General features: G+C 42.4%; 1 protein-coding gene across 1 annotated transcript; it reads right to left on the bottom strand.

Moving 5' to 3' along the window:
* Positions 1-28,215: 28,215 nt before the first annotated feature.
* Positions 28,216-57,858, bottom strand: ATP6V1B2 (ATPase H+ transporting V1 subunit B2). Its single transcript, XM_004479964.3, has 14 exons — positions 57,627-57,858; positions 45,897-45,952; positions 41,375-41,473; positions 40,404-40,497; positions 40,200-40,277; positions 39,522-39,661; positions 39,104-39,205; positions 38,658-38,755; positions 37,887-38,010; positions 35,933-36,083; positions 33,394-33,476; positions 32,589-32,693; positions 31,529-31,658; positions 28,216-29,650 (listed from the first exon to the last, which is right to left on the bottom strand). Exons 1-14 carry the CDS (start codon positions 57,760-57,762, stop codon positions 29,511-29,513), a joined length of 1,536 nt encoding a protein of 511 aa, XP_004480021.1. The 5' UTR covers positions 57,763-57,858; the 3' UTR covers positions 28,216-29,510.
* Positions 57,859-58,127: the final 269 nt, after the last annotated feature.

Here is a 58,127-nt window from a genome sequence, read left to right as displayed (position 1 = left end):
ATTTATTTATTCCCCACCCGCCCCTCCTTGTTTGCACTCGCTGGCAGCTTTCTGTGTCCATTTGCTATGTGCTCTCTGTGTCTGCTTGTCTTCTCTCTAGGAGGCACCAGGAACCAAAATTGGGACCTCCCCTGTGGGAGAGAGGTGCTCAATCACTTGAGCCACCTCAGCTCCCTGCTTTGTTGTGTCTCTCATTGTCTTTCCTCTTTGTGTCTCTTTGTTGTGTCATCATGTTGCATCATCTTGCTGCACCTGCCCATCGCACCAGCTTTCTGTCTTGCTCATCTTCTCCAGGAGGCACCAGGAACCGAACCCATGACCTCCCATGTGGTAGGCGGGAGCTCAGTCATCTGAGCCACATCCCCTTCCCCAAATCCCATTTTAGATACCAGAAATACAGAAGGGAACAAAACAGCCAAGGTCCTTTCCCCTGTGGAGCTTACACTCTAGAAATTGAAGGGGAAAAAAAGCATATCCCCTACTTTAATAAGTGCTGGGAAGGAAATAAACCTGGTGGTAGAAGCACCTGTGCATTTGTGGAGGGGTGAGGTGAGGAGATTGGGAGAGGTAAAGGGAGGTTGCAGAACCACAAACATCCCCCTTATTTCAAGATTTTGGGAGCCCTGCTGACCACTGCCCTTTCCTACCAGGGAGCAGCCCCTCCTACCCAGTTTTGTTCTCTTGGATCTCCCACCTTCTCCAGCAGTCGTAGGAGACCTCTTAGCAGGTGACTTGCAGGTTTCTATCCCTCAGCTTCTCTTGTTTATTTCCCCTCAACATCTGTATTGAGCAACATAGAAAACACTCGTACCTTAGCTCCCGCTCCATCAATAACCAGCTCCTCCTGTCACTTCCCGGTGAAGTCCTTTGAAAAACCCTTATAGCATTGAACAAATTGCTTTGGAAATTAAAAGCAACCTTTTGTGAAATGGCACAATCCTTCCATGGATGCTGAAATTAAAATAGCTTCTTTCTAGGTAATTGGATTGAAAAATGTGGAGCTCCAATTAGCTTATCCAGACGGTTACTGCCGTGATCTTTGCAGGGAGAGGGGAGAACTGCTTATTCAACTCTGTTCATTTCCCACGTCACCCTCATTACAACAAGGATTCGTCACATCTGTTTACTTCTCGGGTGCTCCATGGGGGGAGAGGACCCCGGCTGTTTCGTTCACCTGTGTTTTCCTGGTATCTCTACCAGGTTTGGCATGAAGCAGGGGTCTGCTTTGCCGGGGCCCTGGGCAGGTCGCAGCCTACTGTACCTTCTAGACCACTTCCCTAGGGCATCTCTCGTCCACCCACCCCTCCTTACCATTTGGAGCCATCATTGACCCCTTACGTCTCCATCAACTCCGCTATCCAATCAGACCCTAGACCCTGTAGAAGCCACTCTTCAGAGTCGTCCCCACCTTTCCCTTTCCTTCTGTGCTCCGCTGGCCCACCTGAGGTCATCAGAAAGACCACAGAACGACCGAGCACTCATCTTACCTGTCTTCTGGTCCAACCGCCTCACTTGTCTGAGAGGGGGTTGTAACGAGGTCACACAACCAGTCAAGGGTAGACCTACAGCTTGATGGCTCTCATAGCCCAGCTGGTTTCCCTTGACCCCATCCAGCACACAACAGAGTTACACCTCCCGCTCAGTCATGCTCCTCCTCCCTTGCTTAAAACCCTTAATGGCTCCCTACTGATGTCAGAAAAAAATGTCAGACCCCTTGGGCTGGCTTCTAGGTCTCTGCTTTGCCTCAGCAAACCTGAATCTAACCACGGATCAAAGCACATTCCCTAAAACATCACAACAACCATTGATAGAAGCTTGATAAACACCAAGGCAGGCGGTCACCTCGTCAGTCGCAGCCATTAGGACAGGACCCCCTGCTGCTGCCTCGTCTTACCTTTCTCTAGTTCTGCCTTCTACGCTAAGACCCAGCCACAGGGGCTTCAAGGGGAGGTGAGAAAGCAGAGCAACTCGATCTGCAGAATCAGGGGCTCCCTGAGCTCACTGCCAGACTCCACCACTGCTGAGCTCTGTGATACTGATCAAACTACTTAACCTCTCTGTTCCAGAGGGTTGTTCTGATGATTCAATGTGATAAGTAATGCCCAAGAAACTTCCCTAAGTACTGTGATTCCTCTTACTACTACTTCCAATATTATTGTTCCTGTAATAATCACTGTTTGTTCAGTAATGTCACTCCTTAAGGTCATGGCAAGGGTCCAGTGGTGCCGTGGGTCCCAGCAGCCCCTTGGGCAGATGGCTCTGGAGTTTGGTGCCTTGCAGTGGGCTCCACTTTGGAGTGTGTGCTCCTGAGAGTGCCAGAGTTGGACTCAGTTATGTTTTCCTTACACATGACTCAACTGTTCCTTCTATTTAAACCTATACTTGGTGCTGGAGTTTGTAGGTGTATGTCCAAGAGCCTGGAATCTCTGGGATGTCCATGTGCCAGCTGGGCCTTGAATCTCAAGAGAGCTGCAACACCTACTCCCCAGTTCATTGGACTCACTCAGGACAACTAACAAGGAGGTGAGGATGGTCAACTACCACACCAAGGAACCAAGAGAGTCTATAACTGCAAGCCAGAGAGCCCATCCATCAGCTGTATAGAATTGAGGCCCCCTCTCAGTTAGAGGTGGAGTGGGCATCACCATCCCAGAATCCTCAGGATTGGGGAATGAACAATGGACTAGAGTGGACTTACTGGTATTCTGCTCTAGACTTACTGGGAATCTAGCAATGGAAGAAATTACAACACTGATGTGGAGGCAGTGGCCACTGGAGACTCTGGGGGCAGGGAGAGGGAGTAACAGGTGTACTATGGGGCTCTTTCAGGACTTGGGAATCGTCCTGAAAGACGCCGCAACAACAGATACAGACCATTTTATACCGTCCCCTAACATGCAGAACCGTGTGGGAGAGAGTGTAAACCACAATGTAAACTGTGGTCCATGCTCAGCGGCCGTGCGCCAGGGTGTATTTATCAATGGCAATGAACGTGCCACACCAGTGAAGGATGTCCTGTATGTGGGAGGGGGTGGGAGGGGTGGGGAGCGGGGCATATGGGAATCCCTGTCTTTCTGTGTAACATTTTTGCAATCTATCTTTTAAAAAATAAATAAATATATATATATTATTAAAAATTTTTTAAAAAAAGCTCTGCCCCTTGGGAATAGCTGGGGTTTTTTGTCACCCCAGCACCCCACGGCCTTTTCTCCCCACCTCTCCAGTCCAGAAGGCTGGCTTATGAAGGGAAGGCCCCCGGGAGAGAGGGCACAGCTGGGGTGGAGAAAGGAACAAGGAGGGATTTGCTAGAAGGTATGATTGGTACAGGGCAGGTTAGGGGCTAGACCCAACACTAACCAAAACCCCTCTGCCAAAAGGAAGCTGGTGAGAATCTTTTTTCTTTTTTAAGATTTATTTTTACTTATTTATTTCTCCCCACCTTTTGTTGTTTTTTGCATTTGCTGTATCTGTTTGTTGAGTGCTGGTCTTACTTTTTTAGGAGGTACCAGGAACCGAACCTGGGACCTCCCTTGCAGGAGAGAGGTACCTAATCACTTGAGCAACCTCTACTCCCTGCTTTGTTGTGTCTCTCATTATGTTTTCCTCTGTGTGTCTCTTGTTGTGTCATCTTGCAGACATCAGCTTGCCAAGCCAGTCAGTGGTGTCAGCTCACTATCTTGTTGGTCTTCTTTAGGAGGCACCCAGAACCAAACTGGACCCCCATGTGGTAAGCGGGAGCTCAATGGCTTGAGCCACATCCGCTTCCTAGAATCTTTCTATACCACTTTCCTAAGTGCAGCCCTCCCCTCTCCCTCCTCGCCTTCTCAGCTCCTCCTCCAGCTTTGCCACACAGTGCCAGCCTGAACCTGTGCTGCTCACACACTCACACACAGCTCCCATCCTCCCTCTGCTCCCCACCCCCCGCTTGCACTGGCTCGGTGACGTCTCACTGAGGGGTAAGGAGGCTGACGAAAGAGGTTGTCCTCAGTGACAGGGGAGGCAAATTAAATTCCTCACACCAGAAATAACAGGACGATCTGCCTGCCATGCTCCGTCACATCACTCAGGCGGCACCCTCTCCGGCTGGGGGGGTTCAGAATCAGGCACTGCACATGTGGCCTGAGGTCTCTAGGTCTAGGGTTCCCTTTGCTTGATGACTTCTTCCAGGCAGGACATCATGGGGCACAGCAGAGCAGATTTGGTGGGGTGGGGGACATGTGGGGGGATGGGAGCCCGATCCAGAAGCTCACAGAGCTGGCAGCTGGGTGACTTCTCCAACGTGTCACTTGCATCTAACCCTCACGGCAGCCCTGCATCTACATAGGAAGAAGCTAAGGCACAGGGATTTAACACACACACACGCCAGCCCATGAGTTGCTGCTCCAGGTCTGTTTGTGCCCAAAACCCCTGTTCTTGCTCCCACCCTAAGCTGCTGTCTCTTTCCACTCTTGCTCCAGAGCCCAGGTCCTGGCTCTTCCTGACTACCCATGAAAGGCTGTGTTCTGGCACAGTGTTCTCTTCCCCAGCTTCCACAGACTGTCTGCAAGGGACTTCACCCTCCTCTCCCCCTCCAGTCACAGGGTCCTGAAATTCCACCATTACAAACGCATACCTTTGTCTTGAGCTTTCCAAAGGATGACTCTACCAGGGAGAGGTGACACCTGGAAAGCGATTGGATTTCTGAAACCTTTCCCAAACTGGAGAAAAATGGGCTAGCACGAGATGGCTAGGCACCAGGGGCGGGCTGGGTGGGGCTGGGTGCGGGCAGGAGCGGGGGCAGGCAGGGAGGAGAAGACCGAGGCCACGGTTGTGCCCGCGGCCACCGTGCTTTTCTCCCCCACTGTTCAGCAGGGTTGCCCAGAGCTCTCCAGAGTCACCCTGAAACATGCCAGTCTGGGCTGCTTGGCCCATGGCCACTCTTGCCCCCAGCTTTAATGACCACCACTCTGGAGGTAGAAGGCCGCCCCCTCAGAGGGTCAGCGCTTGGAGCGAATCTCAAGGATGATCGCTCCAAGCTCTTCATTTTGCAGCCCACGAGCCCAAGGGAGACCAGGCCCACGCCCCAGCAAGAAGGAGCCAGGAGAGGCAGCTTGCAGCCCATGTCCCCCCCTCTACCCACCCGCCTCCTCCGCCAGCTCCCCCAGCCTGTCCCCTGTGAAAGCAAATGCTTTCCAGGGAACTTCTGGCTTCAGTTCCCGTCTGGCTGGTCCTCAAAGACTATACTTAGAAAGCAGGAGGGGCCACAGTGATGCCAACTGGCCGAGGGAGAGCTGGCATCGCAGACGCGACTTACTGGAAAAGGTAAGGCCCTCTCCAGCCCCACCCAAGGGCCTGCTTTCCCCCAGTTTGGTTACCACTTCCCACCTCCCCTCCTCTTGCTTCCTGAGCCCAAGAAAAGGAAAACATCCACAGGCTCTAGTCCCACTGCCGCCCCTGAAATGTCTTTGTTCTGTAGGATTTTTTCCTACTCATGGATACCCAAAGGGCAACTACACATCAGAAAAGAGAAACGGCTATTAAGCTCAGTTACTTTTTGTCCACCTGCACACAGAACTGGGTACACGGGTGAAAAGACAGTGCTCCTTTCCTCCAGCTTTGGGACAGGTCTTTAAAGTTAGTATTGAGACGAGGACCCCCGGAGGCGTGCGTGTGTGTGCACCTGTGTGGGTGTGTAAGTGTGTGTGTGGGGGGATGAGGGATGTTGCCACGGGGGGCAGGGAGGGCTGCTGCGTTTCTCCCACCGCTTTCATTCTGCCCCTCTCCCTCCCCAGGGAACAGGCTAACTGGCTAACTTCCAGAACGTTCTTGTCTGGCCCAGGGGAGGTTCTCCAGGGAGCAGATTCTAAGAATGCTGACTTGGGTGTGCGCTCGATGAACCCCCAGGGACAGGAAATGAGCAGGATGGGGCAGAGGGGAGCGCCTCCCCACCCTCTTCCCATCTGCACCTCCCACCCTCTTCCCATCGCCCAGGGGCCAGCCATTGCCTGGGGCAGCCCCTGGGAAGGGCCCGTGCCTTGGACCAGGGCGCTCTTCTCAGCGGAGGGCAAGCTTCAGAGAAGAGCTGCGGCTGCTGCTCTAGACTCACCAGAACTGGGGGAATGGGTGCCTAGGGCCTGGGGGCACCCCACTGAGGCCCCAGCACACTCGTTCGCTTTCTCTCCTCTCCCCCTCTCCCATCTCTGAACCCTGTGTCTTAGGGATGCTTGGGGTGGGGAGGGGGCTCCAGTCTAGCTCTCACCTTGCCACCCTCCAAGCCCTCTAAGGAGGGCAGGCACCAAGGCCAAACCACGGAGTCCTTGTGCAGCCCCAGCCCAGGCAGGGGCACAGCCACAACTCTCCCCCTCCACAAAGTTACAGATGGGGAGGTATTCCATGATGCTCACTGCCAAGAGCCAAGTGCATCTGTGCACTCAGGCAAACTAGAGAAGAGACAGAACACCTGTCGAATACCTGCAGTGTGCCCAGGTGACAGGCACTTTTGAGGACTTCACATCTCCAGTGGTGGAACCACAGGCATCTGGGGGATGTCCAGTGCAGCCAGAATTTGCAACCAAGGGCAGGTGGGGCTTGGACCTGAGGTGGTTGTTGGTGGGGGAGGTTCTGTGTCACCCCCGAGCCAGCAGCCTCACTGAAGGCCAGTTCAACTGTGAGCAGCCTGTGAGCAGTGCCCTCACTTGGTCCTTCCTCGTCCCAGCCCTAGAGCCGGCAGGCACCTGCTGGGCCACAGGTCGTGCTCCGTCCTGGGGCAGACAGGGACGCGAAGTACGGAGCAATCGTGAGCCAGTTCCTTCACAGCTGGGGGTCCCCCCCTCCCTCTACCCACGAGGTCACAGCGAGCCAACCAGTGAGCGGGCAGGAAGGCACTGCGCAGAGGCTCTAGCCCTGGCCATCCCCAGCAGTGAATGACAGGCAGTGGCCACTTGCAGCTGTATTGTGCTCCACGCAAGAGACTGGAGGCAGGGCCATCAAAGGAAAAGGCTGGGAGACAAACGCAGCAACAATGGGGCGCGGAAGGCTCTCCATTAAACGGCCTAATGAGGCAAGTGGAGATCATTAAGGCCACTTCAGCGGTCTGGAAGGAGGCTGGGGCGGGCGGGTCAGGAGGGATCTGGTGGCTTCGCCGCGTTGCCTGACACTCAGAGGCCTGCAGGAGGGATCAGATCAGCGACTGAGCCTTCCAACTCCTCCCAAGTAGTTTCAGCTCTGTACACGTAGGAGCTCAGGACAGCCCTGTGCTGTGAGACTTGTGGTCCCACACAAATAGAAGACGTGGCCGAGGGCCACCCAGGTGGCAGGTGACCACTGGGGGCTTTCTCTTGGTTCCACTTCCCACTCACCAGGTGCAGCCTGTATCTCCCGAGGAAGTGGAGCAGGGAGAGGGAAAACCTGCCACCACCTTGTCCAGCTGAACGCATCCAAGATGCTCACAGCATCTGCAAACCCAGCTGAGGATGGTGGGCGGCTGGATCCAGAGGATGCGGCTGTGGTGTCTCTGAAGGGGAGGGCCGGGGAACTGCAGGGGGCTGCGCCGTCGTGGCTGGGGGATGCAGGTTGAGGGTGGGGGTGTAACCAGGGTGGCTGGCCCCTCCCGCGGCTGTCAGCCCTCAGCCTTTTACAGTTTGCACAGCACCCTGGCCTCAGGGCCTTACTCGCCCCTTGCAGCCACCCAGCTGAGGGAGCCGAGATGATGGCTCTCACCCCACTTCCCAGAGGTGAAGTCGTGGAGCCACTGCCCAGGCCAGCCGCCTCTCCAGGCCGCTGCCCCATTCCCACTCTCGTGGCTTCCTCCACGCGGTAAGCTCCTCCCGGACGCTGATTTCTTTGGAAGCCCCAACACTGACCCGCAAAAGGGGGTCACAACTGCAGTCGAGCCTTCAACGACCACAGTGGGGGAGTGGGGCATGGGGAGGGGACAGCCACCCCGCGTTCAGGGCCTCAGGGTTTCGCAGCCCGGCAGAGAAGCTTCCAACCCAAGCCGTTCCCCAGGAGGCAGGCGGGGAGGGAGGCGACCCAGTGCCCCGGGGGAAAGGGGCGGTGGGTTTGGGTGGGGGGTTGCTCCCGGCCTCTCATCCAGTTCTTTGCATTTTATGTCGCTGTTTCAGGGCCTGAAATCCCGGCGGGCTTGCCAGGCAGAGAGAAGGCCCGGGGGCCAGGACCTGGGCGAGCTGAGGGTCAGCGCAAAGAGCGGGGGTCTCCTCGCGCTGCCTCGGGGGTGAATCAGATGCGGAGGGGGGGGCTCCTGGTGAAACCTGGCCGAGAAGTGGGGACGCAGCTGGGGCTTCCTGACCCCTGGGGAGGCCCCGTGCTTCCCTCAATCCCCAGTTTAGTAAAACAGGGCTAACACCATCTGCCCATCGGGGCGGCTGGGAGGACGGCAAGTACACAGCCGGGGCTTAATCAATGCCAGAGTGGGATCAAAGCGCCCCAGGAGCGGGGGGCCGCGCGGAGGCGTGTCTAGCACGTGGACCGTCGCCCCCGGGGCTTGTAGGAACCGCTCGGCTGTGAAGAAGGGGGTGGGGCCCGGGTGCTAACTCACTCCCAGCAACTTGATTTTCCCCCGGAATAGACCCGGGTCCCAAGAGCCGGGCGCGGGGCCCGCCCCCCTTTGAAGTGCAAATGCGGGTCCCGCGCGGCGCGAACAATCGCTGCTTGGCATCTGCCGCCCCGCGGGTGCTGGCCCTGCCGGAAGTGCTCCCTGACAGCTGCTCTGGGGTACCCCACTGGCTGAAATCAGGTGGCTGCGAGGCCTCAGGCCCGCAGGCAGGCTCCTTAATCACCACTTAAGCGAGGAGGGGGATTAGGCAAACAGAGCGCGCGCGGCAGCTGCCGCCCTGTCCCATTGGAGGTGCGCGCTGGCCCCGGCCGGCCGCGGGGACGGGGGCACGTGGGGCCCTTTGTTTAACCAGCAGCCTACTTCTGGGCAGCCCCCGCCCGGGCGAGGGGGGCATCGGGCCGGGGTGGTGAAAGCGGAGCAGGACGTTTGGCGGTTCCACGAAAATCAGGAGTGGACTTGGCAGTAAGGGGGTACGGGTCCCCCCCGGGGCTGCTCCTGTGTCACCCATTTGGGTGGCCGCAGACTCCAGGGCGTCACCACCCCAAGGCCAAAGCGTGGCTTAGCAGGACAGCCCCCTAGTCAAGGGAGGCTGCTGGGAAAACTTGGGGAGCAGAAAGCAGACACAAAGCTGTGCTAGAACTCGGAGCTCTGCAGGTGTCATATGATGTAGCCCCCAGGTAGATAAGGACCAGATCAGGAGTCTCGGTTTCTGTAAGTGGAGAGTAACAATGCCTCTTAAATGGGTTGTTCCGGGGCTGGCAGGAGAAAGTATATGGAAAAGCACCTGTCCATCATATTTGCTATGTGGTCTTTCTGCATTTGGACGTGAGGCTCCAGAAAGGCTTACGATGCAATGCCCTCCCCTGGAGAGAGGGCTGAGGTCAGCGGGAGAGGGAAACTCCAGGCAGTGCTGGGCTGAGAGGGCAGCTCACGTTCCCCCTGCCTTCCCATGTCCCTCCCTGACTGCCTTTACCTGCTCCTCCCCAGGCCTTGCTCTTCAACAGCTCACCCTTTACAACCAGCCCCAAGCATGGATCAGTCCTGGCTGAGGGAAAACAGCCTCAGAACGGGGCCAGCAAGTCCCCGCTGGAGCAGGGGGAGCCCCTGTGGGCTCCGAAGCCGGCAAGAGAGCTTTGAGGTAAAACTTATCTGGGAAAAGGCAGGACAGCAGGTGTGCTTGGGCCTCAGGGCCCGCCAGGTGGCAGGAGGCTGGAGCTGGCTCCAGGACAGGTACAAGGGCCCCCCTCGGGCTTTGCTGTGTGGCCACGGGAGCTACCACAGCCTTCCCTGCAGACTCCGTGCTGACGTCAAGCCCAGCGATTTCTCACAACCTGGAGGGCCGGCTCACCAGGGGGTTAGGGGCTCCGGTGGGAAACTCACCGCCTCAGGTGAAGCCCTGCCCCACGGCGACTGATCTGTTCCCGTGCGTGTCTGCATGAGTGGTTGACATGTAGGAAATACATAAATGCAGATGCTGCACATGAAGGAAGTGTCTTTAGATATAGAACTGTTGGGACGACAGCCAGGAGTGAAAAGAGGGCAGGCAGGAGAAAGGAAGAAGCCACTATGGGAGTCAGACAGGACTGGGGGGAGCAGCTGCCTCCACCCCCCCTTCACAGTGCCACACACACAAGTGGGCTTAAAAAGCACGGACTAGAGTGGGCTTACTGGTATTCTACTATAGAACTACTGTGACTCTAGCAATGGAAGAAATTGGATCATTGATTTGGAGACAGCGGCCACGGGAGTAGCTGAGGGCAGGGAGAGGGAAGAAGAGGTGTGATGTGGGGGCTTTCTGGGGACTTTGAGTTGTCCTGAATGATATTGCAGGGTCAGACACTTGAGTTTACATATCCTGCCATAACCCACTGAATGGACTGGGGGAGAGTGTAAACTACAACATAAACTATAACCCATGCTGTGCAGCTGTGTTCTAAAATGCATTCACAGATGCAATGAACGTACCACTCTAATGAAAGAAGCTGTTGATGTGGGAAAAGTGCGGGGTATGGGGAGTGGGGCATATGGGAACCTCCTGTATTTTTTAATGTGATATTTTGTGTGATCTATGTATCTTTTAAAAATAAATTTAAAATGTCTTATAAAAAATCCCTCTTTTCCTGTACAATCCACTGACCCCTTGTGGTAAAGAGTGGAAACACACAAGGATTTGTTGTTTTTTTTTTTGGAAGTACGAGGAGCCAGAGATTGCACCCAGGACCTCGTGTGTGGGAAGCCGGTGCTCAACCACTGAGCTACATCAGCTCCTCTGAGTTGGTTTTTTCATTTGGTTTACTTGTTTGTTTTTTGGTTGCTTAGGAGGCACTGAAACTGAACCTCGGACCTCCCTTGTGGGAAGCAGGCGCTCAACAGCTTGAGCCACATCCGTCCCCCATGGATTTGTTTTTAAGTTTGATTTTATTTCTAAGACAAAATGAAAAGTACTGCCTGCCACCCCCTTCAGACACAGAGGCACCCCTGCTAATAGCATCTGGCTGATCTAAATTTCTCCAAAACGCTCACTGAATGACACTGCCCTCACTTAGGAGGGGCTTAAGTCCTGTTTACTGGCTGTTTTGCAGCTAAGAGGCTGCTTCTCCTTAATCAGGGCCAGATCAACCCCAGAAGAGACTACAGAAAAAAAGTCCATCCTTTTTGTGCCCTTAGAAGAGCTCTGGAGTCAAGCACCAGCTCCTGTCTGACAGGAGCTCTCACCACCCTCATGCCCTCAAGCTAGCAAAAGAAACTGTCTTGATTGGCCAACCCCGAGGGCTGCCTGGGTTCAACCTGTCAGTTGGCTCAGAATGTGAGTGTGGATTTGGGAGAGAGGGCCGGAGGGGAAGAGAGAAGAGAGAAGAGAGAACAGCCTGAGGGAGGTACACCTGGCTCTTTCTAGAAATCTATGGGCCATTTAGGATGCATGAAGTCAGTTAGCTACCTAGGAATTAAGACCTGAGCCCTTTCCCTTCTCTTTTCTGGAAACTTCTTGCTGTGAAGACCTCCAACTGACTGGATGAGGCCCACCCACATTTTGGAAGGTAATCTCTTTTATTTAACTGATTTAATCTACGAACTACCAACCTGTCCAGTGTTTGAAAAACTGGACACCATAACCTAGCAATGTTGACACATAAAATTAACCATCACACATTTTTCATCCACTTTTGATTTTTATAAGGAGTTTGTGTTTTTTTAAAGAGGGATAATATCGCAAACAGAGAAATGAAGACTGACCTTAAATAACATCATACAATCAGTAAAGAGGCCAAACTAGGACCTAAACCAGATAATCTGCTGGGCATTTTCTAGTGCTTTTACTGAATTTTCAACAACTTAGGGAAGGTATTGCCCCAATTTCTAAGATGATCAGGATCAGAGATGGTAAATTACTTGTCCAGATTCTCTTACGTAAGTGGTGCAACATACATCTCACCTTGGCTTTGTTCTCCAAAAGCCCACAGTGCTTATCAATTGGAGGACACTTTGCTAGATTCCAGGATGGATCCCAGAGTTCCAATCCCCGATCTACCACCAAATCTGGGTCATTCCCTCGACTCCCTAATTCACCGGCGATGATGCTTGTCTGCCTTATCTTGGAATGGTTGTAAGGAACAGCAATATAATACGGTGGTTCGCGGTGAGGAGAGGGGAGGGTGATGGTGGGAACAATATACTGGGAATCTACCCAGGGACCTTGAGGAAAATGAGCAGCGGGAATGAATTGCCTCCCCCAGGGAGCTCTAGTTATTTGTGGTGACAATCAGTTCCTATATGTAGGTACTTTGGGGTTCAGTGTAAGGGGAAGACTGGGAGAACACAGCAGACCAGGCAGGGCATGGAGAAAAGTGCTAGGGTGCATTTTCTGAGAAAAGCCTGGAAAATACAACGGTCCCCCATTCTAAGGCTTCTGCCCAGATCTGTGGGGAAAGAGCAATGACTTACGGTGTAATTCTACCCTGTTTTGAGAAAGGGAGCTCACTACGTATAGAAAAATTCATCAGGAATAGAGCTGGTCAGTTTAGCAGTGGTGCGGCCATGGGAACGATGGTCCGTTTGTCATGGGAAAGCTCTGCTGCGGGCCAGGGTTCTAGATTGACATCCTCTGCAGTTTGGTTTGGGGATATACAAGGCATGGGAAAAGAACCACCTCCTTCCTAGGCAAAAGGGTAAGGAGGAATTCCCACTCGATCCCCAAAGGGACTCTGCGGGCACAAGCATGGCACACTGGCCCAAGGCCAAACCTGAGATCCTGGGATGGGGAAATCACATGGGCTCTCCCACACCCCAGCCACTGCTATGATCTGAAAATTGCCCACTTGGGGATGTTAAAATAAAGAAACCTATCTGCAAGGGACAGGCCCCAAATTAAAAAACAAAAACAAAAAAACACCAAGAAAAATATATAGAAGGCTTGGGAATTCTGTCCTAACTTGGTTTACTTTGACACAAAATACGTTTTTATACTCTAAATTACCAAGGATGGTTTTCCCTCTGTGGAGAATTCATTCCCTGCCGCTCATTTTCCCCCTGGGGAGGAAGGAGGGATGGCTAGTTAGGGGGACTTCTGAGGTGCTGGAAACATCCTGTCGGGTGGTCTGGGTCTGGCTATAAAAGTGTGTTCACTTTGGGAAAATTCATTAGGCTGTAATGATTTGTACAGTTTTCCCTATATGGTAATAGAATACTTTTCTTAAAGGTTAGATTTTTGTTTTGTTATTTTCTTAACAAGCAAGAACCCCCAGTGCTCGTGAGGGCGTAAGGAAGTGAGTGCTCACACACTGCTGGCAGGACCGTAAGTTGTTATAAATATTTCTAAAGAACAAGCTTCCAAGGTAAGTCGAGAGCTTTGGTAGTGTTCATATTCTTTGTCCTACACTTCTGGAAATCTTTTGACTAAATATCCCAGAACACAGACCAATGTTTATGTACCAACAGATTCATTACAGCATAATGAAAAGTTGGAAATATCCTCAGTGTTAAACAATCAAGAAAATATGGTATATTTATGGCAGAGTATTATATAGTCATTAAAATGTCTGAATGCTTAATAATTGCAGCTTCCCATGCAATTAAGTAAAAAAGCAGAAGGCAAAATTTACTACTCTTTGGTTTCAACTGTATTTAAAGCACATGGAGTTTCACAGTAAATAAACATCTGTTTTTAAAAAAAGGCACCATTAAATATATCTTTAAAAATCAGGAAACAAAAGTTCTAGAAGGTATTCTCTTCCCAAATAAACCAGATACTTTAGCAGTAAAAAACAAAACAAACAAACAAAAATCCCAAACACTTCCATATACTGCTGGTAGGTGTAAAATGGTGCAGCCACATTGGAAAACAGTTTAGTAGTTCCTCAAAAGTTTCAAAATAGAGGTACCATATGACCCAGTAATTCTACTAGAAATAAAAACAAGAATATTCATAGCAGCATTATTCATAATATCCAAAATGTAAAAACAACTCAAATGTCCATCAACAGATGATGAATGGATAAACAAAAATGTGGTCTATCTATGCAATAGAATATTATTTGGCCATAAAAGGAAATGAAGTGCTAATACGTGCTTCAACATGGATGAACCTTGAAGACGCTATGTTGAGTGAAAGAAGCCACTCACAAAGGAGCACATATTGTGTGATGCCATTTGTATGAAATGTCCGGAAAATTCATAGAGACAGAAAGTAGAGTTGTAGTTGCTTTTGACTTGGGGGTTTGGGGGGAAATGGGGAGTGACAACTAATGAGCCCGGGATTTCTTTTTGGGCTGATGAGAATGTTTTAAAATTGGTTGTGGTGACAACTGTACATATCTATGAATATACTAAAAACCACTGAATGGTGCACTTTAAATAGGAGAATTGTATGGTATGGGAATTTTATCTCAAAAAAATCTGGTTTTTAAATTTTAAAAAAGTAGCCATGCTTTGCTTGCATCACCTTAAATGGCTTAGGACCTGTATTAGTCAGGATGCTCTAGGGAAACAGAACCCACAAGAGATATCTGTAAATAACTTGAGATTTTATAAAATTCTGTCATGCAACCATGGGGATGTACAAGCCCAAATTCTGCAGGGCAAGTTGCAAAACCAGGGGCTCTGATGAATGTCCTTGATGAGTTCCCCAGAGATGCTGGCCGTCTGAAGAGGAGCTGAGGCTTCTCTCCCTGAATGCTGAAATCACTTCCCCTTTTAAGGCCTTCAACTAGTTGGATTAGAGGTCACTTACTTCTGAGGGCAAACTCCTTGGTTTACTGTAGATGTAATCAATGATCTATGCAATCAGCTCACTGATGATTAAAGTCCATGAAATGTCCTTGTATTGCACTTAGCCAAGTGCTTGCTTGACCAAACAACTGGGCACAATTACCTGGCTGAGTTGACACATCATCCTAACCATCACGGTCCACCCCTTGTCAACTTGGCAGCCATACACATCACCTTCAACCATACTTAGTCTCTAAATAGGCCTGTGTACAACTGGAAATGCACTAATTCCATCCATAATATAGTGCAAATCCTTGGTAGTAATCATTCTTAAACTTGATGTCCTTAAATATTATGACATGAAACTAATATACTTTATGTCATATGATAAGGGAAAAAGGGAAGAAAACAAAGATATTCTTTTTCTGTCCATATACCATCATATTCATAGTAAAACAAGGAAGACATATTCATGACCATTACAGTCCTCATTTCTGTAATTGGTCTCGTGGTTGAAGTGCATATTTAACACTGCCTTCTTCCACTACCCATTCCATGTTCCCATTACCTTCAGCAAGCACTTCAGCTGGCCATGGTTCTTTGCCTGGTGGGGTGACCCAAACTTTCATTCCTGAAGACTCTGGGCCATTGTTAGTTCTGCTTGGATTGGGTTGTTGCAGTTTTCCATTGACTTTAATCACAGGGCATGAAAGTCCTAAGAGACACCCTAGAGGATCTCCTGTATTCCAGACAAACTCTTCTTTACCTCCATTATGTAAGTGCAGTCCTATTTCTCCTTGATAGTCAGGATCAATCACCCCAGCCAGTACCGTAATTCCCTTCTTTGTCTGTTGATTCAGAGGCACGAGGACCTCAAAGTGGCCAGGTGGCATACTTAACTTCCAGTTCAATGAATATTGTGTTCTCTGATGGCGGCACTTCTCCTTTTGGAGCTAAGACCTGTAGACCAGCAGAGCTTAAGATTGAAGGGACAGGAAGATAAAATTTCCTATTGGATCATTAGGGGAAATAGTGAGTGGGTGCCACTCCCATTTCCACCCCTTGATTCCTAGACCCATGAATCCTGGTTTTGGGAGAAAGAGCACCACAGAGTGGACGCTGATTTAGAGCATATACAACCTCCTGGAGAATATTACCCCAGTCCTGCAAGGTATTGCCATTTAGTTGGTGCCATAACCGAGTCTTCAAAAGACCATTCCACCTTTCTATCAATCCAGCTGCTTCAGGATGATGGTGAATTCCATGAGCATGTGCCTATTCCTGCACATCATTTGCTGTGAAGTGGGTTCCTTGATCAGAAGCAATGCGGTGTGGAATGCCATAGTAGTTCTGGAAGAAGCATTGTGTGGAGGGACAGACAGACCTATATCTGGAGTATGTGACTATTCTTGTTCAAACAAATCACTGCTCCTTCCATGATGGAACCAATGTAATCAAACTGCCAAAAGCTAGCAGGCTGATCACCTCGGGGAATGGTGCCATATTGGGTGCTGAGTATGAGTCTCTGCTACTGGCACATTGGGCACTCATCAGTGGCTTGGTGAGAGGAAGTCCATGTTGCTGAACCCATGCAGAACCTCCATCCCTACCTCCATGGCCACTTTGTTCATGAGCCCACTGGGCAATGACAGGATTGGCTGGGGAAAGGGGCTGAGCATTAGCCACAGAGCAGGTCATCTTATTCACTTGATTATTAAAATCTTCCTCTGGTGAAGTCACCCTCTGGTGAGCATTCACATGGGACACAAATATTTTCATGTTTTTTTTTGCCCACTCGGAAAGATCTTTCCACATACCTCTTCCTCAGACCTCTTTGTCACCAATTTTTCAATCATGTTCCTTCTAAGTCCCTGACCGTCCAGCCAAACCATTGGCAACAGCCCATTAATCAGTGTACCATGCACCTCTGGTCCTTTCTTCTTCTAAGCAAAATGAACAACCAGGCGCACTGCTAGAAGTTCTGCCCACCGGGAGGATTTGACCTCATCACTGTTCTTCAGGGACATTCCAGAAAGGGGCTATAGTGCTGCAGCTGTCCACTCTCAGGTGGTACCTGCATATCATGCAGAACCAGCTGTAAACCAGGCTCAAGGTTTCTTTTACTCAATCAACTGATTGCACTGAACTCCCCAAGAGGAAAGCTATGGGCTGAGAAAGAGAAGGTAACGTGGCAGGGGTGGTGACCATGGGCATCTGGGCTACTTCCTCATGTAACTTATTTGTGCCTTCAGGACCTGTTTGAACCCTTTCTTATATATTCCACTTCCACTTTATTATGGAGTGCTGCTGTGCACACCCAACTTGATGGTTTGGTGGGTCAGACAATACCCAGCTCATGATAGGCAACTCAGGTCCCATGGTAACTTGATGACTCATGGTTAAGCATTTAGTCTCTACTAAGGCCCAATAGCAGGCCAAAAGCTGTTTCTTCAAAGAAGAGTAGTTATCTGCAGAGGATGGAAGGCTTTGCTCCAAAATCCTAAGGGTCTGCATTGTGATTCCCCCATAGAGGCTTGCCAAAGGCTCCAGATGGCATTTTTATTTGCCACTGAAACTTCCAGCTCTATTGGATCTGCTGGATCATATGGCCCAAGTGGCAGAGCAGCTTGCACAGCAGCCTGGACCTGTCACAGAGCCTCCTCTTGTTCCAGTTCCCACTCAAAATTAGGAGTTTTTAAATGGGCTAGAGTAAATGATCACACCCAAATGAGGAATGTGTTGTCTCCAAAATCCAAAGAGACCAACTAAGTGTTGTGCCTCTTTTCTGGTCAGTGGAGGGGCCAGATGCAGCAGCTTTTCCTTCACTTTAGAAGGGATATCTTGACATGCCCTACACCACTGGACACCTAGACATTTCACTGAGGTGAAAGACCCCTGTATTTTCATTGGATTTATCTCCCATTCTCATGCAAATGCTTTAACAAATAGTCTAGAGTCTTTGTTAGTTCTTGCTCACTAAGTCCTGTCAACATCAATATAATGTACCAGTGTGATGTCTTGTGGGAAGGAGAAACAGTCAAGTTCCCTGTGGACAATATTGTGACACAGGGCTAGAGAGTTGATATACCCCTGAGGCAGGACAGTGAAGGTATATTACTAGCCTTGCCAGCTGAAAGCAAACTGTTTCTGGTGGTCCTTACTAATGACAATTGAGAAAAAAGCATTTGCCAGATCAATAGCTGCATACCAGGTACCAGAGAGTGTGTTGATTTGTTCAAGCAATGATACCACATCTGGGACAGCAGCTGCAATTGGAGTCACCCCCTGGTTAAGTTCATGATAATCTGCTGTCATCTTCCAAGATCCATCTTTTTTCTGCACAGGCCAAATAGAAGAGTTGAATGAGGATGTGGTGGTGATGGAAGTAGGATGATGGAATACCTGAAAGTAACTTCTCTCCCTGTTGCTAGGATACAAAGGAAAGAATTGTATGTAAATTAGAAGGTAATGAGATACAACCCTCTCTTGGTGCCAAATTCCACTTTTGGTGGTCAAGAACATTCTTTTGAAGCAACGAAGTATGAAAATTGGCTTCAACTGGTTGGCCAGACCTGCACAGAAGCCCCTTGCTGTCCTCGCTTCAACTTGCTTAATTAACGTAGTAAAATTCCCACCCAGGGGTAGAGTTATCTGCCCCTTTCTTGATCATGCAATGTATGTGCAAATGGGATTTCCTGAACATACTAACCATACAATTATATAACCAGCTCTGTGTGTTCATCCATATGCATAAAAGCTAATGCACGATCAAAGCAAATGCTATGTAGCAAGAGCGAAACTGCAGTATAGGCAGTCATCTCTGAATCACTTTGGACTGACCTTGGCTCGTTACCTCTGCAGACATAATAAATGTGACTTTGCCTAACTCTCGTGTTGAAATTTTCTTCACGCCTTCTCTGGTTGTCCATAAAGGCCCTGCCTTGAGAACTATCAGTGGGAATCACCACCCCTGTATCTGTTGGCTGAATAGTTTGGGTTCCAGGCTTCTTGGTTCTAGGCTTATGTCACATAAAAGAACTTAAGGACATGCCATAAGGTAGGCGAGGGAGTAAAGTGTTTATTAAGAAACAAGAAAAGAAAAACAGTAGACAACCAGAGACATGGATGTGGGCATGCTGCAGGGTGACGTGTGCACAGGGCCCCAGGTTAGGCCTTTTAAAACCTTTACTGCTCCCCCTTCATAATGTTGGGGAGGGGTTCCAGCTGTTTGCTCTTCTGATTCATTGCCCCACCTGCTAGCTCTCAGGGGGCTAATGAGGAGGCTTTCTGTTTGGAGGTATCCAGGGCTTCCCCTTGACCCTGGAAAGAGCTCCAAATGGGACTTCATGGCCAGGGTCTCATGGACCCTTTCCAGGTTTGTTCTTTAGTAGCAGCTTTCCCCTCAGGAGGTTTCCTGGCAGGGTCTCGTGGCTGTGTTCTCTGCCGCCCCTGCTCTCTGCTGGGTCCCAGCTGTCTTCCCTCTTTCACTATACTAACTTGCCTCACATCCTTCAGATCCTTGTTGGTGGCACTGATCTCTGCAGTCACTCTGGGAATCTGGTATTGCTTTTGATTTACTATTTTGCTAGGTAGGGGAAGTTCTAGTGGCTTCCACTTGGCCTTTCCTACCGTAATAGCCCTCACTCTAGTCAGGGATCCAATGTAGGGATTCTGCCAGTTACTGAATGTGTATATTCCAATTATGCATTTTGGAACTGGAGAAATAATGACCAAATTGTTCTGGGAACCCACTAGACCCACTGTGAGATGGACTTGAGATAAAACTCCATCAATTATCTGATCTCCATAAGCCTCTGACTGGTGGACCACAGTGACGTTTTGGGTCTCCTGGAATTAATGGCACTTCTGAACCATTGTCTAATAATCCCAAAATGTCTGATCATTTCCTTTCCCCCAAGGTATAGTTACTCTGATAAAAGGCTTTAGGTATCTTTGGGGAAAGCTGAAAGGAAGAATAAAGGAAGTATAAATTTTTGGCAGTGTAACAGGATCCTTCTCCAAGGGGACCTGGCCTTCCCTTCATTCGAGGGGCTCTGGGTCTGTAAACTGTCTCAAGTCTGGGAATTGATTAAGGAGCCATGATTCTCTGTATCTGTAATTCAAGTTAGGGTTTTGTTCACTCCATGTAGAACTCTTCTGCTTATATAGATCAAATAGGAATTTAGTGGACTGCCCATGTATTTCATTTCTATGTACCCCATGAGATCATGCCATAGTTCTATGCAACTCAGACTCTTTTGAGTGCTGCTTTGAATCTGGCTTCCACTGTGGTAGTTACACCCACTTCTCCCTCCTTGTCTTTGGTGATTAACTGCTGATACTTGGCTTTTACCAGCTCTAGATCCAATCATCCCTACATCCCCTATCTGGACTACAGAGAAGAGCAACCACAGAGCTCTTCAGGGAAGACAGAGTTAGTAATACATATTTATTCCTCACAGTCCTGGTTAAAGGTGTGTCCTCTGGGCATTCCTGGGGTGGGTGGGCAGGTCTTAAATGGTAACTCCATTCTAGCATTCTAATCTAAGGCTTTGAATGCCCTCTTCTGTGTATACAAGGATAAATCAGGCATCTTGACCTCACACATTCTAGGCCATCTTTTTGGTCCATGTTTCAGCCAGGCACCTGAACAAACTGTTAGAGCCCTTTCTAACCCCTCGAACTAGAGCAATGAGTCCAGAATCACTGATCCAATTTCATATTCTTTCCCCCATTAATATCCATTCCCACACATATTCCTGGTTTCTGTCTGTATAAATCAGAAAACTCATACAGTTCTTTTACAGTATAGTGTACTTCCTTATGAGTCATACTTTGTACTTCACCTTTGGGGGCCTGTTACGATTTTAGTCTAGTAATAGGTCTCCAAGAGAAAAGGGGTGGTAGGGGTGGATAAGAAGAAGGATTAGAAATATTTTGCCAACTACTGACCTCAGGGAATTCCTTTGCATTTTTGCCTGATGTGACAGGATTAATCTTTTTAGACAGGGGTTGGATGACAGACTCCCCAGGGCAGAGTGGAAGTTGGGCAGTGCAGACTCGAGTTTGGCTGGTACCCACCTCAGGGCTGGGAGAAGGTCTGGGCTCCCTGGGACAGGCTGGAGGCTGGGTGACTGTGTGGGCTCCACAGAGCAGACCATTACAGGTTTATCTGGCAAAGTCTCAGCAGAATTTAGGGTTTCACTGTCCCCACCAATACCATCATCAACCCATGTCTCCATTCCAACCCTCAAGGTTCCACTCCTTTCCAATCAATGCCCTCACTTTAACAGCAGACACCCTGTGAGGCTGAGATTTTAATCTATTGTAAGTCTGCTACTCATACAATGAGACTCTGAGTCTGTTTTTCAGAGATCTCAAGGCTGGTGGCTGCATGAAACAAGATTTTCTTTCAGAGCATACATAGAAACTTTCACATCATTCAAGCAGTGTTTTAAGTTGTAATGAGCCTTTAGCTCACCCCTTTCTTTTGTAACTGTATCCAGAGTAGTTAGGAACATCCAGCCAACGTCATTGTACATTCGACTCCACAAAACTCTGTTAAGGTGTTGAAAACACCCAGACCCTTGCCTCTTACGAGCATAGAAGTAGTCAAATCCAGTGGTGATATTTTGCATATCTCCATTGCCAGCTGATGCCACGGATTGCCAGTCACCCCTTGATTATTGGAAAAGGAGTCACTAGTGCCTTTGAATCCAATCAGAGTAGAGAGTCAATTGTAAAAATGCCAGAACCTCTTCAGAAATCTCATTTTTTATGATTTTCTCAAGAACACTCCTCACACCAAGCTGTATTAGTCTTCTCTAGGGAAACAGAACATACAGGAGATATCTGAAAAGAGTATGTGATTTTATAAAATTCTCTCATGTGATCATGCAGCTGCACAAATCCAAATTCTGCAGGGCAGGCTTCAAACCAGGGGCTCAGATGAAGGTCCTTGACGACTTCCCAGGAGATGCTGGCTGTCTGAAGTGGAGCTGGGAATTCTCTCCCTGAATGCTGAAATCACTTCCCCTTTTACAAGGCCTTCAACTGATTGGATAAGAGGTCACTCACTGCTGATGGCAGTCTCCTTGGTTGATTGTAAATGTAAATCAGCCATCTACACAATCAAATCACTGATGATTAAAGTCCATGAAATGTCCTTGTATTACAGTTAGCCCAGTGTTTGCTTGACCAAACAACTGGGCACTATTCCCTGGCCAAGTTGATACATTAGCCTAACCATCACAGGACCCGTTCGTTCATTGTTTCAGGTCATCTATTAAATCTATTAAAGCAGATTTCCCTGTAAGTCACAGAACACAGACTGATTATTAAATTTCTTCAAGCAAGCTTTTTTATTTTTTTGTGAACCCCTGGTTGCTGACCCTCTCAAACAGGGGTCCTTTTTTTTTTTTTTTCCTTAAGAATTTATTTAACCTACTTATTTCTTCTACCACCTCCCCCCCCCCCTCCCCCAGGTCCCTTTGTCTGCATTCACTGTGTCTGTTTGTTTGGGTTGGTCTTCTCTTTTTGGGAGGCACCAGGAACAGAATCTGGGACCTCCCATCTGGAAGGGAGGTGCCTAATCGCCCAAGCCACCTCTGCTCCGTGCTTCGTTGCATCTCTCATTGTGTTTCCTTGATCAAGCCAGCTCTTACTGGCATAAAAGCCTTTCACGCTGACATTTTTGCATCTCTCTTTCAGAACTGGTGGCAGAGTGCAAGGGAAACTTCCTGGTGCTTTTACAGGTTGCTGAAGCACCTCAGGGTAACCTTCCTGGGCGACCTCTCTCTCCATCAGAACGACCCAGAAATGTATGCACAAGCCTTTGCAGCCTTTATTCTGTCTTTGACTTCATTGCCAGGTGGGGGGTTTCTAGCTTGGCTCATGCTTTGGCTTCATCTCTTCCCATCCTCCCAGAGGGAACCACTTCAGTTCCTGCTGTCTCAGAATGGAGGAATGGGGAAAAGGGAAAAGGAGGCACCGAATGAAGCAGGAGGGAGAATAGCTTCCTCAAAACCCTCTGAGGCTTTGAACAAAGCAGCTGAAGACAGAACCAGTGGACTGATGAGAAGGAAGGAGGCTTTTAAGAAGTACTGGTAGTTGACCATAATTGCTTTCATGGTATTTTAAGACATTAAAACAAAAGAACTTATTTGGTTTGGAATTCTTTTTGATTACATGAACTATGTCCTCTTAACTACCACCACATGGATCACTCAGTGTATGTATGAGAGTTTATAGCTTAAATACATCTTTTTTTTTAATGAGCATTTTTTTATTGTGTTTTTTTGAAGATATTCGCCCCCCCCCCCCCCCCCGCCATAATACATCTCTTCTTGATGTGACTCTCATATTCTTGTACCACAGTCTGGGAAAAGGGAACTATAAATGCTGTGGGCTCTGGTTTAAAAAAGATAGGTGGGCAAAGCCACAGTTGGCAACACCGTGGTTGCTTAGGAATTCAATATTAAAATGTTCTTTGTTTTCTCTGAGCAGTAGGGTTATGGGATTCTTTTTTTGTGCTTATCTGTACTTTTCAAGTCTTCCATGATAAATATCTATTTTTATTATAAAAGTAAACCATTAGGGAGCAGATGTGGCTCAGGGGTTGGGCGCCTGCTTCCCATTGTACAAGGTCCCAGATTCAATCCTTGCTATCTCCTAAAAAAAAAAAAAAAAAAAGTAAACCATCAGTGAAACCTCCCTAGTGCTAAGGTTTGCACCTGGGTGCCACTGAACAGCAGACCTGAGGAAAAGTAGAAGAGAATCAGAAAACACAACATCTTAACCCAGAATATATTGCAGTCTCCAGGAACCTCAGCTTGGACAAGAGTCCTGGCTTCCCCGTGAGTTGGTCCCCCAAAGGCCACGGTGGACATTTCTGGGGCTCCAGCTAGAAGAGGTCTCCCTGCCTAGAAGAGGGCTTGAATCCCAGGGTCTGATCCTCTAAGGTTTGGAGTTGGAAGACCTTCCTCCATGGGTGGTATGAAGCTAAGATGAGTGGAACAGATCTCAAAATCAGAGCAGTACACATAGTGGCAACAATTAAAAACCACAGTAGGGGGGGTACTGGGTTCCTGGCCAGTGGTGCTCTGTCGTGGTCCCTAGGGGAGCAGCGACAGTCTCCCAGGTACAGTGGTGGGGACCGGGAGGGAGTGAGGGTTCAACAGTGAGCCCCTGATACTAATGACTATGCTTGTGAGCTGATAAACCCAAAATAATAACAAGGCCTAGAGCAACTTTGTGCCTGGGAATTTCCTTCTGTCAGCCTTCATGTTACTCAAATGTGGCCAGTCTCGAAGCCAAACTCAGCATGTAAATGCAATGCCTTCCCCCCAGCGTGGGACATGACACCCGGGGATGAGCCTCCCTGGCAACGAGGGACCACTATCAACTACCAACTGATGATGCAACTGGAAAATGACCTTATACGGAAGGTTCAATGCGGATCAGCAGAATATCCATGTCTACATAAAATACCATGACTTTAAAATGCTGTTTGACCTAAAGTAAGGGGGAAATGGAAAGGAGAAATGAGTTTATATGGCTACGAGTTTCTAAAAAAGAGTCTGGAGGCTGGCAGAAGGTTTGCCCTCATGCACAACTGAGCAGAGTCAGAGAGACAGATAAAGCAGATACAACCCCCAGATATTGGTTCCTTTGAGGGCTAAAGAGACCCATGGGAGTTATGGTCATGGCTGATGGGGTTAACTACCAGGGAAGATGGCCCCTCTTTGGAAATGGTGTTTATGTGTGATGAATCTGGACTCAGATGGGATCTCCCTTCATAAGACTTTCATGCTAATGTGCTGGAGGTGCAGTTAATGTTGGGGTTTAAGATATATTTAGGGGATTTGAATCTCTGGACTGACAATGTGATAGCCAGATCCTGAGCCTCAACAGACTCCAGCACCTACAATCTGATTTATTGGACTTACCACACTCAGCTAAGATGGAGGTGAAGAAGGACAACCACCACACCATGGAGCCTAGAGTGATTACAACTGAAAATGGGAGGATTGCATCCAGCATCCAGGTGGAATCTGAGCCTCCTCTTGACATAAAGGTGCAATGGACACAACCAATCCAGTGTCCACATAGAAGAGGTGGCATTGGATTGGGAAAAGTGGACATAATGGACAAAGGGTATGGGGAAAGGCAGGAAGAGATGAGAGGTGGAGGCGTCTTCGGGACATGGAGCTGCCCTGGATGCTGCTTCAGAGGTAATCACCGGACATTGTAAATCCTCACAGGGCCTACATGATGGAATAGAGGAGAGTATGGGCCATGATGTGAACCAATGTATATGAGGTGCAGAGGTGCCCAAAGATGTACTTACCAAATCCAATGGATGTGTCATGATGATGGGAACGAGTGTTGTTGGGGGGGGGGGAGAGGGGGGGTGGGGGGGTGGGGTTGAATGGGACCTCACATATATATTTTTAATGTAATATTATTACAAAGTCAATAAAAAAAAAAAAATTAAAAAAAAAAAAAAATCAGAGCAGTACAAAGATCCCCATGCCAGAGGGTGAACGACCTGGGTGTAAATCCTTCAGTTAGTGAGGAGGGGAATCATTCTGCTACCCATAAAGTAAGGAATGATTGAGGGAACTAGCCATAGGCTAAAGATGACTTATAAGATGTGGTAACTATCTGCAAAGTGGTGGAGGGTTGTCATGGAAGCACCTGAGGAAGATGCCAGGGACACCAGTGTAGGAAGGTACAGGGAAGCTGTTCCTTAACTAAGGAAGAACATTCCCATCATCAGTGTCTGTCCTGGAGGGGACTCACTCCTGATTCAGATACTTGAGAGAGCTGGACCAAATAATCTCTGCAAATCCCTCTGGTCCAGATCTCCTGATTTTTTCAGTTCAAGGCTCTCTATACCAGGTTTCGGTTTAGCTCCCAGGCTAACAAGTAGCTCCAAAAATGTACCCTTTAATTCAGTGAACTGTGAACTGTGAACTGCCCCGTGGCTGCAGCTGGGTATGTTTGGATTTCTGGATTCCAAATACTTAGCTGGAATAAGCGCTGCTGCCCTCTTGTGGAAATGAAGAACACAATGGCTTAGAAAAGCAATCAAGAGTACATTTTGAGGTTGCTGTTGGCACACCTGCCTTACCTTCCCCCAAAAGCTTAACTTTTGGGTGTGAGCTCTGAAGTACTTGACCCTGGCCCATGTCTTTATTTCCATTCATACCATTAGGGCCCATAACTTTAGCCATAATATAAAGCTGGTTTCTGAGAGGTCAGAATTGGTGGACTGTATTTCCATTTACGGTGTGATCTTCAGAGGTTAACATGGCCTTATGGAAAGAGCAGTGAACTACGTTTAAAGGCCTAGGTTCGAGTTCAAGTTCTGCCACGCCCTATGTGACCAGTCATTTTACCTATGTTCATTTTTAGAAATTTGTGGATAAGAGGCCCCATGGCCATAGCTATTTATAAAATGCTCTGGAGTTTGGAGAGAAGATCCTTTGGAGAAAAGTGCTCTCTCATAAGTGTGTTACTTACAGGTGCTAATCCTAGCAAGGGCAATGTGTTCTGGTCCAGGCCAGGGAACCTAAGATTCCTAACAACAGACCCTGGCCACCCCAGATCTTGTTTACGAAACTGTGGCCTCCAGCCTCAGGGATGGGCCCAGTTGCTTTTCCTTTCCTTTAATTACTAAGAGTGGTAGACTGACTAGAAGGACCAACAATTCGGCGGTTGCCCATGAGTTTGAAAGCATTTACCAGGTTTTCTGAGGTTTTGCCTCTCTAGTTAAGGCTATGAAGCTGTCACTAATTAGCTACTGGAAGGAACTGTTTAAGACTGGTCATCTGCTCACTGTTGCCACTGCAAAGATTCCCACGGAGAAGCTGGGCAGCCGGGGGCAACACAGATTCTGCTGAGTGCAAACAGGTGTTTAACTCCAAACTGGAAAAAATGGTTTAGGATAATAAAACTGCAGGTGGTGCCAAAGTAAGGAACTTGACTGTTTTATTTTTAAAACCTATTTCCCTGTACTTAACTCTTCCCATAAAAGGTATTTTCCTGCAAGAATTGCCTTGCTAAGTGTTTTTTGCTACATTTTCTAAATGATATTTTTAGTTTAGTCTGGGGAACTATTTTTCTTGGCCCCTAATACTGGATTAAGCTTTCTCTTAATTGTATAACAGAAAATGTCAAGTAAACAGACAATGCTTTGTTAACCTCAAACATCTTGCACTACCCACACTTGCTAAAAATAAAACATCTTAGTGAGGTATTTATTACATTGGTCCAAAAACATTTTTTCACTAACATGGAATCTCACGAACTGAAGTAACAGTCAACTGCAAGTAACAAATATTTAAGAAGTCATTTAGTTACCCTGACCTTCTGGGATACTTTTTCCTCCTCCCGAACATTTTAAACCAACTGAAATGAAAATGTTTTCATATTTAAAAGTTAGATTATAGGAGCGGGTGTAATTCAGTGCTTGAATGCCTGCTTCACAAGTATGAGGTCCCGGGCTCAATCTCCGGTACCTCCAAAAAAAAAAAAAAAAAACAAACAAAAATTAGATTACAGCAAGAGCCCATACTGAAGTGTCAATTCGGCCTTGTAACTGGCACATAAAGCCTCAATAAGAAAATATTTTTGCTAAAAACTAAGTGGCAAGTTTGACTGCCTACTAGGCCAACTATTTAATCAACCAACTCACTGTAAGTATTATGGAGGAGTAATAGAAGTCTAATATGCCTTCACAAATGAAAGTAGCCTATGAGTGCCTACTTTAGGCCTGGCACTGTTCTAACATTTTACATGCAGAATCCCTAGTCCTCACACAACAATCCAAAAGTGGGCATAAGCAAACTGGCTGGAAGTTGTTAAGTGACTAAGCAAGGCCGTACAGCAAGTGGCAGAACCAGGATTGGAACCCAGGTTTACCTAGCTCTTGCCGTGACTGGGCCTTTGCTTCTACAGCTCCTTTAAGCTGCCTTGGGTTGGCAGGGAGAGGGATGGAGGCCTCCCTAAGCCCAGCACCTGCCAGTGCCTTCACCAGCTACTTTGTTTTTATACTGGATGTCTGTTTAAGATCGTGTTTAAAGCAAGTGTTGCCTAGCTTTTCTAAAGGAGATACTTCGTTTCCTATTTATCACCCTATTTTCATTCATGGCAGGTCATTTCCAGATGTCCCTGGAACTGTGAAACAGAGAATGCCACAGAGCACCTGCAGTAACTCCCAATTTGGGATCAAACTACAGTATGTTGTAAAAGATATTAATGAAAAGAACTGAAGGAGGGCATGAAAGATAGTGGGTTATGAAACACAGAACTATATGCCAATCGCACAGGGTTCCCAATACTGGGTGTGATGTTCAAGACTGTGAATCAAAGAGATACATTACTATATATTATGGATTTGTTTGTTGATATTGCTTTTCTGGTTAGAAGATACAAGAGCCATTTTAGATAACTTCCATTTAATTTAACATTTATTTCATTTTTTATCCAGATGTCACGTTTTATACATTAAAATATGATCATGCTTACTTCCCCCCAAACACACCCTCAGAGAAAAAATGAAGAACTTTACACAACTTGAAAGATGGAATGCACAGAGTACAGAAGTTGCTATTGCACCCATATAACAAAGAACACAAAGAGACCAAACAGTAGACTTGGCAGGACTGCATAGAAGATAGTTTCAGGGCTAGCAGCAGGAAGGGGCAGGAATTAAAATTCTATAGCTTGTAAATGCTATCACTTGTGCCACAAGATTACCCTGAAAAGGCAGAGACAGGTCAGAAAGCAAGAACAAAAGGGAGATTTCCAAAGGCCGCTAAGAGAATCTAATGAAATATCCATAAACATAGGAGTCGTCGCAACTTTCTCCTCTCCACTTTGCCTTCAGCATCTGATAAATATTCTAGAAACATTAACCACTGTTAGTACATCATAAAGTGGAATAGATGTAGATTTTTCTTTCTTCTTTTTATTGCACCCAATTCTCTTCAAGGAAGAAAATTATTTTAATTATGTGATTCTTCTGCATGGAAATCAAGTAAAGATTACCAAGACCAGGCATCTCACTATCACCAGATAAATGCCAGCTGTGCAAAAATTGCATGATTCTGTGTGTTACTGAGAGGGAAAACTGCAAGAGACAGGAGTCCCAACTCACACATACCAAAAATAAGGGGAAAACTTCTTTTGTTAATCTTTTCATTAAGTAGAGAAGTGCAAGTGGACAGTAAAAGCCATCTGCTAAGAGCAGCACAGGCCCAGAGGCACGCCAATAATCAAAAAAGCCAGTGCTCAGAAGCGCCTCTCAGTGCTTCCGAAAGGAGGGTTCTTTCAGATCTGCACGTGCCCCTGGTTTGGAGACCAAAGCATTATAACTTCAGATAGTTCTGCTCTTGAGGGGACTGAGAGATAAGGCAAAGGAGACCCGAAAAATGAGGACATTATTAAGTGACTGACTAAACCACTATGTACAAATACACACTGCAATAAGAAAACTTCACCTCCATCCCTGCACTATTTTAAACAAAGCATTGATGATCCAGGCTTCAGAATAGGAGATATTTTGAAGTCTCTTATCAGTTTAAAACATGGGAACACTGGCACAATATGTTACCTATTCTTTGTTTTTAATTACAGGGTAACACGGTAAACTCCAACACAAAGGTGGGGATGGGCAAGTGGAAAAGGAATAAAGAAAACAGAACCAGTATTTCACAAGAGTACAGAGCCAGCGATGAAGCAGCAGCTAATGCTTTGCAGAATCTCGAGGGTAGAACTCGCTCAGGGTGCTCTGAGGGATTCTCTTCAGCATTTCTTTGGGGAAGATCCGGAGCAGCTGCCAGCCAATGTCCAAAGTCTCATAGACAGTGCGGTTTTCATAAGGACCTTAAAAAAATTAATAAATGCAAACTATTTCCAACTCTTATTAGGCATCTATTCTGCTAGATGTTTAACACTGGCACAAAATTTTAAAGAGAGAGAAAGAGAAATTACATCGCCCATGACTGGATGCAACTGAATGTAGAGACAAGGGGGACAGTCAATATGCACCATAGGAAACCAGGAGTGGCCATGGGCTGGGGCAGTCTAGGAAGAGTCCTTGCGCTGAGCTCTAACAACTGGAGATGGTCTATGGAAGAAAAGTCTTGGGGTCTAGACCCAGTGTTCTGTCCAGAGAATAGTGGGAAAAAAGCTGAAGTGAGGGATACCAGGACAGAAGCTCAGATAACTTCAGATACCTTGAGCATCAGAATACATGCATGCGTTGGTGGTTTTCACAGTTGTTACTTTTTTAATAGCAGCATCATCTTCATCTCCCCACCACCAGTAAATCTTACACACATAAAAGAGCCATCTGAATTGCTGTCAATATTCTGTTCTTGACCTCAGTGGGGGTTACGACAGGTCTGCTTACAGTGGACTATTGGAGCAAGCTGTACACTTAGGATTTGTGTACTTTCCTATTTACGATGCCCACCTACCCTTTTTTTTTTTTAACATGAAACTCTCAAAAATAATCCAGAAGTCCAACCACTCTGATTCCTAGGTTGAGGAAGGAAGAGATGGTGAGGCAGGGAAGAGATCAAGTAAAATAGCTTGAAAATCCTACACATAGTATATAATGAAAAGGCCATTGAGGCTTTTTAAGTAGAGGGATAACTGATAAACTCAGTAATAAATTTAATCTGGTAGTGGTATATAGAGTCAGGCAGACTGGTGAAAAGTTGTGCTAATGGCTGGGGATGATGAGACAGAGGGTTTGGCTAGGGCCTTAAGACTCTACGTGTGGTCTGACTCAAAGAGTGGTCAGAGGTCAACAGCTTTGTCTTCACTTGTGAGCTTATAGAAACTGGCCCCATCCAGATCTACTGAATCAGAATCTGCATTTTAACAAGATTCCTGGTTGATTCAAAAACATTTTAAAATTTAAGAAGCACTGGGCTAAGGTACTGTAATGGGAGTGGAAACAGAATAGGATAAGATATTTCAAAAGAGGGTAACACAAATTGGCCAATAATTGATCACTAGGGAATAAATGAAGACAGTTAAGTATGTCCAATGACTAAGCTTGCGTTAACTAGGAAAATGGCCATACCAAAGGTAGACAGAAGCTGAAAAGAGAATTGTTAGGTAAGAGATCAGCTGGGAAAGAAACTTTGGTTCTGCCCTGCTAAGCCTGAAGGGGATGGCAGTAAGTGTAGCCCCCAAGGCAGCTGGAGATGTGTGATTAGAGCTTTAGAAATAGGATAAGGACCACACGAAGAACTCTACTTAAGGGACAGGAAAATAAGAACTCGGAAAAGGAAATGAAAGAGAGAAGATGAGTCAGAAAAATCCCAAACCCTAAGAAAGCCAGAGGAGAAGACCATTTCAGAGAGGTTACGATAAAGAAGAAGGGGCCACAAGGAAGTCACTGGAGGTAGCACAGCAGAAGACTGGTTGTAAGGAGGGTTCAGAAGGGCAAACCATTTTTCAAAGTTTGTCAATAAAGGAAGGTAAAAAAAGAAAAAGAAAAAAAAAAAAAAAAGATGGCAGCCACATAATTGGATAATCAAAGTAAGAGCCTCCCAAAACATTCAGAAGCCAGAGGGACAGGAACAGCAGGTTAAGTGCAAGGATATAGCCCAGAAGGGGGATGGAAAAACCTCTTGTCTAACCAGAAGGAAAACTGCATATAGACCAAAGTAAATTCTCTAAGACTGGCAAGGAAGTCTTCAAAACTATGGAAGGTTATTTATGTTTGCAAGAAAACAGCCATCTTACCCTGAGCAATAAAGTTCCTCTCAAACTTCTGCAGAAATTCCAAGTAAAGAAGATCATCTGAGGTAAGGGCTTCTTCTCCAACTACAGCTTTCATGGCTTGTACATCTTTCCCAATGGCATAGCACGCATACTGAAGAGGTGAAAGGTTACACGAGTACAGGGATAAGATTTTATAAACGTTAACAGCAGTCTGGGATATGTAAGTGTATTTCTGTGGCTATCTTCACAAGAGACCACAGAAGCAATTTCACAATGTTGTTAACCAAATATAATTCACATACAGTTCATATACAAGTATCAGAAGGAGTTTACCATAAAATAGTCTCATTCAGAAGGGAGCCTTCAAGGATCTAATGCACAGAGATTACTAACACTGAAAAAAATAAATTTCCTCAATATGTCAATTTTATAGAGCCTCTGAAAATCAGAACCCATACTTAAACCATGGAGAAATCCATCATGAGGCTGCATTCAAGAAAAATATTTGTGATGCGTAAGTTAACCATTTCTGCTTTATGATCAAAAAGTATTTTTTGTTTGTGGCTGGTGTACAATCTGACATGACTATATAAACAGAAGATTTCGCAGAATATATAAAGCTGTATCCTTCAAAGTTCTGGTGATGGCTTAATATGCTAAGCAAGCAATGTTAGAATATCCTTTCAGGAATATTCTATTATTAAAATTACAAACAAAAACTTAAAACAGCCTTATTGCATGGCTTTTTAAAATTTAGAAACTACTTTATACAGCATTAAGTGTAGTTTTTAAGCATATGGTTTTAAATTTTGATTATAAGTATCTCCTTATGAGAAAAAGACTGCTTTGGTTCTAATGAAAAATTACACATCAAGCCTACACTAAAATATTACTAAAGCAGGACATATATCTATATCTATCTAGAGACAGAGGTTTTTTGTTTTTTTTTTTGATTGGGGAAAGGAAAGGAGATAAGGGAGAAAGGTAAAAAAACAAAACAAAACGTATAAATGAGCAGAAAGAACAGATTGAGAAAAGCATTCACTTCTTTCAAACCCCCTCCCTAGAAGGCTATACGTACCAGCTGGTTCGATACATCGGCATGGTCCTTTCTTGTCATGCCTTCTCCAATAGCAGACTTCATTAACCGTGATAGCGACGGCAGCACATTAATAGGTGGGTAAATCTTGAGTAGAGTGAGAAAGAGAAAAATATACTACAAGTATAAAATTCAAACTTTACTGGTAGTAAAGAAGCATTCTGAATTCACTATCACCCCTTATATTAAATAAAACTGTTGCATCTGTTTCTAGATGAGTTCTATTCTCTTTATCTGGGAAGAAAAGGTTGAATGAAAAACTTTATGGCGTGTTATTTCTTTGGAGAGTCAAATCCAAAAAACGAACTCTCCACAACAGTACAAGACAACATAGAAAGTCTATGAAATTAAATTTCAACTTTCGTTTTGTAATACCATGGTGTCAAATCTAAATGGTCTTCTGAACAAAAATGGTGTTCTGCACTCTGACTCATAAAATCATACACAAAATAAAATGAGAAACAAAAATTTCATTTAGAGAATCAAAAAATATATATTTCTCTATTAATAACAAGATTGATAAATTAATCCACTATGGAACAGAACACCCAAGAACATTCTTTGAGACAACTGACTCCACTTTAAGGCACAATAAAAAAGGTGAAAATTTAATTCTTAACTCTTATTCATACCAGATTTTCAGTATACAGAATACAGAAACAACAATTTTATAACCACATTATAAACCATTCTTTTCCAAAGAAAATAGCTCCTAACAGCAAAGCAAAGTTACTAAGAGTAACATAAGAGAAGATTCTCGTCACAACACTGTTCTAATGACAAATACCTGTCTGTTGTGCAGCTGTCTGTCCACATAGATTTGTCCCTCTGTAATGTATCCAGTCAAGTCAGGAATTGGATGAGTGATGTCTACCAGAAGGAGACATTTTGTGTTAAACACAATATTGCGGTTTATAACTTTTAGCTAGAACAGCCATCTGCTAAAACCAAACCCACAAGAGGTTACTCTGTATAATCTATAGCATTACCTAGGATGGGATACACAAAAGAATTTTCTGTGAGGATGGAAATGTTCTGTACCTGTGCTGTCCAACAGGGTAGCCACTGGCCACATATGGCTGCTAAGCACTTGAAATGTGGCTAGTGCAAGTAAAAAACTGAATTTGAAATTGTATTATTTTTTAAAGATTTATTTTTATTTTTTTAATTTATTTATTACTCCCCCACCCCCACCCCACTGTTTTGTGCTTGCTGTCTGCTCTCTGCGTGCTCTTCTGTGTCTGCTGGTCTTCTCTTTAGGCAGCACTGGGAACCGATCCTGGGACCTTCTGGAGTGGGAGAGAGGTGCTCAATCTCTTGTGCCACCTCAGCTCCCTGGTCTGCTGTGTCTCTTATTGTCTCTCTTCTATGCCTCTTTTTGTTGTGTCATCTTGCTGTGCCAGTCTGCATAGGCCAGTACTCCTGCACAGGCCAGCACTCCTGCATGGGCCAGCTCGCCATGCTAGGCCAGCCTTTCACCAGGAGGCCCTGGGAATCAAACCCTGGACCTCCTACATGGTAGATGGGAGCCCAAAAACTTAAACCACATCTGTTCCCTTGTGCTGCTTTAATTAACTTACATTTTAATAGTGACATGTGGTTATCATATTGGACAGTTTAATTTGGTTGCAGCACACTGTTAGATCTGTGTGGGCACTGTAAAGCAAACATACTCTCTGTCCTTGTTACATGCTCTTACCCCCAAAATACAAATAAAATCCCATTTTTAAACACAAAGCTGCCTTGCAGAAATTTGCCAACTTGATATATCTGAAAAAGACATCCTTAGTTCACATAATATATCAGATGTACATGCAACATTTCAACACGGAAAATACAGGGATGCCAGACGAGTAAAGGCACACTACTCAGGAAGCATCATAAAGGTGACACAAAGCAATACATTGCTATGTAAATTAAATTACACAAGAAAACAGCTCCATCCTTGGAACAAATCATTTTCATATCAGGAGGCAGTATCACGTAAGTTTACGGAGAATTATGCATTCAGATGGCCTTGGTTCAAAATCTATCACCTCCTAAACTTGACAGATTATGTTACCTTCCTGTGCCTCAGGTTATAACAATGACCTCAGATTTGCTATGAGTAAGTATTTACAAAGTGCTTGGAATGATGCTAACTGATAGTGAATTATTACTGTTCTTGAACATATCTTGTAAAAGTACTTTTACAAAACTGAGGTAAGGACCAAAAAACAATAACCTAAGAGGAATGCTGAATGCTCGTCCCAGGAACCACCCTGAGCATACACATAGCCAGACATTGCCTGTGTGCTTTCATATTCACCTAGTGAAAAAAAGCAAATTTTAACCAGTCCTTGGTGGTCATTCTGTTCTCTATGGTCTTGTGGGATTTATTATCTGCGCACTTCACTTGGCACTTTACACAGGCTACCTTAAAACCACGAGGGCACACACATAACAAATATCCCCAATGGGAATGGGTAACAGGTTAAGAAGAGATCACAAATCCTTGCTTTTTATTCCTTACATCTAGGACGGTATCTGCAAAGAGCAGGCACTCAATTAGTAATTAAATGAAAATTAAAAGCTTAAATTACACAGAAAATTTTCTTCCAAGAAAGGGTAATGATAATTATGGATAATTTTCAAATTAAAAATTTTAATTAGACACAAATAACTAGTTAAGGTAAACTCTCGGGGGATAAACTCTCAAAAGAATTTCAATTCAAAAGGTTCTACAGTCTTCTCACTTAGAAGCACAGTCCTTACAGGGATTAGGACTGAAATAATCCACAGACCTAAAAAGTTAAACCATCATTCAATAAAACTGCTAAACAAACCAATAAATAATTGTGCAAGAATAGCCAGAAATAGCAGCTATGTACAGCAAGGGAAACATACAGAGATTGAGAGCTGAAGGTTTTCTTGTTAGTCTGTTTTTTATTATTGAAATAATGAAAATGCTCTAATAATGAAAAAAAAAGAGAAAGAAATTGTCAAGCAATTTCTAAGTATTTCTCCCTGTGCTGGGTGCTGTAGGGAGAGAATGGGCCACGCAGGAAGGTGAGGTTATGCAACAGCAAAGCAGTCCAAGTCCAAGGACTATCTAAGTGTTGGCTGCCTTGTCTTGGACAGGCTAGAACTGCCACAGGAAATGGGCTTTTTGGAGGATGTAGAGCTCAAGTTTTTGAAGGTTAGGGATTTTAATGGTAAGAATTTAAATGCTTGCGGCCAAAGAGTATTTCAAAAAATCCTAGGAGAAATAAATAAAATATCATGATATCTTTAGAATAAATTAAAAAATACCCTCTTCCCCCAAATAAAACAAAACAAAACCTTACCGTCGTTAGGCATGGTGAGAATAGGGATTTGGGTAATAGAGCCATTTCTACCTTCCACTCGACCAGCACGCTCATATATTGTGGCTAAATCTGTATACATGTAACCTGGGAAACCTCGTCGACCAGGAACCTCTTCCCTGGCTGCTGAAACCTGACAATTAGAAGATGAGTATCACATATCAGAATATGAAGAGAATCTTGGTTAGAATAGGTATGTTTGAACATGCCAAATTACAACACTGGAAATACCATCCTGCTCCTTTTAAATACTGTCTCTAAGAGATGATTTAGCAAAATTTTCTAGCAACACAAATTCAGATTATTCGGCACCAGAAATGTTTTGCTAAAATCATATTGCTCTCATACACATCTTCAAATAGCTTACTAGAAGGAAATCTGTTGACAATTTTATAAATCAAAAGCAGCTGTAAAACTGAGAGAAACAGTCTTAGTTCACAAGCTGTACTTCAAGGCTATGAATCTAGCCACATTTACATAAATTAATTCTCAAAAGATCAAAAGGGAAGGAATTGTAGCCAGGAATCATCTGTTGCTTTAATTTTCATCCCCACAACAATCCTGTGAGGAAGGTAAAGTTGTTACTCCCAACTTATAATTGGAATCAAGTCAGATAAATCATTTCCCAAGACTGCAAAGTCAGGAGTCAATACCACTGCATAAAATAAGAATAGTCTTTCTCTTGAAGACCTGAATATAAGCATACATGTTCATCTACAGCCACCTAAATAACCCTAAAACATTATTAAGTGCAACTTTCAAGTGCTACTTTGGTACCCCCAAAAGAGTGTACTAGAGCAGTGCTACTCAAAGTATGGTCTGCAGACCAACTGTTATCAATGTGTGAAAGATAATACAGAAATTGAGATAAGCACTTAGAAACTTCAATGGCAATCTGACAGAATAATTTTATGCCTGTTGAATAATACAAAAATCTGAGCTTTTTATCAGAAAATAATTAGATAAGTTTTATAATTATAAAAGTTAAAATTGTGTAACTTTAAAAAAAATCTTACTTTTCTAGTAATTCCTTTTATTGTATTTTACAAAAATACTGGTCTACAGAGAAGAGGTGGCTCAACATGGGAGGCCCTGGGTTTGGTTCCCAGTGCCTCCTAAAAAGAAGACAAACAGACAGCAAGGGCAAAGGAGAGGTAGAGCAATAAATAAAAATAAATCTTAAAAAAAAAACCAACAAAAAAACGGATCTGCAGTGGATGGGGGGAAAAAAACTAGTCCTTTGCTAATTTGTAAAACATACTGTTAACAGAGTGAGATACAGCAATGGATGAGGGAGAATTTTAAGAAGTTAGATATTTATAAAGCATACTTCTTTAGAGGTCTTCTTCCCTTTTTACATGCGTAAAGAGTAACTTACTCAAAATTTCAGTTCTTATAATAGAATAAATATCCCAAAACTTTTGAGTGATAAATGCTACTTCCTTAATATTATTCCTAAATAAATACTGGGTTTTCTGAAGGAAAAAATTCTACAGAGAGTGATGCCAAACAATGGTTTTCATTCCTTAAAATACAAACATCATTAAAAAAGGAATTGTGAAAGGAGTTAAAAATTGAGTCTGGACACAGAACTTCCTGGGAGAAGAACTGAATGAATGACTTGCATCATGTTCTTAATCTGCAAAGAGAGTAACAGTGTAATAAATAGGCTAATAATTTAAATATCACCCTCTAAAACTTTTACTAAGTTGATAGGTACAAATTAAGTTGTATTTTTCTTCCTGATTAAGGTATTCTGCTAATAAATGAGCAATGACATTTAAAAAACATCATCTAAGAAAAATGAAACTTGAAAGGGATAAGGTAACTCTGACAACTGACCCATTTTGTTTAAATGAGGGGAAAAAAATTTAAATTAATGGCCAGACACCAGATTCTGAGAGAGACGGGGAAAAACAAGAAGAAAAACAGTTACCTCTCGAAGCGCTTCAGCATAAGAACTCATGTCTGTTAGGATAACCAATACATGTTTTTCACATTGGTAGGCCAGGAATTCAGCTGTGGTTAGAGCCAGGCGAGGCGTGATAATTCGCTCAATGCTGAAAGGGAATATTAAGTCCCAGGTCACTCAAATGAAAAGGTCAGAAACTAAAAAATAATTCTGGAAATACAGTAGGTCTTCCTTTTAAAGTTTAAATAAACTGAGGAGGGGTAAAGCAATTGTTACTTACTAAGGCAGAGTTGTTTTGTGTATTTACATAATAAGAATTACTCAGTGCTATAATGTTTAAATTGATTACATGCAAGTGCCCATACTTTCTCCAAACTATAGTTTCTCAAAACTGACAGTAAGAGAGAGAGCATGTGTGAGAGAGAGAGAAAATGAGAAAAAAATCAGAGACCACATTTCTCAGTTAAGAAAAGGCATTTACTAAATATTGAATGTGTGCTGGGCAACTTATAAACACAAAACCTCATTTAATTTAATATGCACAAGAACCCTGTGAGAAAAATATTATTTGTTACATTTTATGAATGAGGAAACTCAGCTTCAGAGCTTAGGCATCTTGCTCAAAGCCGAATAACTAGCAAGAAGCAGTAACTCGAATTTAAATAAAGAGTTATCTCATTTCTAGACCTACATGTTTTCATTGTAACATTTTACCTCCTTTGTCTTAGAAAAGAAGGTGCAATTTTTTATCCTGATTCTGGGGATGTAAAGAAAGAAAAAAACCTATTTACTTACGTTGGGTCATTAGCCAAATTCAAAAAGAGGCAGACATTGTCCATTGAGCCATTCTCTTCAAAGTCAGATTTGAAGAATCGGGCAGTTTCCATGTTTACCTAAATAGCAAGGACTTCATTAGTGTTAGGAGGAGAAAAACTCTCAACATCTATTTCTGATCAAGGCCAAGCAATGGATCCAAATCATTCCTATTTTTAAAGTTTCAATTATCCAAAAGGTTTTCATAAAAGCCAACAGAGTAAACACCCTGCTTTGGGTACAAAGAGTATTATTCTTTAGTTTTGTGATCAAATACAAAATTTTATCTTTAGTTTGGTCAAAATGCCAAGTTGGCAACTTTTCTTTCTAAACAGATTCAACTATATATGTGTAGTTTATATGATGTTCTAATAACCTAAGTAATTAGTTTTATATTGTTATACTAAAACAGAAAAAATTATACTTACACCCATAGCAGCAAATACAATGGCAAAATTTTCCTCACTGTAGTCCACAACATCTTTGGATTTCTTTACCAAACCAGCCTGGCGACAGATTTGAGCTGCAATCTGATGAGGATTATAGAAGAACTGAGTTAAAATCATTCTAGAAAGAAAAGAATTCTCTAAACATATTGAAATTATAATTATACATGAAACTGGGATGTTTTAGAGGTCTTTAACCAACAAAAATATTTTGCACTTTTTGCAAAGATACACAGGTAAGCAAGATAGCAGGTAGCATGCATGGAGAGAGTCAGTATAATTGGATTATGCAAACAATAACATTAAGTATTTATTTTGAAAATTCTATTTGGTTACTCAAAAAAGTGAAGCATCCAGAAATTTGTGTTAAGTGTCACACCAAACTGGTCCTAGTTCTCACCTCATTGTGTGGTAAGCCAGCAGCGGAGAAGATAGGAATTTTCTGCCCTCTAGCAATACTGTTCATGCCATCGATGGCCGAAATGCCAGTCTGAATCATCTCCTCTGGATAGATCCGACACTGAGGATTGATTGGCTGGCCTGAGGCATTTCCAAAAGGGAAAATATTAATATTTCTGCACATTATTTATGAATAGAGGAAGACATCAAGTAAACGAAGAAATCAAGTAAAAGTAAAAAAGAACCAGAAATCAAAACTGCATAAAACATTTCTAACTATCTTTAAAATTCACTTATTTTTAATATCTGAAACTTTTGAAATTTTTTTCCCTCTTTAGTCTTTTGAAGATGTTACAAAAATACAGTAACAGAACTGAAGTACCTAAATTTAAATAAAAGTAAAGCAAACAAGAGAGGGAGCCTCATTGCAAAGTCTTGGTTTTACTACTTAAATTTCTGAGAGTCCGTAGTGATATTTCACAGTATTTTAAGATTTCTATGTAAAGTTTTGAATTTCTAGGAAAAGTAAGTTTATTAAATATAGAAATAGAGAAATTACTGGTAAACTGTTGTTGGTTCCCTATTTAAAATGATACCGCAAGAATCACTCTATCTGGGCAAAGATACAAGATAGGTAGTTATTTTCCCTCAAATACAGAAATCCATTTTCTGCCCCTACCCATGATGTCAAGGAAATCCTCAGCCAGTACGACAGGGCCTCTGTCAATGGGCTTTCCTGATCCATTGAATACCCGACCTGTAAAACAACAAGACTCACTGAGTAGGCACTGACTTTCAGATAGTCACTATTTTTGTAGACTTTATGGAATTATGCTTAAAAGGAAGCAGATCTCTGCTCAGAATGAATAAAACATCCACTTACCAAGCATATCCTCAGACACCGGTGTCCGGAGAATATCCCCAGTAAATTCACAAGACGTTTTCTTGGCATCTATACCTGAAGTTCCTTCAAATACCTATCAAGAAAGAGAAGTGATCAGAAGTGTAAAGGAAATTTAGATCATGTGTACTTAAATTTTATTTAGCTGTTAATCAGTCCTTATACAGTAAAATTTATAAAAGGACACTATTTTAAATAGAATGAAGAAAGAAATGTACATGATGATGAAACAAACTGCCCATCTCTAGACCTTTACAGCACCTGCAAGTCAAATCTGGCATGCAAGTTAAGAATGGTTTCTACATTTTTAAAGACTTTTTTAAAAAAATTAAAAAAAGAAAGAAGAGTATACAACAGATACATTATGTGCCCCACAAAATGTACAATATTTACTATCTGGCTCTTTACAGATACTCTGCCAACCCCAGCCTGCAACTATTTTTTTCTGGGAACAAGTTATTTGAGAAAACTAGTTATTTCCCCTATTTAGGTTAACACTGGAAACTAGGAATTTTATGAAACAATTTAAAGGAGCAGACTCCTCCCTCGGTTATCACTTTGGTTTTATCCATAGTCAGGGAATTCTACTTTTCATCTCTCCTATGTGATTATCACTGCAAAAAAATACAAGCCATTTACTAGTAGAGCTTAGACTGGAATGAATACAGGGGACTGACCCTTGGCATGAAAACATACAAAAATATTGTTTTCCCCACAGCCAGTAATCAGTGATCACTAAAAAACAAGCAGCTCCCTAAGTTTTTGCAATTAGGAAAAAATTCAATTGATCAAGTTTATTTTTGTGTTTTTTTTTCCACAGTTTTTGCTTGCTGTTTGTTCTCTTCAGGAGGAACTGTGAACCACGTCTGAGATCTCCCGTGTGGGAGGTGGGTGCTCAACTGTTTGAGCTACATCCGGTCCCCTCTACTGATCAAGTTTTAAATGATGCTTACCTGAACCACTGCTTTGGAACCACTAACTTCTAGAACTTGCCCACTTCTTTTTGTGCCGTCTGGTAATGTCAAGTGGACAATCTCAGCATATCTGGGAAACTGTAGAGAGAAAACAAAGAATCAATAGCCAACATTTCTGAAAGCTCCCCAAAGTACTCCATATGTATCTATCATAGCATGTATATGCATGTAACTCCTTCCTGGCCACCAAGACGCACAGGTATCCACCAAAAGAGGTCATAACATCCTCAGGTAATTTAAGTTCTTACAGCACTCAACACTGACACATAATCCAGCAAACACAATGTAAAATACAAAAAGAGTCTTAAATCCATGAAAAGACAGCAATTAAATTTAATTTTCCCTATGTGTATATGTTTTAAAATGTTGAGACTACATAAAGGCACAAAGATCCCCACAAATCCCCATGTTCCATCATGCAGAATCAATGTTTTGCTTTGACTATATCCATAATCATGTGTGCTTTTTAAAATTGGGTGGTGACCAGGAGGTAAAATGTTCTTAAATAATGAAATAAGTACTACATATTAAATACGTCATTCTGCAACTTGGAGTTTTTTGTTTTGTTTTTTTTTCCACTTGACCCTGTTTTGGATCAGTCATTTTTTTTTTTTATCAGCACAATCTATTGAAAGAGGCACCACAATTCTGTGTAACATGAAGAAAACTACTGCCAATTAAACGATGATGACACCAGTTTTCTAAAGATGTTAAAATGTGAATAAATAGGCATCTTAGAATTTATGTTAAAATAGAACAGATCCACCTAACGTAGAATCAAAATAGAATCAAATGACTATACATTTTTTCAGCTGTTCTACCAATGGAGTTCAAGGCTGATCCAAATTTACACTATTACAAAAATACTGCAATGAACATTCTTGCATGTGGTTTCTCATGTAAGTGTGCCAGAGTTTCCCTAAGGTATTTAGTTACCTAGTGGTGGGGCACAGAGTAGGCCCATTATCTGCCAATACTCTGTCGAGTAACTGTATTAATTTATAATCTCCTAAGCAGTAAGCAAAAGTATCATTTCCCTATACCTGTGCTAATCTTATAATGCTAAACTTTGTTTTGCTATTTTGATAAAGTAAGAAATTGCATCTTTTTAATTTGCCTCTGTTCTGATTTCTACTCATGTTAAGCATTTTTCATATTGGATGACAATTCAGATTTTATTTCCTATAAATTGCTTATCAATATCCTTGTCTCACTTTTCTAGATGTGCTTTTTATCATTTATTGGTAGGAATTTTATATCTTCCAGTTATTAATCCTTTTGCAAGTATCTTCTCCCAGTCTGATCCTTGTATTTTATTTTTATTTGTGGTATCTCATCACACAGAAATCTTTAAACATTTATGTAATGACATGACTTGTTTTCCTTTATGGTGCATGATTTTCCTTTTGTTTGAAGTCATACAGATGGATTCCAATATTTTCTTCTAATAGTTCTATGTTTTCTTTTTCATGTTTGGGTCTTTAATTCATTAGATTTATTTTTAGTATTTTATTTTTCTCATGTGGGAAATTAATTGCCCCAACAATATTTACTAAATAGCCCAAAGTCCCCATCTATCATACTTGTAATGTTGCCCCTAGCACTTACCAAGTCAAGTGTTCATTGGTTAGGAGAGTTGATTTCAGGGCTCCTAAGTTTTGTTCCACTGGTATATTTGCTTATTCCTGCACCAAATCCTCACTTTTAATTATTCTGTATCTAACTGATTTGGTTATCTGATAGGGGAAGTTTCTCTTTTTGTTCTTTTTCAAGATGGTCACTGCAAGCATTGGACTTTCTTTTTCAAATGAATTTTAATTCATTTTGCATCACTGATGGGAAAGAAATTAATCTACAGGTTAATTTGGGGAGAATTACACCCTTCTTATTTTGAGTCTTTCCATTCATGAATACAGACTCTTCATTTATTTAGTATTTAGGTCTTCTTTTATGTCTTTCAATCATTTTTATAGTTTTCTGCAAATAAGTAGTTACTGATTATTCTAATTAGTTACTGCTATTAGTTACACTTCTGCCATGTAGAATACTAATGATTTCTGTGGATTGATTCTGTATCAAGCAACTCTGTTCCACCCCTTTGTTTCTAATAGTTTGTCCACTGAATGACTTGCATTTTCTGAGTAGTTAAGTGTATCACCAAGACATGATGATAGCTGTGCCTTTCCTTTCTACTCTTTTTACACCCTAATTTCTTTTTCTCATGGCATTCGCTAGATTCCAGTCATAAAAGTGAATACTAATGGTGACAGGAGGCATCCTCATCTTGTTCTGAACTTAAAATGGTAATGTATCTACAGTCTCTCATAAGTATGCTGTTCAGTTATGATGAATACCCTTTAAAAGGTAATAAAGTTTGTGTTGTTCCTTATTTTCTAAGAGGACTTTTTTTTAGAAATGGGTATTTAATTTTATTAGATCTTTTTTCTGTATTTACTGAGATGAGTATAAGTTTTTCCAATTTAATCACTGTATGTGCTGATTACACTGATATATTTTCTAATGTCAAATTGCCTTTGTATTACTAGGATAAAGGCAACTTTGTCAAAATTTTGTTGATTTACATAGTTACTTTGCTAATATCTAATACGTGAGTGCATTTTATCATGAATTTTGGCAACTGTTTTAAGTTGAGAATGGCTATATATTTTTTCTTTTCTGGTACGACTCTGTCTAGTTTCGGAATCAAAGATACACTAACCTTATAAATGAGCTGGGTAAGCTTTCCATCTTCTTTAACCTCCAATACAATTTGTGTAAGATTATCTATTCCTTGATCCTCAGTGTATGCTTTAAGTTAACACTAAAACCAAAACCAAAACCAGGGTTTGTCATATGTCTGAGAAAAACTTGGGGGGTGTGAGGGCAAAGATTAACTAGGCTATAAAAAGCCAACAGTGGTTTGTTTTTTGCCTCTTTTTTCTAAAAAGGAAAAAAAAAAGCCATGAATTTGATAGTATAAAACCATTATTACAATTACATAAAATTTACTTAACAGTCCTTCCTATCTGGAATTATACTATAAATAACAGTCAATGAAATTTTTTTTAGCTCTCTAACATTATTTCCTCAGAGATGTTTTTCCCATTATTGTCTCTCAGAGCACTTATGACAATTTTTAATTATACATTTACTTATGTATTTCTCTTTCAGCTGCTTCTCCACTACACTAAGCTCAACTGGGAGAGGGGCCTTTTCTATTGTTCACCATTATATTTTCTGAGCTGAGCTCAGTGCTTAACACAGATGAAATTCAAATATTTTGGAACTGATTTTTAATAATACAATTATTAATATGAAAAAATTTAAAATATTAACTGAAAATTTTATTCATTAAGAATAATAAAAGAAAATAAAGAAAAAATAAAGGATAAAGAAACAAAGCATCCTACTATTTTCCTCATCAAAGAAAAAAAAGGGGGACGGGAGAATGGTCTCTGTCCTTTCATGAAACATCAAAGAGCACCTGCCTAAATCTTGTACAATTTAAGTGCTACGAGGTAAACTTGCTGTGCTTAATCTTTAAAATTAATTTGTACAGGTAAATTGTCACTCAAAAATATTATCTTAGTGATAAAGTGTAAAGGACTATGCACTTTACCCTTTCTTTTAAGAAATGTTTCTCAACTTTTTTCTTTCAGTGCCTTAGCTTCCACAAGCTAAACATACTTCCTTCATCAACCTTTCTCAACAAACTAGTAATTGTGTGTGTCTATCCCTGTCCCACCACAATAACAACCGATATACAATTACCAACAAATACTGTTAGAGAAAATATATTACATATATTATCTTCTGTGAATATATTTTGGTTATAGAATTCAGGCAAGAGGCTTAGACAAAGGTGCCCAACTACAGACTTCATTCTAAGCCTCTTTTTCTAAGAAAACAGTAGTAGTGTATATAATTCTTAAGTGTATGTGTGGCTAAGAAAACAATATTAACTAAAAACCTTACAACAAACTGAATATGTAAAATGTATTATTTGCTCTAGGGTTTTAATCACTTTGAGATAACTTACTCTTGTTCATTCATTACTTGAAACACCTAATCTTCAAAGATTAAGTAACATTGTGTATGCGCTCAAAGGGCTAAAGTTTAGTAGAGAAGACAAGACACTTGCACAAATAACTAAATGCATGGCAGGGTGATAAGATACTATATATCCATATGGTATTCTATAGTCACACACAAATATTATTGTGGTTTTCTTCCTAATAATCCTGTGAGGTATGAAGAGTAAATATTATTTATTATTTTGCAGAGGAGGAACTCAAAAAGTCATATAACAGAATCCACAGATTCAGTTCTGGAATCTTGTCTTTTGACATTTAGTCTAAACCTCTTCTCCCACACAGTATTTGATATTCAGATCAAGAAATGTTAAAAAAAAACATACTATGAATTTTAAAGTATACTAAATAAGATAACACTATGCTTTTAACCTTATAAATGGTCAAACCATAACAAACAGTGGTATTACCTTAACTTGATCTAAGATCACTAGTGGACCATTGACTCCTGATACTGTCTTGTATGCTGGAAAGAAATACAGAAGAGTCAACTTTAATCGAATAGTACAATATCCTAAATTACTTTTCTGGTATTACCAAAAAACCTCTCCTTACCTATTTACAGTGATTATAATAATGAATACTCAGTTACAAAACTTTTTAAATGAGTATAAAATATGCTTATACAACTTTTCATAATCCAGCCTCATCCAACCAAAACCATTTTGAACCCCTAGTATAAGCCACTGTTTTAGGCACTCAGGGTACAAAAAACAAACAAGGCAGAGACAGACAGAAAGACCCCATCTTCGAAGAGTTCACAGTCTTACGGAAAGGTAGGAGTAGCGAAAACGCGACAAGATGAAGACATGAACAAAGGTGTGCAAAGGTCTGTGGAAGCACAGGTAAAACTGGTAGTACTTCCCTCAGAGAGAAAAAGAAAAAGCTTTATGGAGGAGGTAGAACTTAGGAGGTGAACCGCGGGATAGGAGTTACCAAGGTAGATGAGGAAGGGAATCTTTAACAACTTTAAGCAGAAATGGTAAAACACACAAAGGACAGGAGAAAAATGTGGCCTATAAGATAAGAAGTCATGATAAACTGGGGTCACAGGGACTGTGGGGGAAAAAAGCTTTATAAAGGAGGAAGTGGACAATGGAATGAAGGGCTACAGGTCTTATTTAACTTATCTTATTTGATAAGTATCTTTTAAAAAAAAAAGTCATGATACTGTCAGTTCATGGACTGATGATCTTCTACTGCAAATTATGACCTAGAAATAACCTGTTAGTCTACTCTATAAGGTACTATACCAAAATCCCTCAATTTAGAAAGAAACCCTATCATACCTACATGTCGAGTGTAATAATACAAAAAAGAACACTCTGGATAGAGTTACTAACAGAAAACTTCAGTATCTGACTAAATTTCATAATCAGGACAGCTAAAATAAATACATGAAATAAATTTTTGAAGTAAACTTAATACAAGGCCTAAAATAATTTATATGAAGCTACAATTGGGAATACTTCATTTGCTTGACTTCTTATGAGATCTTATAGTGAGCTTGGGCCAAGCTTTCTAGCACAAGTGAAGATTCCCAAGAATGAAGAAACATTTAATAACCAATCTGTTCACTCAAGGGGCTTTGGAATTAAAAAACACAATTCCGTCAGCCTAAGGCCAGGAAGTGACCTTGTACAAACGCTAGGGGGCAGAGCAGGCAAGCACTATCAGAAGCTCCCCGCCCCCAACTTTCATATGAAAAAGAGCATTAAATCCGGACATCAAATATTTACTTGAATACATCTGCAAATGAGTCAGTAAAGACGTTACCCAAACTGACTTGTTTTTTTAACCTAAGATAAAAGGCAAGTTCATAAGGCTAAAGAAAGTTAAGCTACTAAGATAGATGAAAATATGAAAGTACTAAATGCTGTCCTAAAATTATTAGAAATACCCCATTTGTTACATGTTCTGCCACTTTTATGAAAACATTGTTTTAAAAATAATCTAATACTCTTTTACAAAATCATAATTCCAACCTTTAAAAGTTATTTCTTAACTGCTTTCACTTTAAAAGTTTCCTAGTATTCTGTTTTTCAGTGACTTTCTAAAAAATGCGGAAATAGAAAATGAGCTATGTTAGAAACATGTTTTCTTAGAAGCCAGTTTTAAAAAATAATAGAAACACAGGTCTTTTCAAAACACATGAATGTTGGGAATGAGGGAGGAAGTGAACTAGGAGTTGGAAGGGATCTAGTTGACATTATAGGCACTGCATTTTAAATAAAATGTAACATCAGTAAAATCCTTTAAGTTCTTAAAAGTTCTCTTGACTTTTTCAACAAGCTCTGCATCTCCTTTGAACTTCTACTCTCTGCAATAACGATGCCTCAAAATCTTGTTGTGAAAATTCAACCTTGAACTTCCAGTGGGCCAAGACAGCAGCATAAGACATGCAGGGTGCAGTCCCCCCTACAGAATCTTTGAACAACTATTAATATCAAAAACTGGCAAAGCCATCTTCCTCAAAACTCTAGAAGGCCGCAATAACTGGGAAAAAGCCGAATCAAGAAAATGCAGTTTTAAAATGAGGAGAAGCTCGTGATGCCCTTGCTGACCTTACTAGTCTTGCTCCTACCAGAAAGAGGGCAAAAAACTCTATCCAATTCCCTGGGTGACATGTAATGTACTAAGAACTCTGCCTCATTAATGGCGAAAAGTTACACCTAAACTGAACACTGGTCTGGTCCTGCTTTAACAAAGCTTAAAAGCAAGACCTGAAGGTTCAAAAGCAAAAAAAAAGGCAATATCCAGTAATGAAATATTTACGATGCCTAGCATCCAATAAAAAAATTACTTTGTGTGATCTATGTATCTTTTTTAAAAAAAGATAATTAAAAAAATTACTAGTAACTCAAAGTAGGCCAATAAAAGTCACAAGGGAAAAAATATATTAAATGACCCAGAAATAACAGAACAGAGAATGTAAAAGTTATGTTATATTCCATATATTCCAGCAGCTAGAAGAAAAATTGGCAATGTTCACCAGACATAAAAGGTGTACATGTTTGTATACATACACACATATATATGATCTAAATCAAACTTCTGGAGGTGGAAACTACAATGTCAGAGATGAAAAATATGCTTGATGAGATTTACTGCAGAAGAGGTACTACAGAAGAAAAGATTTATGGACTTGATATAGTAAAAGAAATTATTTAAAATGAAAACCCAGAGGGGGGGAAAAAAACAAAAAGAAAATTAATAAAGTATCAGTGAGCCGAAGCTGCTAATAAGATAGGGAATCATCGATAGATCTGGAACCTCGCCAAGAGCCCATGTGGAAATCAATAACCCCAAGATGGCTGCTGGAAGACCCTTCCCAAGATTCTGCAATTCAGCACAGGATTTCCTCTGGAAGCCAGGAGAAGCCCCCGGTATTCCTCAAGGACTTTATCATTGGACCCTCCCAGGGGATTGATGAGTGGGGTAATCAATCAAAACAGCAAAGAGCTGGAACTCCTCCCCTGCCATTAGCAAAGGGGTAGAATAATTAACAGTTCAAAAAGCAGGCATAAGCCCCAAAATTACTGTCTCTGGCTTTTGGACTCCTGTTCCTGCCTCCACGACCTGCTCTCGCCATTTTTCCTCTGCCACGATGGTCACACAAGTAAAACCATGGCATCTATAACCTATAAAGGGAAATCGTAATCAGCCTGCTTTATCACTTTTCAGCCCTTTCCTCTCTACCTGGGACCCACGATCTGTTATTTTCTCCCGTTTTTCATCCCTTCCTACCTGAATAAATTACTGGCCTAACTCACCTGATGTGCTCTTGAAATTCATTTCTGCAGCATAGACGAGAACTTAGACATGCAGTACAGAGCTATGGGACAATTCTGAGCAGTCTAACAGACATGTAATTCGAGTCCCTGAAGGAGAGTGAGATGGGGAAGAGCAAGGGGGGTACAGGAAAATATTTGAATAATAGTCAAAAAATTTTCCAAATTCACTGAAAAACATAAATCCATACATCCAAGAAACTCAATGCAAAAGAAACATGAAGAAAACTAGAGCAAGGCCCATAATAATCAAACTGGTTAAAACCAGTAATAAAGTGCCAATTTGCAAAGTAGACAAAGATAAAGACACCTTAAATATGGAAGAACAAAGATAACGATTACTCAGTGGACTTCTTGCTGGAAACAAGTAAGCACCAATCACTGCTTTTAACTGGCTACTTCAGACTGCCAGCCCACCCCACCAGGGCAGCCACTGTGCCAATCCCCATCCCCCTCCACGGTAGCAGAGAAGTCTTCAAGACTGTAAACTTCCTCAAAATTACAGAAAATAGTTAAAGGGCTGCATTAGTTGGGCAAGTGCTGACTCAAGAAAACACAGTTTCAAAACTCACTGAAAAAGCTCCTGGTACCCTTGTTGACCCATTCCCCACCCCCTCCACAACTCAGGATGGAGCCGGCTTCCCCTACCATTGTGAGTCCCTGCCCTGTTCCAGAGACATAGAATGGCCCCTTTGTACATACTGGGGTGGGAAACAGAAGACGTGGAGGATACTCTAAACCAGCTAGACTTAACAGACACATAGAACACTTTACCCAACAGCAAGAGAATATAGTCTTCTCCAGTGCACATGTTGCATTCTCCATGAGAGATCATACCTTACTCACAAAGTCTTAAGTTAAAATAATATTGAAATCATGCAATGTATCTTCTCCAACTACAAGAGAATGAAGACAGAAATCAATGAGAGAGAGAAACGGATAATTCACAAATATGAGGAAATTTTAAATTTAGCCTCAAATAACCAAGGAAAACACAAGAGAAATAAGGAAATACCTAGGAAGTAAATGAAAATGAAAATATAACAATCCAAAACTTATGAGATATAGCAAAGGCAATGCTGACAGGGAAATTTATAGCTCAATGCTATCATTAAAAAACAAGAATTATTTCAAATCAGAGATGTAACCACTTAACTGAAGGATCTAGAAAAAGAGCAGCCTCAATCCAAAGCAAGCATTAGGAAGGAAATATCAAATATTAGAGCACAAATAAATTGTTTTTTAATATCAAATTAAAAAACAATAGAATCAATGAAACCAAAAGTTACTTCTATGAAAAGATTTTAAAAAATCAAACTGACAACCTAGATGAAATGGGCAAATTCCTAGAAAAACATAAACTACCTACACTGACTCAAAAAAATAGGTGATCTCAACATCCAAAACTAGTAAAGAGATTCAATCAGTAATCAAAATCCTACTAATAAAGAAAAGCCCAGGAGAGAATGACACCACAGGGAAGTTTTATCAAACATTTCAAGGAGAATTACCACCAAAACTGCTCAAACGGTCAAAAAAAAAAAAAAAAAAAAAATGAAGAGGGTGGAAAATTTCCTAACTCATTCTCTGAGGCCAACATCGGTCTCATACCAAAGCCAGATAAAAGATACCACAAGAAAAGAACACTACAAATCAATATCTCTTAAGAATATAGATGCAAAATCCTCAACAAAATACTAGCAAACCAAATCCAACAGCACATTGAAAGAATTATACACCATGATCGAGTGGGATTTATCCCAGGTATGCAAAGGTGATTCAAATTAGAAAATCAATTAAAAAGAAACCACATGATTATCCCAATTTACACAGAAAGGGCAACTGACAAAATCCAGTACCTTTTCTTAATTAAAAAAAACTTGAAACATTCCATCTATATTAGCACTAAAATAATTATATCTAGGAATTTAACCAAGGAATTAATGAATTTATACAACGAAAACTACGAAACATTGCTAAAGGAAATCAAAGACCTACATAAACAGAAGGACATTCCATGTTCATGGATTGGTAGACTAAATATTGTTAAAATGTCAATTCTATCAAAAGTGATTTACAGATACAATGCAATCCCAATAAAAATTCCAACAGCCTTCTCTGCAGAAAGGGAAAAGCCAATCATCACATTTATATGGAAGAATAGGAGGCCAGAATAGCCATAACCATCTTGAGAGAGAAGAATAAAGATAGAGGACTCAGACTTCCCTATTTAAAAACATACTGCAAAGCTACAGTAATCAAAACAGCAGGAGCAGATGTGGCTCAAAAGGTTGAGTACCTGCATCCCACATGGGAGGTCCCAGGTTCGGTTTTCCATGCCACCTAAAAACAAACAAACAAAAAACAAAAGAACAACAAGCAAAACCAACTCAGGGGTACTGATGGGATTCAGTGGTTGAGCACTAGCTTTCCACATAGGTTCCAGGTTCAAGCCCCAGTCCTGGTACCTCAAAACAAACAAACAACAAACAAAAAACAGCATGGTACTGGCACAAAAATAGACATTAGGACTAAAAGAATTGAACTGAAAGTTCAAAAATAAATCCTATGTACAGCCAAATGATTTTTGACAAGGGCATCAAATCCACTCAATGGGGAAAGAACAGTCCCTTCAACAAATGGTGCTGGGATATTCATATGCAAAAGAATGAAAGTGGAACCCCTACTCACAAAATATATAAAAATCAATTCAAAATGGATAAAAGACCTATACTTAAGAATGAAAATTATAAAACTCCTAGAGGAAAAGATAGAAAAGCATCTTTAGGACCTTGTGTTAGGCAATGTTTTCTTAGTCTTCACATCAAAAATACAAGCAACAACAAAAAGTAGATAACTGGGACTTCATCTAAATTAAAGTCCTTTGTGCATCAAAGGACTTCATCATGAAAAAAAAAAAAAGCCCTACAGAATGGGAGAAAATATTTGGAAACCACATGTCCAATAAGGGTTTACTATCCAGAATATATAAAGAAATCCTACAACTCAACCACAAAAAGGCAAACAACCCAATTTAAAAATGGACAAAAGACCTGAACAGTTATTTTTACAAAGAAAATACACAAACAGCCAAACAGCATATGAAACATCAATTAGCCAATGGGAAAATGCAAATCAAAATTATAATGGGATACCATTTCAAATCCACTAGAACGACTACTATTAAAACAGAACGAAACAAAACACCAGAGAATAAGCATTATAAAAGGATGTAGAGAAATTGGAACACTTGTTAATTGTTGTTGTGAATGTAAAATGGTGCAGCACTGTGGCAAATAGTTTGACAGTTTCTCAGAAAGTTAAGTGTAGAATTACTGTATGACCTGGCAATCCTTCTTCTAGGTATATATCCAAAAGAATTGAAAGCAAGGGCTCAAACAGATATTTGCACATCGATGACCACAGCATCATTATTCACAAGTGTCAATAGATGGAAGCAACCAAGTATCTGTTAAAAAGAACAAGTAAATAAAATGTGGTATATACACACAATGGAATATTATTCAGCTATAAAAAAATAATGAAGTTCTGATACATGCAACAAAATAGAGGAACCCTGATGCCATCATGTTGAGTCAAATAAGTCAGACACAAAAGGACAGTGAAATGAAAGAATTAGAATAAGAAAATCAATAGACTCAGAAACCAGTATACAGGTTACAAGGGGCTAGGGTGGGGGAGGGAATGGGGAGTCAATGATAAATGGGTTCAGAGTTTCTGTTTGGAATGATGGTAGCACAACATTGTGAATGTAATGAACACCAGTGAATTATTTATTTGAATACTGTTTAAAGGGAAAATTTTAGGCTGTATATGTGTCACTAAATTAAAAGTTGTGTTTTTACCATAGGACTATGTAACACAAACAGTAAATGCTTATGAACTATGGACTACAGTTAATAGTATAATTATAGTAATATTGCTTCATAAATTATAACTAATGTACCATACTAATGCCAAATGTTAATATAGGGAAACTATGTGTATTTTCCTCCATGATTTTTCTGGAATCCTACAACTTCTCTAATTAAAAAAAAAAAATTCAACCTTGTTTAAAACTATGAAGTTTTGCCAGTCACAAGCAAAAGCATGACCAAGAAAAAGAAACACCAGTCATAGCTTTTCCTGGAGACAGTGAATCAAGTTGGCTTCTATTACAGAAGATTCAACCTAAGGTTAAGAACAGTCTCTAAATTTGCAACAATATATATAGCCTTGAAAAAAAAGCCAAATACTCTGCAAGCTAATTGATTAACACCAACACACATTTATGAGTACCTATTTAGAAGACAAATTCACAAACTTCAAAACAGACCTCTGAGGTTATAATTATTCTCATCCTAAGTTTTAAATGAGAAAAATGATTTCCAGAGAATTAAGTGATTTGCCCATGGAGCTGAACAAATATAGTCTGGTTCTAGAGTTTCTTGATCTTTAACTCTAGGAAAGTACTACAGTTCAAATTCTAAAACTGAACTGGTCATTGTTCGTGGTCTGGTACACTCCTGTACTTATTTGCAAGACTTATGTAGCTACAGTACCCAAAATAATTTCATGACTCTCCAATTTCAGCTATGAAAAATAGGTCTTTTTACTACTAATGAACTGGGCAATAATTTCCTAGTGTCCACATTTTAATATTACTTCAAAACAATCTTTCTCTAAAGGAGTTTAGGCTGCTGGAAGAGCTTAAATAGAGAACTGAGTATCTGACAGAGATGCTTCAACAGTTTTTCCTCATTGGAAAGCATGAAAAACACAAGCAGACCACACTGTATACAAATCAGAGGTTCAACAATTTGCTTGGCTTATATTAAACTGACATATATAAAAACTAAGTCAATAAATGTTACAATGTACAAAAAAATAATAAAGAAAAGAGAATAAATGTTATATTGTAAATGTTATAATCCAAACTAAAAATACCAGCAAACTTTATATTAGAAAGTGCTTCATACTTTTATGGAGCATCTTCACATAGATTATCTCATTTCACCTTTACAAAATGCTGTAAGGTAGGAAAGGCTGATGATAGCCCCAACTTTGCACTTGACACTTAGTTAGGCTCTAAGAAAAAAAGTGATCCGCTTAGGGTTGCTGTGTTACTAAATGACTGTGGCAGTGGGGGCCAAGATTAAAGAGGTATTAGGACTTGGTCTATATATAGCCCTTCTCAATGTTAAAAACTATTTGCAAAGAAAACAGAGCAGAGAAAATGGCACCAAACGCTAAAATGTTATCCCTCAAAAGTATTTATTCAGCCTTCCTCATCATTACAAATAACAACCCAACACAAAGAGCTATCAGTTTAAAGTTGTCAAAGACATTAATCTGATCTTCAAAAAAGTCAAAATCCATTCTCAAATCTCATAAATATTTCTATTTACCAGAATAAAGACCTCTCTCTTCTTGAAATTTTCCAAATGAGCATGAATTCCTAGTTGGGTGTATGAGGGATGATCAGAGCTTCCAACAACACTGTAGATGCATGTTTACATTACATGCTTAAAATATTTTACAACCAAAACACATCTTTGATTCTAACTATCAAGTAGGCAATAAATATTACTGGCATAACATTTAAAATCCAAAATCTACAAAGGTTTTAATAAACATATATTTTGTCAGTGGACATGCTCTTCCTCCTGCAAGATGAGATTGTTCAATATACTCACGCCATTTAATGACTGTGAAATTTTCAAAGAGAAAATTTGAAAACCATTGTGTAATAAGAGATCTAGTCCCTAAGCCTCCATCTTATTAACAAAACAAAAACCTAAAGCAAGCTTCTCCTATTGTGAAACAGGAAAAGAACAGGAAAGACCCACGACCTGAGCAATGGGCACCTAAGGAAGAGTGGTTCTAGAAAAAGGCAGGCTAGAGATTCCTTTATTTGACTTTCTGCTGGGTCTAGTTCGCCTTCGTGATGTGAAAAACTTAAGTTTAGTTAATATAGGTTTTCAGAACCATGGAGACCATCTAATTCAAAATGTTCAACATCCAAAAGCTCTATGGATATTATTCAATCTTGCTGAAGGTTTAAAAGGAAATCAAGTTTTCTTTCCTTTTGATTTTAGAAATTTGGCATGCTGAAGATTTCCTATTTTTTAGCCTGTATATCTTAGTTCCCGTTTCTTATTAACAACCCTGTAATCCTAGAGTTGTTTTTAAACATGGCCCAAGTGGGACTGCCAATATTATTGTATTCCTTCATTCAAAAAGCACACCTTAAATAACTATAATTACATGCCATTCTTTAATTAGAAAAAATTAAGGTTAATCAATACATATGCAAAAGCAATGTGAGCTGCTGACTAGAATGAAGAATGTGGCAAAATAGGAAAATGATGATATTCCAGTGTAGTTAGTTCTTAGCCTAAGTATGACATCATTTACGTTTTTCAGAATAACCCAGACACAGGAGACTCAACTCAACCAGGTATCCCAACACCCTATGCTGATTCCATCCTTGTTAAGAATCCATTCACAAAATTACTAGAACAAGAGGTTTAAATACAAGTTATACAACAATTATGGGAAACCTGCATGTCAGGCACCGTGGAAAGCCCTGGGGATACCTATGGGGGGTTCAGTTTTAAGCATTATGCTACAACTGTTTTGTCAGGAGGAATATCATCTGTAGCTCTTTTGCCAATGCCTAAGCACACAAACACCGAACATGGAAAGATCACATTCATCTCCCTTTCTGACTTACAACCTTAATCACGGAGCACTATTTAAGCAATGTCTTCATTCCAGTCCTTTCTGAATTGACTTTGAATGAATAACTATATGCAAAGTAACTACAGCATCCTTATAACCTTTTTCTACAAGCTCCATTAATATGTACCCATTTTGCCCAAAGAAAAGCAAAGTATACAACTGCCATTCATAAGAGAATTTGTAGTTAAGTATAAATTTGTTGCCCAAGTCTTTGTAAGAATGTAACATCCCTCACTTTCCTGAAACATTTACTTCAGCTCATATAAACCTCCAATAGGCAAATTCAAATAATTCCCAGTGTCATAGACACACCTGGGCAATCCAGAGAATCCAGAGAATCAAGTGTGCTTTCCTTCTTCCCCACACTGCAGTGCTATCACATGACCCCGTGACAGATGAGGATCGGATTAGTCAGGCTGGAAAGTGCCCTGACTAAAACCCTTCATCTGAAATTCTTTTTAGCCAAAGAGCCACCCACAGACAGGCACTCTGGCAATTAATTAGTGCAAATGCAGTCTCACCATCTGAGGAAATAATTGGCGCTTTCCCAAGTGTGTTTATATATATATAAAGAGCCTACTTGGAGGGCTCATGCCATCTCCCTAAGGAAGCCGTGAAGAGGTTTGATGCTACACAACTGTTTTCTTTAGTAATCAAGAACCATTTCTTTTCTCACCTGCCGATCCTTCCACTTAAACCTAGTTTATTAAGGCCTTTTAATACACACAGCAGCGTTTAAACATTCACAGATGTATGATATTGACAAAGTGGCTTGGTTTCCCCAAGATAACTTTGAACTCAACCAAGTTTGGCGAACTGGCGGGTAAATGAAGAGGTAATGCTAGAAAAGGGCCTACCGAGAATTAAAGAACTGGGGTTTTTAAGCCAAGGGCAGTCCCTGCTCTGCCACTAATGAGTGTCTGAAGCCTGGCAAGTCCTAACTCTCTCCGAACCTCCGGCTTCTCACCTGTGAAACGAGAGGGGGCTGGACTAAGGGACCGGCAGGCTCCTTTCCAGCTCCAGCCTTCTCCGGGAGCTAGGCATCTTCCTGTGGAGCAAGCAGCCCTTCCCTCGGCCGAAACCGACCCCTCCCCGTGGCCGCGGGCCTGACCACGTCAGCGAAGGCACGACACGGTGCGCCCCGCGGCCGCGGCCTCACCATCTGCCCCGAGGTCCTCCCCAGCTGCAGGGGGCGGAAAGGGGCGTTCCCTCGACCCCCAGACATCCGAACGAGTTCACGGGAAGATTAAGGCAGAAGTGGCAAGAAGGGGCCCGCAGAGGCAAGAAGCAAGAAGAACGCTCCGGCCTAGCGAAGCTGGAGGGGAGGAGGCAACAGCCGGGAGCCCCCCAACCCCGCGACCCGGTTCCGCTGCTGCTCGCGCCCCCGGCCCACCTAGGTCACGGAAACAGCAGGGCACTCCCAAGTCTCCTTCTAGAGAGGGACAGATGTGGTTCAGGCTTGACAGGGAACGGCAGAGAAAAATCAATCGGTCCCTCCCCACCCCCACCTCGACACACAGACACCCGCGGGCTAGGCAGGTGAGTGGGAGCAAGGGGCAGGGCTGCTGGGCAAACTCGGGATTCTTACTGCTCTCCGGTACTCACTGAGGCGAGGCTGGGAGATGTAGTTCCGGCTCACTGCCAGCGCCTGCTCCCGAGCTCCCACCACAGGCCCACTCGTGGGCACCGGCAGCTCGGGCGCAGCCCCGTTCACGATCCCCCGGATCGCCCGCAGCGCCATCTTGTCTCCTCCGTCCCGACTGGCCCCGCAGCGGCGCCGCGCAGGCGCACATATAGCAGGGGCGGCCCGCGCGCCCGGCCCCGCCCACGCGCCCTGCGGAACGCCGGCTCGCCCCGCCCCCTCCGCGGCTCCCCGGCCCCAGGCTCGTGACTCGGCCCCTGGGTGGGCGGGGCTGAGCCCTCCCCGGCGCGAGGAGCTGACCAGCGTGCTGGGAGGGCGGGCAGGAGAGGCGGAAAACGCGACTGAAGGGAGGGAAAGGATGAGCAAGGAAAAAGAGATGTAAATGAAGGGAAGGGGGGGGAAGGAAGGCAAGCATGGACAAGAAAAGGTCAACTGATGCCCAATGAAAGATGTCCTTTAGTGGC

This window comes from Dasypus novemcinctus, chromosome 29 (genome assembly GCF_030445035.2).
Source record: "Dasypus novemcinctus isolate mDasNov1 chromosome 29, mDasNov1.1.hap2, whole genome shotgun sequence".
NCBI classification, from domain to species: domain Eukaryota; kingdom Metazoa; phylum Chordata; class Mammalia; order Cingulata; family Dasypodidae; genus Dasypus; species Dasypus novemcinctus.
Note: the sequence above shows the minus strand (reverse complement) of the source record. Positions and strands in the feature narration are given on the sequence as shown.

Excerpts from the sequence above, each read along its gene's own strand:
- ATP6V1B2 (XM_004479964.3), bottom strand. The coding sequence starts at position 57,762 with ATGGCGCTGCGGGCGATCCGGGGGATCGTGAACGGGGCTGCGCCCGAG. Across the intron at positions 41,474-45,896 it reads TGATCTTAGATCAAGTTAAG|TTTCCCAGATATGCTGAGAT; the intron begins GTAATACCACTG and ends TTCTCTCTACAG. Across the intron at positions 33,477-35,932 it reads TCTCACCATGCCTAACGACG|ACATCACTCATCCAATTCCT; the intron begins GTAAGGTTTTGT and ends TCCTTCTGGTAG.